Source organism: Lissotriton vulgaris, chromosome 2_1 (assembly GCF_964263255.1).
Source record: "Lissotriton vulgaris chromosome 2_1, aLisVul1.2, whole genome shotgun sequence".
In the NCBI taxonomy this organism is placed as follows: Eukaryota; Metazoa; Chordata; class Amphibia; order Caudata; family Salamandridae; genus Lissotriton; species Lissotriton vulgaris.
In genome coordinates, this window is record NC_141687.1 from 1,621,770,847 (window position 1) to 1,621,842,935 (window position 72,089).

Here is a 72,089-nt window from a genome sequence, read left to right on the forward strand (position 1 = left end):
TCCCTGCGCCCAATTTTCATAAGTGTGGCCCCTGTGAAATACGATCTGTGCAGTACCTTCAGTTGGATAAGCAGGAACTTAAATGGAAAAGGATGATTCTCTCAGAGACATAAGTGCAGCTTGCCCATCCTCGTCCTCTAGTATGCCTATATCAGTCTGCCATTGTTTACAGAGACTCCTAAGTGAGTCTGGCAGATTATTGCATAACTTGCGATAATTCAGTGATATTACTTTTTTCGGCAATGGTTCCAAGAGTAATCTATCCTCCAGGGGGGAGGATTCTGGTATCTCACCAATCACGAAGAGGGCGGCATTAAGAGTATGACAGATTTGTAGGTAATGGAAGATCTCCCCTCCAGTCAAATCATAGTTTTTGCGAATTCTGTGCATGACACCACTTTCCCTTTTTTCCAAAGGTGACCGATCGTAGAAATACCAATGGTATCCCATTTGTCGAAGCCATGTTAATGGCACAATGACCCACGTTTTTGGGTCATTGATAGCAGGGTGGCCTGAGTCAAGGTATCCGGCCAGCACATTTCTTATTGGCTTGCTTCCAAATGGCTATGGTTTGAGCTGTAGGGCCAAAGAAATGGCCTCTCTTGGCCTTAGAATAGAGAGCCCCAGGTATCCCTCTCTCCCTATCTGATATTTATCCAGGAGATAAGCTGGGTCTAACGGGGACAATATATCCAATGGTTTACCACCATCAGCTGTGAAGCCCAGTAGTAAAGGCGTATATCCGGGAGAGCGATGCCTCCGTCATACCAACTCCTAGTCAGCTTATGCAAGGCTATGCGGGGGCCCTTCCAACCCATAACAGGGACCTTACCTCATTCTCAACGCTTCTAAAATAGGACTCGGGTATAACAATCGGGCAGTTCTGTAATATATATAGGAAGCGGGGAAGTGCCAACATTTTGAAAAGTGCTGCTTGCCCCATTAAGGAGAGAGGCAAAGGCCTCCAGTGTTTCACATCATTACTCAGCCTAACCCGGGGGGCTTCAAGATTATTAGTATAGTATATGTTAGGAACCAGGGTGATATAGAATCCCAAATATCGGAACCCATTCTCCGCCACCTCCACTGCACATCTGAGTGGGAGTCTTGGAACCGGTCCATGTAGTGAGAAAAGCACAGATTTAGACCAATTAATTGAGTATCCTGAGTTTCTCCTGAAGTTTGTGAAGATATTTAAAATTCTGTGGAATGATTTTGTGGGGGCAGCTAGATAAAGCAAGATATCGTCTGTGGAAAGGGATATCCTGTCTTCTTTTCCCTTGGCCCATTTCAATCCCCTTAGTATAACATCCCCTCTAACCCATGACGCCAGAGGCTCCAGTATCAGCAAAAAAATCAATGGAGACAGGGTGCATCCCTGTCTAGTGCCCCTCTTCAGTGAGCACACACAGGATGTGTGATTGTTGACTTTAATTTGTCCATTGACGTCTGTATACAACAGCCTAATCCATCCCAAGAACTTTTGTTGTGTGTCGATTTAGATACCGTATATAGGTTTCCCGATGCATGCCCTTATATAGTCACAATTCCCATTGTCCTTATTTAGGCATAGCAAACCAACCCTTATTTAGGCATTATCCATGCTAACCAAACACAGGCATGGTCACCTGCATCCGTCCAACTACGTGACAATGAGTTCTTGGAAAACCAGACTCTTAAGCCTTTAGGACTTTCCCTTGCTTGGATTATTGATTTCTCCAAGAACCCATTTATTATGCATGAACATCTATTCCTTAGGGGTTCATTAATGACGTTCCTATGCCTGACTTTCATGTCAATACTGGCATTCCTAAAACACCTTTAAGGTATAAATATACCTTCACTTGCCCTGGTAAACTATGGTGCACGGTACGGTCCAGCTGCATACTTGCACAACGCGGTTCTCCACGGCAAGTTCAGAAAGAGATCGAGTCCCCGCCTGATGCACTAACCAGATGCTGTCATCCTCCTCACAGAGAATCCAGCTCCAGGGTTTCTGACTCCCCTTGTGGGGTGTTAGAGATCGAGACCCAGAAAGAAATTCCAACCTCTCTAATTCTAAGGTATGGAGCGGACTAGAACCTAGAGGGAATTTTGGCAAATCTTGGCAACACAAATCTAAACTATAGCCAAACTAAACTATAGCGAAGCAACACCTAGTTCTCACCTCGTACTACACTTAGGTTAGGTACACTGGGATAGAACTAGCTAGAAGCACCAGTTGAGTATTTATATTTCAGCCTGTGTTTTTTATGTATGTATTTTATGAATATATGTCATAGCTACAAGTCATGCTCTTGCCGTATTATTTTATCTTACTGCTAACGCTGTACGTATTATACTTCACATTCTGTCTTACGATTGTAGCAGTTCATATCTCTTGCACGAGAAATAAGACTGTTCAATAAACCCTTTTTATTGAAACAACCGTCTATCTATTTCTATGTAACTCTGTAAAAACGAAGCATGCACTGTTGACTGAGTGAAACGGTTATCTATTGTTTCCACAATTCTGAGACTGTTCCGATTCTAAAGGGAAGTTGTCATGTTTATGAGGTTGTCAGAAACGAATCCCTTCTTGTTTATTCGAGAAGTTTCTAGTGACCTCTGAGTTAGCTGGCACACACAAGTAATTATACTGATCTCCGTCCTATGTCAAAACTATAGTGTATATTATTCCAATGCGCAGAGCCTATCAGGGATATAGGAACTACACTACACCCAACGGTTTGCTAAGGCACTAATTTAACACTAGATACTTAAGTGACTCAGTTGTGCTTTTCTCAGAGACCCTCTACTCATAAAACTCCATAAGACATCTGGAGTGGGTAGGGATAATATCCGCCACAGTTGAGTAGGAAGAAAATCCTATGTACTAGCTGTTTGATTTGTTCAATGTTGAAGGATACAGTGTTCCAAAATATTGTGCACCTTATCTTTGTACTCTTGAAACTTGCTCTGCATTTTTCATTAAACAATATCTAATAACGGCAATAACACCGAAACCAGTAGAGCTGTGCTCAACGATGTCGAAGCAGCTTTAAATTATACAGGTTTTAATGAAACCGATGAGAATGCTATAATCATTCCTATTAATTTAAGGAGAAACATCACTCTAAAATGTATAAGACATGGTCTACCACCAAGAGATGGTAGATAAGTTCTTGTAATAGAGGCACATGAATTTCACCAGACAGAGATTATTCTACTTATGGATCGTATTTCCTGAATCACATCCAGTAAAAAAAAAAAAAATCACTTCTACAAAGAAGATGATCCACCTGAGGAATTTATTCCTTTCGAGGATATTGAAATTCCACTCACATACCAGGCGCATGAGCTCTGGTTTAAAGGCGCCCTAAAACATTTAAATCACATTACCAGGCTCGTCCTCTAGGTAGACCAGGAGCCACATGGCCGGTTTTAGCCAGCTATACACCTCATCCTGACATTGAAGACATGTCAGATATAGAATTACTTGCTAAACTCAAAGAGTTAATCAAAATCTATAGACAATTGGTCCAATATGTCATGCAGACTTTTACAGTCCAACCACCAATAGTTATTCCAAAACAAACCTCTCACCAGGGTAATAAACTAAAAATCACTCCACAGACTTTACACGCAGTCATGGGTAAATTGCCCGCAAAATGTGAACAAATTCCAATCTGGATAGCTCAAAAAATTACTCAAATCGAAGCAGTATTTCCTGATACTAGGCCTTATGAGAAACATACAATTCTAACAATCTGTTTACCAATGGGGATAACACCACATCTGGAAGACTGCACCACTTGGGGTACAGTCTTTGCTTCTATCTACACTAAAATACATGGTGTTCCATCTATGGTGGTAGTACCTGATGTCCTAAAACAGATTCAAAATGAATACGGGGCAGAGCCTGCTCTGAATTTAGGTATGAAGTTACTGAACAATTTCGACCAGGTCTCAACTATAATATTATCTAATATTAAAGGAGAAGCAGCATCAGTGTCAAGCTGCCAGAAATTAACGGAATTTGATGTAACAGAACAACAACAACTAACCAGAATAAATGAAAAATCCTATGAAGAAGTAGGCAGAGACAGTCTGGGTGGGAAACCAGTTAAACCACAACTGTCTGAGCGTTCTGAAAAGGACTCTATTAAACATAATCCTACCTCTTTTAAAAAGAAGTCGGAAACACGTTCCTCTCGTACCTTTCAGATATCGTCAAAGACATCCGAAAGAGGAGGTCGGCCAGACCACAAGGAAGAACGAGTGAAGTCTAAAGATGAACAACACGTTCAGAAAAACAAACCAAAACCTCAATTCACAAAGAAGAAGGTAGCGGGTCTAAAGATCAGACCAGTCAAGGATCTGAGAACACTACTCAAGAACGGAGAATGGGCACAGACAATGCTTGACAGTGCAGCAGAAGTAATAGTAGCTCGCCAGAACCTGAAGGGACTTCTGGAGACAGTGGACTTGAATGAGGACATTCAAGTTGAGACTGCAGACACCTGGGCTAGCTCTCCACATAGGTTATATGTAATAACACTCTGGATGGGGGGAGACACACCAAGAAAAGTGAAAGCACTCTTTTGGGAGCGACTTTCAAAGGGTTATGATATACTTCTAGCAGAACAGGATTGGCCACCAGAATTTGTCCACATGGCAAAGACACCATTATGCCAGCCTTCTCTAACCATATTACAGTACATTTAAAATATACTTATGCCAGGAAATGGGCAGTAGCCCAAGCCCCAGCATTATACAAAAATCATGTAGGATGGGATGAGGATTCACCTCATCATAAAATCCAGTTAAAAAATCAACCAACGGCACAAAGGCAGTATCCAATTAAGCAAGAAGCTAAAACACAGGTCAGGGAGATCTTAGATCAATTTGAATACCAGGGGGTGATTGAAACATGCACATCATCAATAAACAATCCTTTGTTTCCTGTTTCCAAACCAGACAATACATATCATCTAGTTTTGGATTACAGACAGATAAACTTTTGTTGTAAAACATTTGCAGTGGAAAATGCACACAGTACAGCATTAATAAATAACATTGTGCGTAAAAATATAAAACCACATTAGACATTTCTAACGGTTTCTCTTGTCAAAACATAGCACCTGAAAGTAGGTATTTGACAGCTTTCTCAATAATGGGGACCCAGCATCAATTTTTTGACTCCCACAGGGATTAAAGAATAGCCCGGGGTTATTCTCAGCAAGAGTAACAGAGTTACTACAATTTATGATGACGAGGCATTGTCATATTTCGATGATATCTATCTGACAGACGATGACCTGGACAGGCACTTGAACAAGGTGAACACCATTATACTCGGTTTTGCCTCTGAGGGTTATAAATTCTATTTTAAAAAACCAAGAATTGCCCATTTCAATGTCCTTTTCCTAGGATATGAACTATCAACTGAAGGCAAAAGCCTGGCAGCCAACTTTTTAGAAAAGTGTGCGCTGCTCCAACCTCCAAAAACGCGGTAAAACTTACAGTCGATTCTAGGTTTCCTGAATTTTGGAAGAACATACATTCTAAAGTATGCAGAAAGCGCTAAACCTCTCTACGAATTAATCAAACCTCATTTCAAAATCACAAACTGGACACAAGTACACGCAGACATTTTGCGTTCACTTCAATCTGATATGTTAGCAACAAATCACTTACAAACACACGTAAACGTACTCAACTTAGTGATCCGAATTATTCCAGGTCAATGCGGATTCATCTACTTAACTTTTAACAAAGGTGAAAAAGTACCAATTGCATACAAATCATATTTGTACACACAAGCTGAAATTAAATTTACATCAACAGAAAAAATTCTGACAGCAGTTCAAACCGCTGTAGCAAAAGAAAGAGCCCTAGCACTGGGGAAACGCATTATGCTCGTAACTCCTGTACCAGCCTTAGCGGCAGTTACAAAAGCGAGCATTCCGAATGCCAAAGCTTTACATCTGAGATGGATACAATGGGTTAATTCTCTAGCTGCAACTGATGTTGAATACGTTTTTGATCCTTATGTGAAAACACAAGTAATCCTGCAATACGAACATGAATGTCCTCTGCCTACTGAAATTCTCCCTCTTGACCGGTACACATTTTTAATTTATACTGTTGTTCTGTACAACCCGCTCCGGGGGTAAACAATCTTATAGTGCAGCATGCGCGATCGTTAAAGGTCGTATGCGCAATGGCAAATTCAGACCTATGGTAAAAAAAACGCAATCTTTAGGAGATTGTACAGCTCAGCGAGCTTAGCTTCAAGCATTCATAATGACACTTGAAAATACGGATCGCAAATTCTCCACACTCATAGTGTGTGATTCTTTTTACTGTGTTCAATCTTACAATGAATATTTACAGAATTGGCTTCAAAATGGTTTCAAAGATGCAAAAGGTGGCACATTCAAGCATAAAACACTTTGGGAACAAGTAGTTCAGTTGCGAAACAGACTACAAAACACTCACGCGATACACATGCCGAGTCATCAATGTGATGGCGTTCACGTTGAAGGGAATTCATTGACTGATGAAGCCGCAAAGGGGGCTGTGCAAACGGCTTCCGTAGCTGCAATCACTTGTTCAAAAACGAAAATAGACAGTGAAATAATACTGGCTGTCGAGGCCTCAAGCAAAGGCAGAGGTTCAGCGCTACCTAAAAAGTTTCCACTCAAATACTTGTATATAATAGACACGAACAATGTTCAGTTTGCTCGAATCCCTGGAGTGGGGGATAGGGTAATTCAAAACATGGAACATAGATTAGGACTAATCCTAGCAGCACATGAAGGGCTCGCCTCTGCTCATGCAGGTGTTTCCACCACAGTATTGTTATTAAAACAGAGATACTGGTGGCCAGGCACTAGGAAACAGACCAGAAACTATGTTTTGGACTGTGAAATATGCCAAAGTCTCTACTGTGAAACGTCCTGCACAGATGTCCGTGTTAATTTCAGATAAACCATTAGCTTGCTTTTACCTGGACCACTGCGGTCCCTTACAGAGGGATGGCAACTATAAATATATCATGGTCGCAGTGGACTCGTGTTCAAGGTTCCTATGGATGTGGCCTCAGCACTCGGCTGACGCTCAAACTGTTATAAAAGATTTGCGAGTCTTTATCGGCACATACGCAAATAGGCACACTACATTCTGACCAGGGTTTTGCGTTTAGCTCTCGAGCTTATAAAGAAGCCATGGCCAGTTTGGGCATTGAATTGCGGTATTCTTCTCCATTCCATCCTCAGGGAAATGCTGTTGTGGAAACAAAAAAACGGGACATAAAGCAGTCTATAACTGCTAGGGTATTAAGTTTGGGTGATGGGTGGGTCAAACATCTTTATGGGGTCCAACGTGCATTAAACAATTTGTAAAGAATTTCTCTAGGAGGTGTCACTCCATATGGGGTCCTATTTGGGACTAGAATCTTGGTTCCAGACCTTGATTGTCATGGGACAGTGGTGGAAAATAAGAAATTTGATATCAAAGATCGTTTAGCTGTTTTACAGGACTTAAATGAACTAAGGTCGAAACAAAGCAACAAGTTCCTGATGACAACCACCACTAGGGAAATCTGGTCATCCCAGCAAGGCTTGTCTGGATCCCAAAGCTTGGGGATCTAGTCAGAGAAAATATCGCAGACAAGAAGGAATTTGAGCCTTCTTACAGACAACCAGTACCTGTCCTAGCAATTCACGGATCAAGAACAGTACTTTGTCTGCCCCTTGCTGGTAAAAAGGAGTAAAGATTTGTGACCATCGATCTGATCAAACCACACTATGTGGCCAATACTAAGCAGTAGGCCAAATGGACTCTGACAATGTTGCAGACGCACTCCTCTAGCTACAATCCAAGAGGTTCAAACTGAGAGACTCATCACCTTTGAAGAGTCTTCAGTGAGAAATGAAGGACTAAGCAACAAAGCTATGGAACTCGTACCTCTTGAGACCCAAATAACGTTCGTCCTGATACACCTGTCTACAATGAAGTAACATGTGATCAAGTGGTTCCAGCGATTTCAACAAATCCTGATGGAATTTCAACCATTGACAGAACTGCCTCTAGCTATTTCATTACCTTTGATATGTTTTCTGAGGATCCCAGCGAACCTGAAACGACGCCAGCACAAGAACTTTCAAAGAACAAGCAACAGACTTTTTTCATCACCTGAAAAAGACTTATCAGGTTTCACCATAGATTGAACTATGGATTGTGTTGGGAATATTCCCCTTTCTACTTTGGTTATCTCTGGTAATAACTCTGGGTATGCTGATAAACGGAAGATATATTCAAATGGACACAGCAAGTCAAAGAGTGAACTTACTTCTCCAGCCACACAAATCATCCCATCGTGAAGCAAGAGATTTTTTAGCAATGAACATCACAGCTGTTCCTATACCAAATGGCATAGTTTGGGACAGAACTGAATATGGCATTTTTGGCCCGTCTGAACTCTTGAAGATTTCACACTTATTTAAGATTTCATTAAGTGAATTTATTACCTCTAGTACATTTTCTGATGATTGGGACTTCGAGACTGTTAATAATATGATGCCTGGTCTAGAAATGCCTGCAGTATTCACAAATCATGAGCATTTAGAGGGTTAATCAGACTATGAACAAATGTATTGTTATAAACATTATGGTCATCATTTCGTGCACAAATATGCATCACCTAGAAATGTATTTATGTATATCCAATGGGATCATTGTCCTACACCTCCAAAGGGTAGCTCAAAAACGTTGGCAAAGAAATTGCCATATTTTTCAGGGTTCAACTTGTCAAATCCAGAAACGTTAAATTTTAAAAATGTAAACAAGACAGCAACGAAAAAAATGTTAACTAATATGAAACAGATTTATCATGCAGCCTTTATTGCCCAACTGTCTAGACAGGGCTTCTACTTTTGGAAAGACAACATTGAGACAAAATCTGTCTGGGGTACAAAAGATTAGGAAATGCAGGGGCTAGAAGTTTGTTTAGAGCCTGTATCATCCCTGAGCAAATGATGTTTTTGAATGACACTGTCCAACAAACGTGTTTTGCCTTGGGTTAGTCAAGATCAAAGACATGAACACTCTGCCCATTCCTGCACCTGCAAGTAATAGCACTACACAGGGAGGTCGACGTACATATTATTTTGCATCACAACAGATCAGATTGGAACAAACGGTTGCTCCAGCCCACAGACACAAACAACTGTCAAGATTGATTCCTGAACAAAACACAGGGTTTCACTATCAATAGGCCAAACCTGCGCTATGTTCAAAGACAGCATCCAGGGGGTAGTAAAAACATACAGTGTAGGGAAACTTTGCCTTGCTTGGTTGCACAAAGCTACACTTAAGGATGTAAAACAACACTTATCTTTACTTAAAGAAGGCGCAGACCGTAGGAAATTCTTGTTAGGAACAAGAAAACCACGTCTAAAACCTTTCACATATGCCGGTAACTACGCTGCTTATAATGAAATATGGAAGATTACCCAAGCAGAGACTGCAGAACGAGTACGAGAAATTGATCGTATTAATTTAGAGAAATCTCTCGCTGTAGTAGACAATGGGTTAACGACTCTGTCGTACAGGATATATTCATTGGACAGCATTGTGTCTTCTGCCATAGACATCATGGAATAAGACTTGGTCATGTTGCAACATGGTCAGTCTCGATTACGTTTTATCATGCTATTAGGCTGGACGCTCCAAAACTTGTGTTCAAGCTATATACCTTGGCGTTTAATCAACACTACATCATTGTTTTCAGAATTCAATCTCACTGATAAACAGATCAAACTGGCACAAAGGGGAGCAGACTATACAATGCTGAGCATTGAAAAACTGGAAACATTACCATTCACAGTAGCAGAAAAAACAGCTACTGAGTGGATCATACATGGTAAAATTACTCTCCTTGTTACCATTTTCCATTTTCAGTATTGCCTAAAACATATACCAGCAGGCAAATATGAAAGGTTGGGTAAAGAATACGTTAAGACATCCTGGGATTTACCTTACACACACAGATGTTGGAGTGGGGGGCGTGAAGTGTTTTTTAGCTGTACTAACTGTGAAAACGCACTAAGCGATTCTCTCCTTTGTCAGGGTATTAACTACCACAGGGCCTGCGATGGTTCCACTACAAACATATCCTGTCACCTGCAAGGCTCACCAGCTGCAGTGATTAATCCAATTTTTGGACAAAGTTCAAATGAAAGTTACCTCATGTTGAATGATCACAGCTGCTGTGGCATGTTGCCAGGTATCCCATATCTAGTATCGGTTACATCCAGAGTCACTTGCTGTATGCAAGTTTTGTTTCCACAAATAGACACAGTCAGGGAGTCGCAGTAATGGCCTTCACTGAACATCTCTTCTATATGAATTGATACTCTAAGCAGAATGAAAGCCATTCTTTTGCAACAAACAGTGCCACTGACCTCGACCAAAGAAACCTATGATCTACAAGTCGCAAGGACTTCTGCCGAGATACATGCCCTTTTGAATACAATCTGCCCTATACATTTCTCAGAAATGTTGGAACGTATCTTGAACATGTCTGATACGAGTGGTATTGCAGATGTATTTAAGAATGTGTTCAGGACTGTTGCACCTTTTCAAGCAGTCCTCGGAATTATTCCAAACTTCTTGCACTCTGTGTTTGGCGGACTACTGCTCCTTTTAGCACTCATTGCAGGAATCCTGTTTTTATTCCTACTGCTACAAAATAGCAAGCCAAATTACCAGCAACACCCAGTTCACCGCCGGAGAGAGCTCTACTGGAGATGAAGTGTCGTGAGTGCATCGTCCAAATTTTGGGTTTACCTCGTCTACAAGAATTAAATACCACATGGTTTCTGTCATTCAGACCAATCTGGCAAGATTGCATCTTACCTGTTCTATGCTGCCTGCTTTGCGGTGAAGAATGCATGCTAGGCATCTGTCTAACACTTCCATCAGTAATGCCTATGGATGTCGATACTCTGCTGGACCCTGTAACGGCCCATGCTCTGTGTTGTTCCCAGGGGCTACCAATCCTGACGACGGCTTTCATTGAGGTCTCACAGATGCAAATTGCTTCTGCTGAGGTACAAGAGGATACAACAGGCACACAGGTAGCATCTGATACAAACATTGCTGATGCGACCAATGCTGAAGGTGATAGTTCACATCTATATGCGGTTACTCTTCTAAACGAGGTATTCCAATTTTCACCCACAACGGTAGATGACTTTATGTCTGCTGAAATAGAAGATTTCAGGTTCTCTCCAAGCCCGAACACTGACGTTTGATTTGGCACACAATGTACCGGGAAGACTCTGAATTTGACCTTCATTTTTCAAAACAAGGACTAAACTTTGGAACTTTTTTCCTAAGATTAATATTTTTTTCCAAATTTGTATTTTTCATTTTTGGCACATTAATCTGTTATAGTAGAACTATTCATAGAGAACAGAATTCTTTGAAAAAATACCAGAAACAATATGTCACCTTGTAACCAACAATTGATTTATGTAAATATGACATGAAATGGTTTCGGCCCTTTTTCTTCTGTATTTACGAGCCATTTCATCATATATATATCTATCTATATATATATATATAGATATATATATATATATATATATAGATAGATATATATATAGATATATATATATATATATATAGATATATATATATATATATCTATATATATATATATATATCTATATATATATCTATATATATATATATATGTTTGTTCATTCATTTAGCATTCACTGTAAATATATACTTGGAATGATATAATGATTTAATATGTACAGCGCCATTGCATTTTTATGCATAGCAACACTTTTAGATGCATTTTTAGAAATATGTTTTTAGACATGTTTAAACAAAATCATGCAACACTCTATTGTAGATATGTTTAACATGTTTAAGATTTAGTAATGTCGTTCATATAAAAGTGGAGTAGGTGTTGTGTGTCGATTTAGATATCGTATATAGGTTTCCTGATTCATGCCCTTATCTAGGCACAATTCCAGTTGCCCTTATTTAGGCAAAGCAATCCAACCCTTATTTAGGCAATATCCATGCTAACCAAATACAGGCATGGTCAACTGCATCCGTCCAACTATGTCACAATGTGTTCTTGGAAAACCAGACTTTTAAGCCTTTAGGCCTTTCCCTTGCTTGGATTATTGATTTCTCCAAGAACTAATTTATTATGCATGAACATCTATTCCTTAGGGGTTCATTCATGACGTTCCTATACCTACTTTTACGTTAATACCTAAAACACCTTCAAGGTATAAATATACCTTCACTTGCCCTGGTAAACTACGGTGCACGGTACGGTCCAGCTACATACTTGCACGACGCGGTACGCCACGGCAAGTTCGGAAGAAGAACCTCCTTGCAAAGAATCCAGCTCCAGTGTTTCTGAATTCCCATGCGGGGTGTTAGAGATCGAGAACCAGAAAGAGATTCCAACCTCTCTAAACTATAGCCAAATTAAACTATAGCGAAGCAACACCTACTTCTCACCTCGTACTACACTTAGGTTAGGTACACTGGGGTAGAACTAGCTAGAAGCACCAGTTGAGTATTTATATTTTAGCCTGTATTATTTATGTATGTTTTTTATGAATATGTCATAGCTACAAGCCATGCTATTGCAGTATTATTTTATCTTACTGCTAACGTTGTACGTATTATACTTCGCATTCTGTCTTACAATTGTAGCAGTTCATATCTCTTGCACGAGAAATAAGACTGTTCAATAAACCCTTTTTATTTAAACGCCCATCTATCTATTTCTGTGTAACTCTGTAGAAACGAAGCATGCACGATTGACTGAGTGAAACGGTTATCTATTGTTTCTACGATTCAGAGACTGTTCCGATTCTAAAGGGAAACAAAGTTGTCATGTTTATGCCGTTGTCAGAAACGAATCCCTTCTTGTTTATTCAAGACGTTTCTAGTGACCTCTGCTTTAGCTGACACACACAAGTAATTACGTTTAATGTACTCAATAGAGACATACTGACCTCAGTCCTATGTCAAAACTATAGTGTATTGAATTCCAATGCGCAGAGCCTATCAGGGATATAGGAACTGCACTATACTTTGGTACAAATCCCAAGCGTTGTATCACCTCAAAGCTGTATGCCCACTCTACCAAATCGAACGCCATTTTGGCATCCAGTGATAGGATTATGGCATCTTCCTCAATGACCTGTTGGCGGCCAGTCATATTATGGAGCCTGCAGAGGTTAACAGCTGTGCTGTGGCCCGGCATAAAGCTGGATTGATCTGCATGTACGAGCGAGTTAAGGAGTGGTGCCAACCGGGAAGCCAGTAGGATTTTGTTCTCAACACTAATTAATGAGATTGGCCGATAGGACCCGCATTTGTCCCTGGTTTGCCCCAGTTTGCGGATGACAACAACAGAAGTGAGCCTCTGATCCTCCGGCAAGAACCCCCTCTCATAGTTCTCTTTATACATGTCTTTTAGATAGGGTGCTATTGTGGAGCTAGTAGATTTGAGGAGTTGCTTTCCCAGATTGTGTGTTCCCAATCACCTTTTGGATCTCTTCATCAGTAATTTCATCCTCCAGTGTCTCTCTTTCTCTGTGGGACAGACCGACAGAGGCACGACTGCCAAGAACAGCGGTGGCGACAACCGAGGGAGTATACATTTGTTAAAAGTAATCTGCAAATACCTCTGCTATATCTTGTGGATCCGTTATAGTCCGGGTACCATCAATAGGTAACTGGGGGACCTATCCCATAGCCAGCTCCCGCGTCTTCAGCCAGGCAAGCAGCTTCCCCGTCCTATCTCCAAGCTCATACAGCCTATGCTGGGTTGCTAGTAGTAGCTTGGCTCCAGGATAATTTTTACATTCCAGCTGCTTAACCTGTGATTTATGTTGAATGTTCTCAGTAGGAGATTGTGTATATTCTGCCTCGAGAGTCTGGAGACCGGCTGTTCTTGTTGTTTCTTGATATACCCCACTTTGAGAGCTAGTGCCTGTCCCTTCACCACCGCTTTATATGCCTCTCATATTGTCTGATTCAGAAAAGGGGGTGGTGATGGACAGAGTATCTGAATTAAGCAGAACACTCCTACCCAGTCCAAAGATCAGGGCTTGATCCATCACCGTTTTTTAGCTCACTGCACCATCCCAGCTCAGAACCTGGCTACATGCAAATTAGTCTGTCCCTGGCCCAGTGCATCATGGGAACAGGGCAGACCAAACTACCAAGCCAATTATTTTACTGGAAAGGAAACAAGCTTCCGGGGACCTGTTTCTGGAATTTCAGCCGTCTTCGGCCCGGCTTGCTTGAATCCTGATGGTGCAGTGAGCAAGGGACTCACATCTGAGTATACCCTTCCACGCTTATGGTGGACAAAACGAATCAGAAAAGGGTGTAATGCCAGAAACCGGTCCACGGAAGCTTGTTTCCTTTCCAGTGAAAAAATTGGCTTGGTAGTTTGATCTGCCTGTTCCCATGATGCACTGGGCCAGGGACAGACTAATTTGCATGTAGCCAGGTTCTGAGCTGGGATGGTGCAGTGAGCTAAAAAACGGTGATGGATCAAGCCCTGATCTGTTGACTGGGTAGGAGTGTTCTGCTACATTCAGATACTCTGTCCATCACCACCCCCTTTTCTGAATCGTTTTGTCCACCATAAGCGTGGAAGGGTATGCTCAGACATGAGTCCCTTGCTCACTGCACCATCAGGATTCAAGCAAGTTGGGTCGAAGACGGCTGTAATGCCAGAAACCGGTCCCCGGAAGCTTGTTTCGTTTCCAGTGAAAGAATTGGCTTGGTAGTTTGATCTGCCCTGTTCCCATGATGCACTGGGCCAGGGACAGACTAATTTGCATGTAGCCAGGTTCTGAGCTGGGATGGTGCAGTGAGCTAAAAAACGGTGATGGATCAAGCCCTGATCTGTTGACTGGGTAGGAGTGTTCTGCTTAATTCAGATACTCTGTCCATCACCACCCCCTTTTCTGAATCGTTTTGTCCACCATAAGCGTGGAAGGGTATGCTCAGACATGAGTCCCTTGCTCACTGCACCATCAGGATTCAAGCAAGTCAGGCCGAAGACGGCTGTAATGCCAGAAACCGGTCCCCGGGAGCTTGTTTCCTTTCCAGTAAAAGAATTGGCTTGGTAGTTTGGTGTGCCCTGTTCCCATGATGCACTGGGCCAGGAACAGACTAATTTGCATGTGTCCAGGTTCTGAGCTGGGATGGTGCATTGAGCTAAAAAACGGTGATGGATCAAGCCCTGATCTGTTGACTGGGTAGGAGTGTTCTGCTTAATTCAGATACTCTGTCCATCACCACCCCTGTTTCTGAATCATTTTGTCCACCATAAGCGTGGAAGGGTATGCTCAGACATGAGTCCCTTGCTCACTGCACCATCAGGATTCAAGCAAGCCGGGCCGAAGACGGCTGTAATGCCAGAAACCGGTCCCCGGAAGCTTGTTTCCTTTCCAGTAAAAGAATTGGCTTGGTAGTTTGTTCTGCCCTGTTCCCATGATGCACTGGGCCAGAGACAGACTAATTTGTATGTAGCCAGGTTCTGAGCTGGGATGGTGCAGTGAGCTAAAAAACGGTGATGGATCAAGCCCTGATCTGTTGACTGGGTAGGAGTGTTCTGCTTAATTCAGATACTCTGTCCATCACCACCCCCTTTTCTGAATCATTTTGTCCACCATAAGCGTGGAAGGGTATGCTCAGACTCGAGTCCCTTGCTCACTGCACCATCAGGATTCAAGAAAGTCGGGCCGAAGACGGCTGTAATGCCAGAAACCGGTCCCCGGAAGCTTGTTTCCTTTCCAGTAAAAGATTTGGCTTGGTAGTTTGGTCTGCCCTGTTCCCATGATGCACTGGGCCAGGGACAGACTAATTTGCATGTAGCCAGGTTCTGAGCTGGGATGGTGCAGTGAGCTAAAAAACGGTGATGGATCAAGCCCTGATCTGTTGACTAGGTAGGAGTGTTCTGCTTAATTCAGATACTCTCTCCATCACCACCCCCTTTTCTGAATCATTTTGTCCACCATAAGCGTGGAAGGGTATGCTCAGACATGAGTCCCTTGCTCACTGCACCATCAGGATTCAAGCAAGCCGGGCCGAAGACGGCTGTAATGCCAGAAACCGGTCCCCGGAAGCTTGTTTCCTTTCCAGTAAAAAATTTGGCTTGGTAGTTTGGTCTGCCCTGTTCCCATGATGCACTGGGCCAGGGACAGACTAATTTGCATGTAGCCAGGTTCTGAGCTTGGATGGTGCAGTGAGCTAAAAAACGGTGATGGATTAAGCCCTGATCTGTTGACTGGGTAGGAGTGTTCTGCTTAATTCAGATACTCTGTCCATCACCACCCCCTTTTCTGAATCATTTTGTCCACCATAAGCGTGGAAGGGTATGCTCAGACATGAGTCCCTTGCTCACTGCACCATCAGGATTCAAGCAAGCCGGGCCGAAGACGGCTGTAATGCCAGAAACCGGTCCCCGGAAGCTTGTTTCCTTTCCAGTAAAAGATTTGGCTTGGTAGTTTGGTCTGCCCTGTTCCCATGATGCACTGGGCCAGGGACAGACTAATTTGCATGTAGCCAGGTTCTGAGCTGGGATGGTGCAGTGAGCTAAAAAACGTGATGGATCAAGCCCTGATCTGTTGACTGGGTAGGAGTGTTCTGCCTAATTCAGATACTCTGTCCATCACCACCCCCTTTTCTGAATCCCATATTGTCTGAGCTGAATTGACTGACCCAACATGTTCTTTAAAGTAAGTTTCAGAGTGCTCTTGCAAGCATTCTTTAAAATCCGGCACTTTTTGGTCCCCTATATACAATGATTGGGTCTCAGTATGCACCGTGATTGGGGGGCGGATACGTTAACCTTCTGATATTGATTATCATTCCCCATGGGTGTTTGTCAAACAAACTTTTTGACGGAAGGTCTTGATCCTATTGGTATCCACGGAATAGGTGCAACTTTATGTTTTTTTGATGCAAGTTATGCTTTATGACCCATTGTCTTATTTGGTTAATAATTTTTCTCATAGGCTGTTGGATTCCTGCCCTTTTGTTACTCTTTTCAACTGACGAGACATTTTCAATGGGACGTTTCCTCTGTTTGGACATATTATTGGTAAAATGCCACATATTAGTGGAACAGTTTAGTATTGATAGGTCCAGATAGATAAGTTAAGGCTCTTTCTATAAAGTTGAGAGTATTGTATCAGATGGTAGACCTATGTGAACCTCATACTCTAAGATATGAATTTCAAAATATTAAAATTTGTAACTCCCAATAGGAAAGGATGGAACTGATTTCATTTAATCGCTTCCCTTCAGGTAGTTGGGGGGGATGTTATTGTTCAAGTGTAACCACAATCAAGTGGAGTGAATGATATTACTTTTAGGCTTTCACGCGCAATTTGAAGGTATGTGTTTTATTATTAGGAATCCTCACCTAGGTAGGCGACTTCGTAAATCTCACTGATCTATCCTTAACACGAGCTGAATCTCTGTTAATAATGTCTGCTAAGCCCTAGTGGGGCCCTTATGGTGGATTTGTAACATCCTTTCTCTTCCTCTAGATTAACGTTTGCAAGATTTGTGTCTAAACCTCACCGCAATACAACATAGTGATGCTTGACATCCTTACTGTGGGATGCGCTGTTTAGCCATCACTTGGTCGTGGTCTAGATACAGACAGCTTTAACTTTGGATACAATGTAAGTCTATGTGGGAATGGGATGTGCCATTCTATTTTGAGTCTACCTACTAGTCACATTGCATCTCTCTAGTCGCCATATAGCCATTAATGCTATCTATTGTCCACATTGTAGTCTACACTGACTTTCTTTGTCCACACTATGGATAACACTGGACGGGGAACAGCCTATAAGCAAGGAAGCCTATGTTTCATCAGCCTTTGGATGTGTTTGACCCACCAAAACATTTAGTGGTGGGTACTCCGTCTATTTGTTCATTGTGTCGATTGATGAAGCAAGGGGGATTGATCAACCTTGTTTATCATGCCGTGCAACTATAGTTCTTTCATTTTGGGAATATTCTTACCTTTCCCACTCTTCCAATCCATATTATATTGAAATTTGCACTCTCTGGGTGCTCTTTATTGTTATTGGTCTTTTAGAATTCTTCATGGTTTCGCTCCTTTCCACCTTATAGCTCATATAGCCCCCTAGGATAATTTCTTCTTCTTGTGGTGTCATCACTAGGAATTCATTACAGTTCTTCTGTGTAACGCAGATAAGTGTAAATAATATGATGAAATCTGGGATAAGTGAAGATGAGGCTACTTCTGAAAAACTCTGTCCTCTTTGGGACCAATGGCTTTGATAATATTATATCCAATATTGAATTTTCATGTAGTGCTCATTAATTTGGAATAGAATAATCCATAACTGTTCAATAGAATCTCAGTCTGTCTTGTTGTTGACAATTTGTATATTTGTAAATTTAGCTTGATGTATTTAGGGGCTGGATAAGCTAGCCCATTCTTATCTGTGTATAGAAGTGTTGTTTTTATATGTATATTTATTTGTTTGTATTTAACAGCCCTGATAAAGTCCTGCACTAGGACGAAACGCGTCATCTGTACTGTGTGCAGAGTCATAAAAAAATGTTACTCCATTTTTTATCTACTGCAAATGGAATAAAAAGAAAGAAATTGAAGAACATTTTTACTGGATCTGGACTTTATAACCATTCTTCTTGTTTAAGATCTGATGTGTGGTGCACCTGTGTTTGTGTTTTGATTTATCTTGTGGATCTGTTATTGTCTGGGTACCATCAAGAGTTAACTAGGAGACCCAGCGCTCAGCCACTCTCGCCTCTTCAGCCAGGCAAGCAGCTTCCCCTTTCTATCTCCAAGCTCATACAGCCTATACTGGGTTGGCAGTGGCTTGGCCCCAGCCTGTTCACACGCCATATTTTTATATATCGATACCAAAGGGGATGATGGATGGAGCGTTGGAGCAAATCAAACACTCACCCCCAGTCAAGTGATCTGGGTTTAATCCATCATAATTCTTTAGCTCACTCCACCAACGTAGTTCAGACAAGGGCATATGCAAATCAGTCTGACCCTGTGCCTCATGGGAACAGCCCAGCCTGAACTGCCAAGCCATGTCTTCCCTGGACCGGAAAAAGGCATCCTGGGACCGGTGTCTGGCTTATCAGCCATCATCAGCCAGGCTAGCTTGAATCCAGTAGCAAAGTGAGCAAGGGACCCACAGTGTTTCCGGTCCAGGGAAGACATGGCTTTGCAGTTCGGGCTGGACTGTTCCCATGACGCACAGGGTCAGACTGATTTGCATATGGCCATGTCTGAACTGGGGTGCTGGAGTGAGCTAAAAAATGATAATCTATTAAACCAAGATCACTTGACTGGGGGGAGTGCTTGCATTGCTCAACACTCCGTCCATCATCCCTTTGGTTTTGCATTTTTATATTCCAGCAGCTTAACCTGTAATTTATGTTGAATGTTCTCAGTAGAAGATTGTGTATATTCTGCCTCGAGAGTCTGAAGATTGGCTTCGACTTGTTCTATCTGTTTCCGTTGTTTCTTGATATACCCCACTTTGAGAGCTAGTGCCAGTCCCTTCACCACCGCTTTATATGCCTCCTATACTGTCATAGCTGAATCAACAGACCCAACATTTTCTTTAAAGTATGTTTCAGAGTGCTCTTGCAAGCGTTCTTTAATATCCAGCACTTTCAGTAACCACAGATTACTGGTTATTGTGGATCTCTGGCGCTGTTTATTGTGTGAGAGTGCAGCCCACACCGGGGAGTGATCCGAGATACCGTGTGGAAGACAACGTGGATCCCGGAAGCTCCCAATATTTGCTGAGTGGGTTAAAAGGTAATTGTTGTAACCTTTCTTGTATTTATATGCTGCAAACATTTTTCCTTCTCATCCCCATTGTTATTTCCTACCATGTAATCCCCTCCCTCCCTGGGTACAATGGAATGTTCCCTAATCTATACGCGAGAGTCTGCAATGTGAATTAGAATAATATGTGAATTGTGTCGAGTCAGGATGAAAGTGGTGCGATATATCTGTAGGGCCCATAGCGGCCATAAACTTCAACATGTGCCCGCCGAGCCTAGGTGAGGAGCGCCAGGTTGTCGGTTCAACTGGTCGTTGAGCATCATATTGAAACCCCCCAGGATCAGCGACCCAATTGGAAGATCAAGCATGACCTTACTAAAGTCAGCCAGTGCTTCCTTACCTACCCTGAGGGTCCGCCCATGTGCAGTTTGGGGTTAATGTAAGGGATTTTTAGATTAAAATGCCTGTGCTTCTGGACCCTGATGTATATCCCGCATGAACTATGAGTTTGTACCCCCATCCGGTCAGAGCCTTACAATTATTGCCCACCAGTTCGTTTCTTGTAAGAGGACTATATCAGGAGCATGGTGTTTGAGATATTGCAGAACAATCCCTCGTTTTATTTTCTCGCCCATCCCGTTGACGTTCCAAGTTAGGATCATCAATAATGTGACTGTGGGTTGTGTAACCAGCCTGTTTTCCTAAGAGAGAGAGCCGAGCAGCCACCCTCGATCGTTATGATCCCTGTAGACAACATGAGCCCTCTGTCCTCCCCGTAGGGCGTCAGGTGGGGCATGGCCACGCCTTGTACCCATATATTTGCTGGGCCGTGTAGGCATTGGATGGAGGTGTGCAAGATGTCTGGTGCATTGGAGTAGTATTGAGTGACATATACAAAAAACAATCAAAAGAAACCCCCCCACAACTTATCCCCCCTCCCTGTACCACTGCCAGTGGATTCTGAACTACCCACTCCCCAACGCGGCAGAGTGCCCATCGCCCCCCCCACCCCGAATAAGTAGGTGCATGGGAAGCAGCCTCTGTCCCCCCTGCCCATTCCTGACCTGATCTACAGATCTAGAATTATAGATATCTTACATGTGGACCACAACCCAAACCTACCAATGCATCCTTGACATATAATTGTTGAGGTGCCCCCCATCCGCTCTGGTTAATAAGGTGGTGTCACAGCTGGGGTCCCATAGGGTGACGCCCTAGGGATCGTTAGCATCCCCCTAACACCCGAATGCCCCGTCCCCCACTTATCTGTACTTCAAGTCCATCACTGGTGAGTATTTCACGTTGTCAGTTCAGCTGCCATGGGCTGTGTCCATTCCTCCCCCAGTTGAATCGTTACTCGACCCCCGGGAGTTGTTGGGTCTGGTCACTCTTTCTCCGGTATGTCTGTCCTTGCTAGGCTTTCCCTCTTGCCACCAGCCCTCCAGCCCGTCCCAAGCCTCCTCTGGGGAGGGGAAGAACCAGTTTTTCCCATCAGCTTCGAAGCGCAGTTTGGCTGGAAAAGAATGGTGTACTTTATGTTTTTTTCTCTGAGCACCCTCTTCACCTACAGGAAGCTTTGTCATTGATTCTGGACTGTCATTGTAAAATCCGGAAAGAAGGATATCTGACTGTTCTCCAGCAATATTCGTGGGGTGTTCCGTGCTGTCTGGAGTATCGCATCCCGGTCCCGAAAATTGAAGACTCTAGCAATTAATGGATGAGGCGGAGCCCCTGGTGTGGGATGTCCCTCAGGAACCCGGTGGGCCCTTTCAACTGAAAAGTAATTAGAAAGGTGTTTTGGATGTAAATGTTTTGTGATCAACTCCTTGACAAAGAGGCCTGCATCCGGCCCATTCATCATTTCGGCACCCCCAGGATGCACATGTTATTTCGATGTGCTCAGACTTCATATTCATGTAGTGCTCCTGTAGTGCTCCTGAGGCGTGAGCCGGGAGCTAGGGAAACATCAGTGAATTTGCACTCTGTTTTTGAGTTTTATTATCTGTAATTGTGTTATTTTAGGTCCAGTGTGCTGCGCCTAAATAACGGAGGTATTTGCATCAGCGTACCCCGTTTTTTTATAAAATTCCAGATTTTATCAATTGACCCATTTTTTAACACTGACTTCCTGGCAGGAAGGGCAGGCTGAGTCACGAGCTTCTAGCCCCTAGCCTAGCTTCAAGGGTGGAGACAGGGAGGGAAACTGCGATCGGACGCTCGCCGGAGGGCAGCCATCTTGGGTTGGGCCAAGGCCGAACAGTCCAGTCTTTCTCCTACCCTGCCCCCCTGGTGCATAAATGTCGCGATGACGCGACGGCGCGATCTGTAGTGCTCCTGAGGCGTGAGCCGGGAGCTAGGGAAACATCAGTGAATTTGCACTCTGTTTTTGAGTTTTATTATCTGTAATTGTGTTATTTTAGGTCCGGTGTGCTGCGCCTAAATAACGGAGGTATTTGCATCAACTTACCCCGTTTTTTATAAAATTCCTGATTTTATCAATTGACCCATTTTTTAACACTGACTTCCTGGCAGGAGGGTCAGGCTGAGTCACGAGCTTCTAGCCCCTAGCCTAGCTTCAAGGGTGAAGATAGGGAGGGGAACTGCGATCGGACGCTCGCCGGACGGCAGCCATCTTGGGTTGGGCCAAGGCCGAACAGTCCAGTCTTTCTCCTACCCTGCCCCCCTGGTGCATAAATGTTGCGATGACGCGACCGCGCGACCTGTAGTGCTCCTGAGGCGTGAGCCGGAAGCTAGGGAAACATCAGTGAATTTGCACTCTGTTTTTGAGTTTTATTATCTGTAATTGTGTTATTTTAGGTCCAGTGTGCTGCGCCTAAATAACGGAGGTATTTGCATCAGCGTACCCCGTTTTTTTTATAAAATTCCAGATTTTATCAATTAACCCATTTTTTAACACTGACTTCCTGGCAGGAGGGGCAGGCTGAGTCACGAGCTTCTAGCCCCTAGCCTAGCTTCAAGGGTGGAGACAGGGAGGGAAACTGCGATCGGACGCTCGCCGGACGGCAGCCATCTTGGGTTGGGCCAAGGCCGAACAGTCCAGTGTTTCTCCTACCCTGCCCCCCTGGTGCATAAATGTCGCGATGACGCGACCGCGCGATCTGTAGTGCTCCTGAGGCGTGAGCCGGGAGCTAGGGAAACATCAGTGAATTTGCACTCTGTTTTTGAGTTTTATTATCTGTAATTGTGTTATTTTAGGTCCGGTGTGCTGCGCCTAAATAACGGAGGTATTTGCATCAACTTACCCCGTTTTTTATAAAATTCCTGATTTTATCAATTGACCCATTTTTTAACACTGACTTCCTGGCAGGAGGGTCAGGCTGAGTCACGAGCTTCTAGCCCCTAGCCTAGCTTCAAGGGTGAAGATAGGGAGGGGAACTGCGATCGGACGTTTGCCGGACGGCAGCCATCTTGGGTTGGGCCAAGGCCGAACAGTCCAGTCTTTCTCCTACCCTGCCCCCCTGGTGCATAAATGTCGCGATGACGCGACCGCGCGACCTGTAGTGCTCCTGAGGCATGAGCCGGGAGCTAGGGAAACATCAGTGAATTTGCACTCTGTTTTTGAGTTTTATTATCTGTAATTGTGTTATTTTAGGTCCGGTGTGCTGCGCCTAAATAACGGAGGTATTTGCATCAACTTACCCCGTTTTTTATAAAATTCCTGATTTTATCAATTGACCCATTTTTTAACACTGACTTCCTGGCAGGAGGGGCAGGCTGAGTCACGAGCTTCTAGCCCCTAGCCTAGCTTCAAGGGTGGAGATAGGGAGGGGAACTGCGATCGGACGCTCGCCGGACGGCCGCCATCTTGGGTTGGGCCAAGGCCGAGCAGTCCAGTCTTTCTCCTACCCTGCCCCCCTGGTGCATAAATGTCGCGATGATGCGACCGCGCGACCTGTAGTGCTCCTGAGGCGTGAGCCGGGAGCTAGGGAAACATCAGTGAATTTGCACTCTGTTTTTGAGTTTTATTATCTGTAATTGTGTTATTTTAGGTCCGGTGTGCTGAGCCTAAATAACGGAGGTATTTGCATCAACTTACCCCGTTTTTTATAAAATTCCCGATTTTATCAATTGACCCATTTTTTAACACTGACTTCCTGGCAGGAGGGGCAGGCTGAGTCACGAGCTTCTAGCCCCTAGACTAGCTTCAAGCGTGGAGACAGGGAGGGGAACTGCGATCGGACGCTCGCCGAACGGCCGCCATCTTGGGTTGGGCCAAGGCCGAGCAGTCCAGTCTTTCTCCTACCCTGCCCCCCTGGTGCATAAAGGTCGGATGACATGACCGCGCAGCGGACGCGTGCAGCGGGCGCGCCGGCGGCGTGCCAAAGGCAAGCCCGTCTGCACCCGTCCGAGCCTGGCCCGGGCCTAGGGCCACGCACTCTGCCGGTTGCACCAGGAGAGATCTACAGAGAGTGACATATAGTCCAGAAACATTGCGAGGCATAATGGGACCTGGGAGACAACCTAGCTGTGTTGTCCTAGATCTGAACAAGGACCAACCCTTAAGCCCACATGCTTGCTTAGGCTGCACGAGAGCGATCCCTGCGGTATTAATGTCCCCCATTAAGGCCACATCCAGAGCAGATCGAGGAAATCATAAAGCTGTGGAATCTACCTTTGAGTGCCTCCTGGTGAATGCTAGATCGCTGGTAAAACACAGTTTGGAGTGTGCGCTGTTAATTCGGGAAGAAAATATTAAAATCGCTTTTGTGACTGAATCCTGGACGGACGCTGCTTTCGGCCCGGACCTAGTTAAAGCCACTCCCCCAGGTTACCTTACCTTCACGAGAGACCGGCCACTGAGGAAAGGCGGAGGTCTGGCAGTTATTTATCATGACTCTTTTAATGCTCGCTTTCACCCATTGATTGTGGATGGCTGTGAAGCGGTAGCTTTTAACTTTACTTTAGGCAACCATCATTCATTTAATGGATGTTTAGTTTATAGACCCCCGGGTATTAAAAACATTTTCCTGAACTCTGTAGGTAGAATTCTGGAGGAGGGACTGTGTTCCAAGGACTATACGGTCCTGGTAGATTTTAACTTCCATTTAGAAAACCTCACTGATGCAGACACCAATGCTCTTATTGACCTGATGGATAGGGCCCAGCTTAAACAACTGGTTACTGGTCCTACAAATAAGGTTGGCCATACGCTGGATGGGATTTTTTCGAATCACCCCACTCTGGGCTTTACTAAATCTTTACCACTTACCTGGTCGGATCATAGGGCACTGCTATTTGTCATCTCTGTGCCTAAATCCCAAAGTGGGGGGTGCCCATCTAAAATGGCCAGGATGTGTAGGGCCTGGAATAAAATTGAGGGGAGTGCCCTGGAAGACTATTTGCTTTCCTTAACCCCTTGCGTGCGGGGCGTATTCCCCGCCTGTGCTGACTCCGCCTTGCGCAGGCGGAGTCATGACGGAACGGTTCCGTCATCAGCACAGCTCAACCGACGCTGATGACGGAACCGTTCTGTCATCAGCATGTAAGGGGTTAAAGGAGCCCCTTCCATTAGAGGTGGAAGCGGCGGCGCTCGCCCATACTAGTTGGATTGATAAAGCGTGTAATTTTCTTGCCCCACCCAAGCTACGCCTCCTGACCAGAGCACGGCATTCAGCGCCATGGTTCTCGGAGGAACTAAGAAACCACAAGCTGGAATGTAAAAAATTGGAAAGGGTCTGGCGGAAGGAATATAGGGAAAGTGACAGAAGTCGTCTGAAACTAAGTCTCTAGCATATAAAAAAATGGTGGGGAAGGCTAAACAAGATTTCTACACCAATCGTATAAACTTGGCTAAGAACTCGGCGAAGGAATTATTTACGACGGTGGCAGCCTTGGCTGATCCGACCCCTGCGGCCATTCCCGCAAGTTCTGAACTAAGTGAAGATCTTGCCAGATTCTTTCAAAGTAAGGTGGAGACGATTTTCAAAGCCTTCTCTGGACAGGAGAGACTGAATAGCCAGGTGGCCTCCCCAGAAATTGTTATGCAGTCATCCTCAGGTCACAACCATGATAGCTTTTCACCAGTAAATGGCGATGAAATTAGGCGACTATTGTTACTGGCAAAGTCAGGTACTCCGTCAGACCCGTGTCCGGTGGCTGTGATGAAAATGGCCCCAGATTTGATAGTTTCATCGCTAGTGACTGTTTTCAATATGATGCTTGGGACAGGAGGTTTTCCAGCATGTTGGAAACAAGCATCAATTTTGCCACTACTAAAGAAACTTAACCTGGATATTAGGGACCCAAATAGCTATCGCCCAATAGCAAGGCTCCCACTACCAGCTAAATTAATAGAAAAGGCGCTGAACGCTCAACTAAGCGCCTTCCTGGCTGCCACTCAATCTCTGGACCCCTCTCAACATGGTTTTAGACCTTACCATAGTACGGAATCCGCCCTCATTAAAACAACTGAGGAGATCAGAGCGGTGGCCGATGCGGGAGGGAGGGCAGCCCTGGTGCTGCTGGACCTCTCTGCGGCCTTCGATACGGTCAACCATGGGATTCTACTTGACCGTTTGAAGGCCTGCGGAGTTCATGGGAAAGCGCTTGAGACACTTAAAGCCTTCCTTTCCGGCAGAGTCCAGAAGGTGGCCTTGGGTGACTACGAGTCAAAACCCTTCATTCTGCCCTGTGGAGTGCCTCAGGGCTCGTCCTTGAGCCCTACGTTGTTTAACGTTTACGTTAGCTCACTGGCGCCAATAATTCGGGCACAAGGGTTTGATCTCACATCGTATGCTGACGACACCCATATTGTGGTGTTGGTATTACCAGGGAGGGAAGAAGTGGCAGCTAGGAATTTCCAAGAGTGCATGCTGGCGGTTGGGAACTGGATGGCAGTTAACTTCCTTAAATTGAATTCGGCTAAAACCGAAGTTATAGTGTTCGGTTCAAACACCAACTTCTGGAGCCCAAGCTGGTGGCCAGACCACATGGGCAATGCCCCCACCCCAGTAGCGAAGGTAAAAAATCTAGGGGTGTTGATCGACGATCATCTTACCTTTCGTCCTCAGGTCAGTGCTTTATCTTCTTCGGTGGCCTATCTGCTTAAATCTATTCGCAAGGTCCTTCCGTTCATTCCCGACAGTGACAGGAAAACAGTTGTTACAACGCTGGTCATGGCAAAGTTGGATTATTGCAATGGTTTATTCCTTGGTGCCCAACAGGGGGTACTTAACAAATTGCAGGTACTCCAAAATGCGGCGGCAAGGCTTATTTTGGGGATCCCTAAATTTCTCTCTGTGTCTCAGGAGCTGGTCAAGTTGCACTGGCTTCCAATGCGAAAGAGAATTCTTTTCAAAGCCCTATGCCTAGTTTTTAAGTCCTTACAAGGCAAGGGACCTTTATTCTTTCGGCGATACTTTTGTTGGTAGCGTCCGACGAGAAATCTTAGATCAGCCGATATGGGGTTGATTGTGATCCCTCGTTTTAGGAGGACATGATGCGGAGGCAGAAGCTTTGTGCTGGGCGCAGCCAGAGCTTGGAATGCCTTGCCCCACTCTCTCAGAAAATTGATGGACCTCATGGCCTTTAGAAGAGCATTAAAGACATGGCTGTTTACCAACTGATTCTCTAACCTGCCTCTATCTCAGGAGTAACACTTAGCGCCAGGACACCTACGGGTAACAGAGCGCTGTATAAATGTTTAAAATAAAATAAATAAATAAATAAATCAAGCAGAGCCTCCATTTTGTCCTGTATTTTGGTCAATTGCTGTACCTATCGTTTGAGTTGGGAGGTATCCGTAGCGATTTGATTGGTGGGGTCCTCCACCTCCTTAAGTTTCATACCCATTTTCCGGAGGTCAGCTCGCATGAGGTAAACCGCAGTGTTCTCAGAGTGCAACCAGGACTCCAAGAGGATTGTACAACGTTGATGGCGGCCATGATGTCCTATAACGTTGGATCAGGCTGTGTAGGGAGTGGCTGTGTTTTGTCCAGGTCAGTGGCTTTGGCGGCCTCGGAATCTTCACCAGTTTTATTCAATGCATATTTATCAAGGTTTGTCTGTAGCGAAGTTTTGGTTCCTTTTCCACCAGCCATATTGGAGTGCTTGCCTTTTCAGCGGGAAAGAATTTACAAGTGCAGGATAAGGCTTGGTACTCCCCACCACCTGCCTAGGGGCCACCTGACGCCAGCGGCCTCTTGGATTTCCCGGAATAAAGTTTGCTGTACCATTTACTTTGGCTAGGGTTAGGGGGTCTGTGCAGCACCCTCGGCTGGCTTGACACTCCCAAGAGCAGGACTGGCTTGCCACCTGTAGTATCTTGATGCCACTTGCCTCCTTCTTCCTGGCCTTTGGGGGGTCCCAATACCCCCGACTTATAAGCAATGTATCTCGGGAGTCCCCCCTGATCACAATCACGTGTACGCCCCCGCTGTAGAGTCGTCCAGCAAACTGGGAAGAATTACGAGAATATAGTATGTCTGGGGCCTACATTACTGCACAACAAGCGGTGGTCTCATCCTCTTTTGCAGGCCCTTTGACCATGTGCCTCATGGGAACAGCCCAGCCTGAACTGCCAAGCCATGTCTTCCCTGGACCGGAAACAAGCATCCTGGGACCGGTGTCTGGCACATAAGCCAATCATCAGCCAGGCTAGCTTGAATCCAGTAGCAAAGTGAGCAAGAGACCCCCATTGTTTCCGGTCCAGGGAAGACATGGCTTTGCAGTTCGGGCTGGACTGTTCCCATGAGGCACAGGGTCAGAGTGATTTGCATATGGCCATGTCTGAACTAGGGTGGTGGAGTGAGCTAAAAAAGGATAATCTATTAAACCCAGATCACTTGACTGGGGGAGTGCTTGCATTGTTCAACACTCCGTCCATCATCCCTTTGGTTTTGCATTTTTATATTCCAGCTGCTTAACCTGTAATTTATGTTAAATGTTCTCAGTAGGAGATTGTGTATATTCTGCCTCGAGAGTCTGGAAATTGGCTTTCACTTGTTCTATCTGTTCCCGTTGTTTCTTGATATACCCCACTTTGAGAGCTAGTGCCAGTCCCTTCACCACCGCTTTATATGCGTCCCATATTGTCAGAGCTGAATCGACAGACTCAACATTTTCTTTCAAGTAAGTTTCAGAGTGCTCTTGCATGTGTTCTTTAATATCCAGCACTTTAAGTAACCACAGATTAATGGTTATTGTGGATCTCTGCCGCTGTTTATTGTGTGAGAGTGCAGCCCACACACTGGGGAGTGATCCGAGATACCGTGTGGAAGACAACGTGGATCCCGGAAGCTCCCAATATTTGCTGGGTGGGTCACAAGGTAATTGTTGTAACCTTTCTTGTATTTATATGCTGCACACTTTTTTCCTTCTCATCCCCTTTGTTCTTTCCTACCATGTAATCCCCTCCCTCCCTGTGTACAATGGAATGTTCCCTAATCTATACGGGACAGTCAGCAAAGTGAATTAGAATAGTACGTGAATTGTGTCGAGTCAGGATGAAAGTGGTGCGATATATCTGTAGGGCCCATAGCGGCCATAAACTTCGACATGTGCCCGCCGAGCCTAGGTGAGGAGCGCCAGGTTGTCGGTCCAACTGGTCGTTCAGCATCATATTGAATCCCCCCAGGATCAGCGAACCAATTGGAAGACCATGACCTTACTAGAGTCAGCCAGTGTTTCCTTACCTACCCTGGGGGTCCGCCCATGTGCGGTTTGGGGTTAATACAAGGGATTTTTAGATTAAAATGCCTGTGCCTCTGGACCCTGATGTATATCCTGCATGAACCATGAGTTTGTACCCCCATCTGGTCAGAGCCTTACAATTACTGCCCACCAGATTGTTTTTTGTAAGAGGAGTATATCGGGAGCTTGGTGTTTGAGATATTGCAGACCAATCCCTCGTTTTATTTTCTCGCCCATCCCGTTGACGTTCCAAGTTAGGATCATCAATGATGTGTCTGTGGGTTGTGTAACCATCCTGTTTTCCTAAGAGAGAGAGCTGAGCAGCCACCCTCGATCGTTATGATCCCTGCAGACAACATGAGCCTCTGTCCTCCACGTAGGGCGCCAGGTGGGGCATGGCCACGCCTCCTACCCATATATTTGCTGGGTCGTGTAGGCATTGGATGGAGGTGTGCGAGATTTCTGATGCATTAGAGTAGTGTAGAGTGACATGTACAAAAAACAAACAAAACAAACCCCCCCACAACTGATGCCCCCCTCCCTGCACCCCTGCCAGTGGATTCTGAACTACCCACTCCCCAACGCGGCAGAGTGCCCATCGCCCCCCTCACCCCGAATAAGTAGGTGCATGGGAAGCAGCCTCTGTCCCCCCTGCCCATCCCTGACCTGATCTACAGATCTAGAATTATAGATATCTTATATGTGGACCGCAACCCAAACCTTCCAATGCATCCTTGACATATAATTGTTGATGTACCCCCCATCCGCTCTGGATAATAAGGTGGTGTCACAGCTGGGGTCCCATAGGGTGACCCCCTAGGGATCGTTAGCATCCCCCTAACACCCGAATGCCCCGTCCCCCACTTATCTGTACTTCAAGTCCATCACTGGCGAGTATATTACTTTGTCAGTTCAGCTGCCATGGGTTGTGTCCAATCCTCCCCCAGCTGAATCGCTACTCGACCCTCAGGAGTTGTCGGGTCTGGTCACTCTTGCTCCGGTATGTCTGTCCTTGTTAGGCTTTCCACCTTGCCGCCAGCCCTCCAGTCAGTCCCAAGCCTCCTCTGGGGAGGAAAGAACCAGTTTTTCCCATCAGCTTTGATGCGCATTTGGCCGGAAAAGAATGGTGTACTTTATGTTCTTTTCTCTGAGCACCCTCTTCACCTACCAGAAGCTTTGTCATTGATTCTGGACTGTCATTGTAAAATCCGGAAAGAAGGATATCTGACTGTTCTCCAGTGATATTGGTGGGGTGCTCCGTGCTGTCTGGAGTACCACATCCTGGTCCCGAAAATTGTATACTCTAGCAATTAATGGATTAGGTGGAGCCCCTGGTCTGGGATGTCCCCCAGGAACCCGGTGTGCCCTTTCCTTTGAAAAGTAATTAGAGAGGTGTTTTGGTTGTAAATGTTTCGTGATCAACTCCTTGACAAAGAGGCCCGCATCTGGCCCATTCATCATTTCGGCACCTGCAGGATGTGCTCAGACTTCATATTCATCAAGCTGCGCCTCCATTTTGTCCTGTATTTTGGTCAATTGCTGTACCTATCCTTTGAGTTGGGTGGTGTCCGTAGCGATTTGCTTGGTGGCGTCCTCCACCTCCTTAAGTTTCATACCCATTTTCCGGAGGTCAGCTCGCATAAGGTAAACCGCAGTGTTCTCGGAGTCCAACCGGGACTGCAAGAGGACTGTACAACGTTGATGGCGGCCATGATGTCCTATAACGTTGGATCAGGCTGTGTAGGGAGTGTCTTTGTTTTGTCCAGGTCAGTGCTTTGGCGGCCTCGGAATCTTCACCAGTTTTATTCAATGCATATTTATCAAGTTTTGTCTGTAGCGAAGATTTGGTTCCTTTTCCCCCAGCCATCTTGGAGTGCTTGCCGTTTCAGCGGAAAATAATTTACAGGGGCAGGATAAGGCTCAGAACTCCCCACCACCTGCCTTCGGGCCACGTGCCGCCAGCGGCCTCTTGGGTTTCCCGGAATAAAGTTTGCTGTACCATTTACTTTGGCTAGGGTTAGGGGGTCTGTGCAGCACCCTCGGCTGGCTTGACACTCCCCAGAGTGGGACTGGCTTGCCGCCTGTAGTATCTTGATGTCACTTGCCTCCTTCTTCCTGGCCTTAGGGGGGTTCCTATAACTCCGACTTATAAGCAATGTATCTCGAGAGTCCCCCCTGATCACAATCACGTGTATGCCCCAGCTGTAGAGTCGCCCAGCAAACTGGAAAGAATTACGAGAACACAGTATGTCTGGGGCCTACATTAATGCACAACAAGCAGTGGTCTCATCCTCTGTTGCAGGCCCTTTGTAATAGCCGTCCCCTTTCTCCTTCCCAGGGAAAGAGTCCAGGCTCCTTGCAACACAGTTCAAAGAGGCCCATCCGTTGGGCCCAGTCGGCCAGTCCACAAGTCTAGCCTCTTGGAGCAGGCCTTCTTGAGAGGGCCTCAGTCTTCCACTCTGCCCCAGGTCTGCATTAGTCAGGGCCCGCCTCTGCTGTTTCCTCCTGCACTCCAGGCTGGGCATGTACAGAGTCTGGGGCCCAGCTGGTAGGTGGCCCGTGGGTGCGATCTCCCTCACTCACTACCACTGCCCGGATGCCATGGTTGGTTCTCTCGTGGCTCCCCCGCTGCTCCACATAGCGGCCCTACCAGTGTCACTCATCACAGGGCTCCCGCCCTGATCTCATGGGCCGGAGTCAGATAACACAGGTGAAGGCCCGCACCCGGTCCTCCATTCCAGATCTGCCCAATATTTATTTGCATAGAGGTCGCCGGTCTCCAAATATCTCAGCTTCAATCCGCAGGTCTAATGGTATTCCCCACGCCGTCTGGCCAGGCCGACTCGTCGCGTCGTCAGTCTTTGGGACTACGCCAGTCCCATCACCACCATCTTAGGTTCTCGCTCCACCACAGAGTTGGGTTTGTAGGCACCACTTCTCTGCCACCACAGATAGTTTCAGCAGGTATGCGGGTGCCCCCAGGCTTGAGGGCTGTGGTCCCGCTGTTTACGGGATCAAAGCTGCAATTTCAGTCAGGATTAGTGCCAGATTAGCGGGCAAGGGCTCCGCAGCGAAGCTAGTGAGCAGCCATTCCCTTCGGCTGCTAGCCATGCCCCGATAAGTGGCCATTTCAATGGTGAATGCGCTGTCTGTAAAGAACTGTGTGCTACAACACAATCCTTTAATATAATGCTTTTGACAGTGTGATCCAAAAGACACTACCAGCTTCGTTACAGACCTTTACCACTCTCCTGCTGAATGAGCAGGGCACATTTGCATTGCTTATTCTTTGTGTAATGCTTGAATTTTTTATAATCCCTATGACTTCAGTGATGTAACATTGATGGCAGCACACCTTCTCTAAATTCTGTTCCAGCACCACTGTTTGAAAGAAGTTGTGTTTAACAGGAAACGAGCGAGGTCATAGCTGTCTTTCTCTCCCTCCTCTCCTTTAATGCGTTGCATCTGCTGGAGTGCTTTGTCCATGTGGGAAGACTGGCCTACATACTTCCAATCTGTTTCCTTTAGGCTCAAAATATTTTTGCATTTCCTAAGTGCTAAAGTTATCTTATGTAATTATTAATTTGTGGAAAAGAATGGAGAATAAAAGTGAAAACCTTCAGGCTTTTGAAACTGCAGAAACTGTCGTGTACTTTTTAACACCAGAATTGCATATAGTTAAATTTAGAGAGTGTTGGAACATCATTTGCATCTTTCAAGAGTATTTTTTCAATCAAGGTATTATATTACTCTTCCCCTTATGGAAGAAAAATACCAAACGTCATTGTTGTCTAATTTATAGCTTTTGTATTAAAAAATAAGTGTAGTCAACAAATGTCACAAATCAGACTTACTACACTGGTTAAAACTAATTTAAAGTAAATTCAACTGTCCAGTATGGAGGGGAGAGGAAGCAGAAGGATGAGAGGGAATCACAAGGCCAAAAAGAGGGTTGTGAGCGAGAGAAAGAGACAAATAGGCAGAGGAAATAGAGGAGAGAAGAGAGAAAATGGAATACAGAGATGGATGAAAGATGAGGAAAGAGAAAAATGTGTGATTGATGTCAAAGATCAAGCAAGACAAGAAAGGGAAGATGAGAGAAGAAAAATTAAGTAGGAAATAGAAATGAGGCAGGCAGGAGAGGTGAGGAGAAACGGATGATAAGACAAAAGGAGGAGGGTGAAAATTAAGAGAGCATCAAACAAAAGGGAGACATGGGGAGGAGGAGAGAGGAAAAGGGGGATTAGAGAGAGGGAGTGCTCATAGATAGAAGTGAAAAGATAGGAAATATGAAAGGATAGCCCTTATAGAGAGAAACTGTCATGCTTGCAGTGATTCTGCATGGGATTCCAAGTGGGGGGGGGGGTATTTTCTTTGGGCTCCTCCCTTGCTAATATAAGAAAAATAGGGCATGAGCTTCACAAATTGCATTGGAAATAAGGCGCATTCAGTTACTATTCCTACCTACATGGAAAAAAAACACAATTATTAAGTGCCTTGAAGTCGGTAGCTCCACCCGGTGCTACTGCAGTGCTGAAGACAACCAAATCCAGCAGTTTCAGTTGACCGCATCGGTGCAGACCGACGTCGGTGTCAGAAGACTTGTGATCAGTATCTTTTGTTCCAGCTGATCGCGGCGGTGTGTGCCAGTGGTGGCGGTCAACAAGGCTGCAGTGTGAAGTGGAGCAGTACAGCGTGCGGTGCCCTCAGGTTGCAGTGCAGGCAGCGGCTCGGTAGTGGTCATCTGGCGGTGTCGGTGACAACAGGGCTGTGGTGTGAATTGGGCAATACCAAAGGGGATAATGGATGGAGCGTTTGAGCAAATCAAACACTCACCCCTAGTCAACTGATGTGGGTTTAATCCATCATCATTCTTTGGCTCACTCCACCACCCCAGTTCAGACATGGCCATATGCAGATCAGTCTGACCCTGTGCCTCATGGGAACAGTCCAGCCCGAACTGACAAGCCATGTGTTCCCTGGACCGGAAACAAGCATCCAGGGACCGGTTCCTAGCTAATCAGCCGTCATCAGCCAAGCTAGCTTGAATCCAGTGGCAAAGTGAGCAAGGGACCAACGTCTGGGCATTCCCTGCCAACTTAGGGCAAACAAAGTGATACCAAAGGGGATAATGGATGGAGCGTTTGAGCAAATCAAACACTCACCCCCAGTCAACTGATCTGGGTATAATCCATCATTGTGGTGTGAATTGGGGTGGTGCTCATTGTGGTGCTGACGGTCATGGTACAAGCAGCGGCAACCGTTGAAGTTTGGCGGTCAAGGGGGGCTGTGCCGGTGTGCTGCAGCTGTGGTGTGGGATGGGGCGATGCCTTGTGTAGCTTACAAGCAGTGCCCCCAGACCATGGTAAAGACCACGACGATGAAGTCAGTTGACAACAGCATCATCCGTGAGACCAGGGCGGGAAAGTGAATTAAGGCATTGCAGAGTGTGGTTCCCACAGGTCGTGGTGCAAGCAGCAGCTCGGTGGCGGAGGTGGTCGTCGTTGGTAAGACCAACGTTGCGATGCAAAGATGCGGTGCCTTCAAGTCACGGAACTGCCGGCGGTCTTGGACACGCGATCCCAGCGGCGGTACCCAGAGGAAGGTGAAGTCTTTGCTGATGATGAGACTTCTTGAACAGGGAGCAAGCTCTACTTCAAGCCATTGGAGAAACTCAAACAAAGAAGTTGCAGAAAGTTCAGTCCAGTCCTTTCACTGCCCAAGACATAAGCAGCCACTTCTGGCCAACATAGCAAAGAGCACAGTAAAGTGGTAGTCCCTTCTCACAGCTTCTCCAGCTCTTCTTGGAAGGTTTCTGAGTCTAAAAGAGTTCTAAAGATCTGCAGTCTGGGCCACTATATTTATACCACATTTCCCTTTGTTCTCTTGTGACAGAGAGTGTCTGTGCTTAGTCCAAACCAGTTCTGTCCTCTCTGGTCCAGCTTCTTGGCAGGAGGTGGGGACAGCATTGTGTAAGGGCAGACCAGGCCTATTCAGGTGCAGGTAAATCTCCTCCCACTACTCTTAGGGCAGCCCAGGTCTATTCAGGCCAGCCTTGACTCATCCAGGAAAGGCAGGACCCACCTCACCTTCCCCAGTGGCTGTCTACAGTGAATGTACATCCCCAGCCCCTGTATCTCCAAAGCCAGACAGTCAATCCACAACCCAGCAGAGGCACATTGGATGGCTAAGTAAGAATATGGCTACTTTCTAAAAATTGGATTTTCAAACACAGAATTTGAAAACCATCTTTACTAAACAAGGTGTGATTAAATTCTGAGTCCAGGCATACTAAGCTCCCTTCTCCTATCTTGTACCAATGGGAAGTTATACTTATAAGATGTTGCAAAGTATCTCCCATTATATCCTATGAATCTGATACAGATAGCCTTTCAATAGTGAAAAACGAAATACACTGTATTTCACTCTCAAGACATGTTACACACAACAGTACATGTGCTACCTTTCACCCACACTGCACCTTACCCATGTTGGTACTTTGGCCCTATCTGATGGGTGACGTACATGTAAGTAAAGGAAAAGTTTGGGTCTTAGCAAGTGGGTACACTTGCCAGGTCGACATGGCAGTCACAACTGTGCGCAGACACTGCTATGGCAATTCTGAGAACTCTGTGAAGGGCTGCTTGTGTGAGTGGCACAACCAGTGCTGCAGGCCCACTAGCAGCATTTTATTTACAGGCCCCGGGAACACACTGTGCACTGTACGAGGGACTTAACAGTAAATCAAATAAGCCAAACATGGAAACACCAATCCATAAACATAAATTACCATAGGAGCACTTGCACTTTAACACAGATCAGCAGTGTGAAAGTGCTCAGCGACACTAAACAAGCAATAACAGAGTGAAGACCAGGAGGTCAGAAAGCAAAAAGACAGGGGAAACCAGCCAAAAGATGCCAGGTGTCACAGCTGCCCTGTGTCAAAAACTAAAAAATGAGGACCTAAGGTTCTGCCCTGGAACGTGGGTTGCCCAAGGGCTGAGTGGCAGAGACGAAACACAAATACTGCCACTTAGGAGTTGCGTAATCTGTTTTCCCTGTTTCTCAAACCCCTGCCCAGTGCTTTTGACACTTTGGAAATGAGCAGTACCTTGTGGTGCTGAAACAATAGTAAGCATCAGTCAAGGAGCATACACAAGGCTCTGCCCAGCAGAAGGACCCTAACCAATGCATAGCAGGGTCCTTTTGCCTAGATTTTTTAAATGTCACCCGCTTTGTGCTTTGCCAAGCTATCAAAATTAAATACAAATATTTGTGAAGTTGTGAGGTCTACAATTTTGCAACTTTGCATACATAGACAAAGTACAACTGCAGACTATGCTGAATTCACTTTTAAGTCATAATTGTGGAATAAACAAAACTCTGTCATTTGCAAAGAAAAAATAGCTTTCACTGGAAATTGGTACAAAAGAGGGTGGTGATGGACGGAGCATCTGAACCAATCAAACACTCACACCCAGTCAACAGATCTGGGTTTAATCCATCACCGTTCTTTAGCCCAATCTGCCACCCTAGTTCAGACATGGCCATATGCAAATCAGTCTGACCCTGTGCCTCATGGGAACAGTCCAGCCTGAAATGCCAAGCCATGCCTTCCCTGGACCGGAAACAAGCTTCCGAGGACCGGTTTCTGGCATTTCAGCCGTCTTCAGCCCGGCTTGCTTGAATCCAGTGGCAAAGTGAGCAAGGGACTCACGTCTGAGCATACCCCGCCAACTTATGGCGAACAAAGGGGTACAAAAGGGGGTGGTGATGGACGGAGCATCTGAACCAATCAAACACTCACACCCAGTCAACAGATCTAGGTTTAATCTATCACCGTTCTTTAGCCCATTCTGCCCCCCCAGTTCAGACATGGCCATATGCAAATCAGTCTGACCCTGTGCCTCATGGGAACAGTCCAGCCCGAACTGCCAAGCCATGCCTTCCTATCAGCAAGGGCCCGGCATTAAAATGATCGCCGCTTTAGCATCCGTTTTCGGACGAACAACGGCGATAATTTTAACACCCTATTAGCAAGGACACGCTAATGCATGAATCCATGCCTCTTCGCCCTCTCCCTTAACGCCCAGCTTTGATTCTCTAACGAGATGCAAAGTGGGCGATCCTCTCCAGGATAACGTGAGAAATGTCGCTAAGCGACATTTCTCCTATTATCAAGCCTCACGCAAAGAAGCATAGCGACAAGAAAAGTAGCGATAACCTCTGTTATCGCTACTTTCCTTATGCCTGCTTTGAAACTGATTTAGCCATGATTTCCTATGGAAGGTGGATATCATGGCTAATTATGTGTAACCCTATCAGCAAGCTATCGATAAAAGTTGTGCGATTATCGCTGGATTTCCAGCGATAATCGCACAGTTGGTAGCTTGCGCTCTGAATTGTATCGCTTTGGAGATAAGCGTTGCTGATAGCACGCTATCTCCGCGATAAAATTCAGAGTTGGCCGGTGATAATTATCCTAGCGCTAAGTGCGCTTAGCGATTATTATCGCCGGCCCTTGCTGATATGCCCCTTGGTTTGTCTTAAGATGTAAGACTGTTTGCTCCATACGCTTTCAGGTGAAATTGCTACATTATTGGGATCGTACTGCTGGACAAGGAGCTAAAGCGACTCTGAAACGCATTGAATTACTGATTTTCCTTAATTATACTTATTCTGATGCATTAGATGGAAAATGGATGGCAGTGATATGTTATTTATGAAGAAGTGGTTAAACGTATGAGGCTAAAACATAAAAAGAGCCCAAAAATATTTTAACATAATTTATGAACTGACAGAGATAATATCGCCTGGTTTTGGCAATACCCTCTCAGGACACTTGGGAGTACATGAGTACGACACCCTTCATCATTGTTTAATTGTCCACATGGAGTGGCTTTGCTGCAGCACGGAGTAGAATTGACACGTTTCTCTATAGGCATTAAGCAACTAATTCATTGAAATGCATTTCCTATCGCTCATTTTGGGATTTAAGGGAACTTTCCAAAGGTAAATACATGTTTGATTCATTTGGTCTCTGTAATGGTGCTCATTAAAATGTATTGCCTCTGGATATTGCTATTCAGTTTGTGCAATTATATCACTCTTGATTGTAGAGCCAATTTGTTAATTACAACAGGAATAAATCAGCTGTGTTCCCATAAGTGGTTTCACAAATAATAAAGTTCCCCATAATATGTTGTCCATTTATCATCATTACAGTCAAAAACTTTTTTTATGTGTTTATACAAATCCATACGTAGTGCAGTGGAACCCAAGGGCTTAGACTGTAGACAGTTATCAATGTTTTTAATTGTAAGTAGGAATCTATGCATAACAGTGTCACTGATAATCAGCAGCAGGGTTCACTTATTTCACTTCTGTGTTCAGGACCCTCATGTCACAGGTACCAATATCTATTGGCATTTTGTCTTACCAGATAAACGCTTTTATGATATTAAACACTGGTCAGTGTTCTTTATTGAAATGATCAATGCTTAATTTGATCCATTGGTTGTAGGTGTGGCCCACTAACACTCATATTTGAGGACCAGAACTTATTTTTTCCTCCACAATTTTTGACCCAGAGCCACAGAGAGAAAACCCCAAAAGGTGTAAGGAAGGAGGGCATGAAAGATGGAAAAACAGTGGCAAAGGGAGAAAGCAGGAATGAAAAAGAACCTGCAAAAGTGGGATAAAGACGCATATAGTTCCAGCTGCGGGCTCCTAAACATAAAATTGGTCCCCAAAACTTAGGGTCAGATGTACGATGCTCAGTGAACTTAGGGCCAGATGTACGACGCTCAGTGATTGTGACTCGCAATTTGCAAGTTGCAAACACTGATGTACAACTGTGTCTAAGACACTGTTTGCGATTCCCAAATGGGTCACAAAGGACCTACCTCATTAACATTCATGAACCCGTTTGCATTTTACTACCCATTGGAAATGGACAGCACTCAAAGGGATGGTGGCCTGATGGAGTCAGCAGACCGCCATGTCTCTGACAGTTTTTTCAATAGCAAAAAGAATAAGTGATGGACAGATTGCAGAATAATGTCATGCATTCACCCCAGAACAGAGATCTGGACCTAAATCCATTGTTTCTTTCTCCCCATGCCATTCAAGTTTAGACACAGCCATATGCAAATCAGTCTTGACCCTGTTCCTCATGGGAACAGTCCAGCTCGAGCTGCAAGGCCAGGTCCTCACAGTTTTTTCAATAAAGCATTTTTTTTAATGAAGATCATTTTCCTTTACGAAAAAAGGGATGCAAAAAAGAAGACAAAATGTTTCAGTTTCATTTTATAAGAGCAGGCAGTGGTCCCTGTGACCACTGCCTGCCTGCTCTTATAAATCATTTTACTTGTCAATGACAAAGAGGAAGAGGTCCCCTGGAGACTCCTTCCTGTTTGCAACTAGCTTACCACCAGTTTGAAATTGGTGGATTTCCCCTTTGCGGCTGCTAAAAATGGCTGTTCATCTGGGCCTTAACTAATGAAGCATTGGAAATAATATATCATTTTTACACTTTCTTCAATGTTTTGTGACTGTGCTAGTCTATGGAGTAAAGCACCTTGCCTTTGAAAGGGATCAGGCACTTTTCTCATCCTCTCTTTATATTTCATATTTTGTTGAACAATCCTAGTGTAACAAATTTACCATGAGGATTGCTCTTAAGTAGGTTAGATGAATGAGAACTTGAAGCTATCAGGTTCCCGAAATCTAGATGCCTAGAACCCCTGATGTCCCTAGATCCCAGCGATGGGCATTGGTTAACTGAACTACTTGGCATAGAAAACCTGGTGAAAAGAGGGAAAAAGATAGAAGAGAACTAGGACTTGATTTCCCGCTAGAGGGATTAGTCTTTACAAGCGATGACGTCAGGGCCTTGTATCAAGCAACTTTGAGGACCACAGGATGCTGTAGCAAGCTCCTGACGGAGCAGGATACCAGACAGGAACCCCAGGACACCAAAGGGCAGCCAGGTTGCCCATCTGAGTTATAAAGCATATACAAGAACAAACAAGTAGACAATGGGACAGGAGAACCAAGGAAGAGAACTGAAGCGAATCCTTATCCATGAGGTGCTGAAAAATAACAGCCGTGCAATGACGATAAACAACTGTGGATTAAGGGTGGAAAACTACAACAACTCCACACAACATGTTGCTAGGCATCCGCTCCATGTTGAAAACGACCTAAATATTCCCCTATGACCCAAACGTGATCAAGTAACCCACGAAGTGACAATGTTGAAGAAAACTGTGGTGTGTGGACTAATGTTTGTGTAAGCCCTGTTCTTGATAACTTTCACACTTTCCTGACCCATGGGGTTACTCAATGTACCTGAGCCTTCTAAACGCCTGACTTTAGCATGTAAAATGATATTAGTTGTCATGCTTTTTTCCAAATATGTTTGTCTTTAATTTAGTATCAACAACTTTAACCTAAAACTGAAAGAAGACACTAAAGTTCTCTTTTTACTGTCAATATTAAATTACAATCATTATTAGTAAAGAATGCCATGTAATCTTCTTAAACCTTTTTTGTGTATCACCCTATATAACAAATGGATCATCTATGTATCTGACTGAGCGCACTCCATGTTTGCTATTGAGTTAAAAATCTGTCTAAAAGTTTCTACTCCCTAGATCTAGAATACTATCAGTCATTGCTATCTTTCTAGATATCTTTTGCAGATTTAAGAATTTTTTGAAAACAGCACTAGGTCCTATCACTCGTGAGAAGCGCAGTAGAGTTAAAGCCCTTCTTAATTTACATATCTCTCGCTCAGATCAATTCATGACAGTAGATTTTGCTGAAGCGCTCGGGCTCCATAGCTCCCTTAATACATGTTATAGCACCTATTCTTCTTTGTTGATGAACCCATCACTGTCATCCTTTCTATTTCCACCGAATACTACTCTCCAGAAATCCATGACTCCACTTTACCTCTTTTTTTTTATCAAGTTAGTTCCCGTTTCTGTCCATCAACTATTCCTTTCATCCATTACATTTTTTTTATTTTTTGTTTTTTTCTCCCATATTTTTGTATAACCTCTACCTATATTTCTTGGTATCTTCTGATGGTTTTAAGATGGCAGTTATGACAATTGTTTACTTCATTTATAACTCAAGATATGTTTTCGCAAATGTATTATTGGGGAGACAGGTAATCCATTATTCCATGGATTCAGACCTCACACTAAACAGCTTATCGGTCCAATATCAAAATATTTGTACCTTCTGATTGTAAATATATATTGTACTCTCACTATCACCCTTCCCACTGGAGGGTTCATTGAGTATGTATTTCGAATATTTCTTTCATGGCTATCTGTTACATTTTTGTTGTAACTTAATGCATCCTCCTCAGTGTTCCAAGTCCCTGTTACTCAGCCATTGTGTGAGGTCATCTAGAATGTAGAGAGTGTTTGTGGGATTGGAATTTCAGTTGGTGATATGGACTGCGCAGCAGGATTCTGATCCTAATCAGGCTTAGCTATCTACCTATCTACATGAAACTAAGGGGCTGATTACGATGGCGGGTGAACTAGGTCAGCCCGCCATCGCAGCGGTTTTTGGGACCGCCCACCAGACATGTGGCGGTCGCACCACTGTGATTAGGATGCACTCGCCATACTGGTGGGCGCACCCTGGGCTTTTCACATTGTGGGCGGTGCTGCCGGCTGCAGCACTGCATTCAATGTGAAAAGTGAGTGCACAGCATTTCCCTTCAATACGTGGCTGGCACCATGCAATGCCTGCCACTTGGTGCATGGAAATGAGGGGTGGTACCATGCGTACCACCCAGTGCAGTGACACCCCCCACAAGGGTGGCCCACAACGGTCCCCAAACCCAATCCCCGTAAGCCTTTCCATGGTGGCATCGCTGCCATGGAAAGGACTTTCCAAACCCACATCCTGATCTGGTGGATGGTGCCTGCTAGGCACAGCCACCATTTCTGGAGCCCTGCACTGTGCCCCAGGCAATCAGTGCAATTGCCTTTGGCAGAAAAGCTGTGGACTGACTTTGCGCCCGCAGCGATACCCACCGCCATCCTAATTTGGCAGTGGGTAATGAGCTTTGTGTTGGCGGATGGACAGCCACCACCGCCACAGCGGTGGCGGTCCTTCCGCCATCATAATGACCACCTTAGATCTAATAAATCTTTCTATAATCTACACTACAGCCTCTGAACTGCAATGACAAAACTGGCGATGAAAATATCGGGAAACGTCCTTTAGGACGAAGCTCCAAAGAGGCTGTGCCTTCACAGGGCCAGCAAAAGAATGAACACGACTTTAGCACTCATTCGTTCTGCATGCAAGTCGATACAGCGGCTTGCTTTAGGGGGGCATATTAGTGGAATTGTGTTGGATTGAAGCCCATCACCTTCCCTGCTGTTGCGCAGACTGGGGTTGAATAGTAAATTAAACTACTCCAAAATCCAGCACCCCCCTAAGGCAAGTTTGAAAAAATGTGTGCTAAAGAGGAGCTCGTTCTAATGATGGCATAAGATCACTGACAGAATATCGAATACCAGAATATCGAGTTACACAAATATTGGGACATAACTATCGTTGTGAAAAATATCGACCTCCTATCTGCATAAAGTACAAAAATATAGAGAAAAAATATTGTTAAAAATATCGAAGTACAAAATATCATTTTTAATGAACAAAAATAATGTAAAATAAATGTAAAAATACATTTAACTTTAAAAAAATATTTCGATTTTTGTAAATGTTAACAATTATAAGTATACATTTAATGTAAAAAATAAAACTTACATATATAAAATGTAATATATATTTACTTAAAAATAATTCATAGATAATAATTTTAATGCATTATTAAATGCTAGAAATATATTAGAAATTATAAATAAATATGTATATATATACACCTGTAACATAAAAATTATATTAACAAAATTATATTATAAATTAAAATATTAAAATATTAAATATTTTTTAAAACTATATTTTATACTACACTGAGTGCAATAGTAGGGAAAGTGTTGGATAGCATAGCGAAAAATTACTATTCCCACTCCAAAGAGTGTAACAGTAGGGAAAATGTTGGATAGTGGAGGGGAAAGAATTACTATTCCCACTCCAGCAACTGCAACAGTAGGGAAAGTGTTGGATAGTGGAGGGATAACAATTACTATTTCCACTCCAGCGAATGCAACAGTAGGGACAGTATTGGATAGCAGAGGGGAATAATTTACTATTCCCACTCCAATGAGTGTAACAGTAGAGAAAATATTATATAGTGGAGAGTGTAAATTACTATTCCCCCTCCAGGAAGTGCAATAGTAGGGAAAGTGTTGGATAGTGGAGGGGTAAAAATTACTATTCCCACTCCAGTGAGTGCAACAGTAGGGAAAGTGTTGCATAGCGGAGGGGAACCATTTTCTATTCCCACTCCAGCAAGTGCAACAGTAGGGAAAGTGTTGGATAGCGGAGGGATAAAAATTACTATTCCCACTCCAGCAAGTGCAACAGTAGGGATAGTGTTGGATAGCGGAGGGGTAAAAATTACTATTCCCACTCCAGTGAGTGCAGCAGTAGTGAAAGTGTTGGATAGCAGAGGGGAATAATTTACTATTCCCATTCCAAAGATTCCAACAGTAGGGATAGTGTTGGATAGAGATGGGGATACAATTACTATTCCCAGTCCTGCAAGAGCAGCAGTATTGGAACTGTTGAATAGCGGAGGGGTAAAAATTACTATTCCCACTCCAGCGGATGCACCAGTAGGGAAAGTGTTGGATAGCGGAGGGAAATCATTTACTATTCCCACTCCATCGAGTGCAACAGTAGGGAAAGTGTTGGATAGAGGAGGTAATACAATTACTATTCCCACTCCTGTGAGCGCAACAGTAGGGAAAGTGTTGGATAGCAGAGGGGAACCATTTACTATTCCCACTCCAGCAAGTGCAACAGTAGGGAAAGTGTTGGATATCAGAGGGATAAAAATTACTATTCCCACTCCAGCAAGTGCAACAGTAGGGATAGTGTTGGATAGCGGAGGGGTAAAAATTACTATTCCCACTCCAGTGAGTGCAGCAATAGTGAAAGTGTTGGATAGCGGAGGGGAATAATTTACTATTCCCATTCCAAAGATTCCAACAGTAGGGATAGTGTTGGATAGAGATGGGGATACAATTACTATTCCCAGTGCTGCGAGAGCAACAGTATTGGAACTGTTGAATAGCGGAGGGGTAAAAATTACTATTCCCACTCCAGCGAATGCAACAGTAGGGAAAGTGTTGGATAGCGGAGGGAAATCATTTACTATTCCCACTCCAACTAGTGCAACAGTAGGGAAAGTGTTAGATAGAGGAGGTAATACAATTACTATTCCCACTCCTGTGAGCGCAACAGTAGGGAAAGTGTTGGATTGGGGAGGGATAAATATTACTATTTTCACTCCAGCGAGTGCAATAGTAGTGATTGTGTTGGATAGCGTAGGAGTAAAAATCACTATTCCCACTAAAGAAAATTCAAATTCAAAAACAAACAAAATATCTAATACAATAGAAAATATAATTAAAAAAACAAAAACAAAACATGCATGAAAATTTACATAACATAGAAACATAATATTGAAAAAAATAAAAAATGTACAAAAAAAGATTAGCTTTTTAATTTATCAAAAAATTAACAAATAAATATTTTATAATAGAAATTAATTTGAAGAAAAAAATAATTCTTACATGAATGTAATATTTTGTTTCTACCCTATAACACCACACAATTTACAAAACACATTTAAATTAAAAATGAAATGGCATCTCCATAAATAACACAATTAATTATCAATTAAACAAATATTAATAATTAAAAATCACGTTTAAAAAGGTAAAACTTAACCAAATGTTACAGCTATAGAACTTAAATTCCCAAACACATACAAATAAACAATTTTCAAACATATTTATCAATTAATAAATTATTATTAATGATCAAGTAATGGTTAATTAAACTAAACTAAATTACTTTTCACCCTCTACCCAAATAAACACCAAAACACAAACCTACAAATATTTACGCGATTTCCATAACTAATTTTACATTAATAAATTAATATCAATCAACAACAAATCATTAATTAATTAAAAATGTTTTACTTCCCACCATTTACAGTATAAACCCCAAAACTCACACACCAAAATAATTGCACAATTGCTGTATTTAAATTTTAAATAATTAATTAGCATTAATTTACAAATAATTAATTATTTATAAATAAATTGCCTCCTGCCATATTCCCCTATAAATGCCACCACCAATTTCTTAAAACTTGACACAATTGACATAATTAATTAACAATTGATTAATTAATTCATAACAATTAACAGTCAAAAAATAATTAATTATCAATGTATTATTTGACACAATTAGCACTATAAAATAAAATGTAATAAAGATTAGATCAAAAATGTTCATGAATGTATTAAAATTAAATTACTTCCCACCCTATTCCCCTATCAACCCACAACCCATTCCTAAAAATATAACACAATTAACACAATTACCAATTCATTAATAATGATTAACAAACAATTAATACATAATTAATAATAAAGTAATCCCCACAATTAACAATATAAAATATTAAATAAATAAATACTATTGAATGAAATATTAATAATTGAATTATAATTAAATTACTTCCCACCCTATTCCCCTATAAACCCACTACCAGCTCCTAAGAAAATGACACAATTAAAAATATTACCAATTAATTAATCAATAAAAGTTAACAGCCAATTATTAATTAATTCATAATCAATTAATTTCACCCAATTAACACCATAAAATTAAAATTAAATAAATACTAATAAATACAAATGATTATTCAATTTATTATAATTAAATTACTTCTCACCCTTTTCCTCTATAAACCCACAACCTGCCTTGCAACTAAAACGCAAAATGTAATTCAAATAAAATTAATAACTTTTAAAACTTTAACACATCAGTTAAAAAACAAATGCATTACTTACACACACAAATACAGCACATTCATTTAAAATACATACTAAAATACATAACACTAACAAAAACCAATATTTTTAACAACTATATTTTGCTAACGATATTAATGACTTCGATATTTTTTAAAACAATATTTCTTACCTTACACTCGATATTCTTGACCACAATATTCTTGCAGTTGATATTTTTGTATCTCAATATCCTGGAATCGATAATACTGCAAGTCGACATTTCCAACTCGATACTGTGTCTCTTTCCCGATGGCGTTTCCAAGGTATACATGATAAACGCATGCGGGATACCATCATACATTCGAAAATATCATGGAACGTAAGACTGTAAATGATGAAACAGACCCATGACATTGGATACAGTCAAAATCACCACACTGAAGAACACAACAATTTGATCCTGCAATTTAAAATCACAACAATAGAACAGAGCACTAGGGAATAATGCATTTCAGTGTACACTGGATGCACCAATTTTGAACACCTTTTATCACGGGAACTGACAGCTTTAGGTCTGGCCTGGTGCGGAACACACAGGGATCATTATGCTATTTCCACTTGAGATTCTATGCCTATTCAATTTTCAAAGCGCCCAGTTTTCTCTGTGTTTAATTTTTATAAGTAAGCCCAATTCTGGTGACCTTCGCTTGACATCTTGTCTGACAACAAGATTATTTTGACTGCTATCATCCATCCATCCGCCACATTCGCTGCAATAATAAATGTAAACTTATTATTGGGATCGTACGGCTGGAGAAGGAGCTAAAGTGACTCTGGAAGGCATTGAATTACTGATATTCCTTAATTATACTTATTCTGATGTATTAGATGGAAAATGGATGGCAATGATATGTTATTTATGTTTAAAACCTTTTGGCATAAAGAAGAAGTGGTTAAACGTATGAGGCAAAAACATAAAAAGAGCCCAAAAATATTTTAACATAATTTATGAACTGAAAGAGATAATATCGCCTGGTTTTGGCAATACCCTCTCAGGACACTTGGGAGTACATGAGTACGACACCCTTCATCATTGTTTAATTGTCCACATGGAGTGGCCTTGCTGCAGCACGGAGTAGAATTGACACGTTTCTCTATAGGCATTAAGCAACTAATTCATTGAAATGTATTTCCTATCGCTCATTTTGGGATTTACGGGAACTTTCCAAAGGTAAATACATGTTTGATTTATTTGGTCTGTAATGGTGCTCATTAAAATGTATTGCCTCTGGATATTGCTATTCAGTTTGTGCAATTATATCACTCTTGATTGTAGAGCCAATTTGTTAATTACAACAGGAATAAATCAGCTGTGTTCCCATAAGTGGTTTCACAAATAATAAAGTTCCCCATAATATGTTGTCCATTTATCATCATTACTGTCAAAAACTTTTTTATGTGTTTATACAAATCCATACGTAGTGCAGTGATCACACATATAGGAACCCAAGGGCTTAGACTGTAGACAGTTATCAATGTTTTTAATTGTAAGTAAAAATCTATGCATAACAGTGTCACTGATAATCAGCAGCAGGGTTCACTTATTTCACTTATGTGTTCAGGACCCTCATGTCACAGGTACCAATATCTATTGACATTTTGTCTTACCAGATAAACTCTTTTATGATATTAAACACTGGTCAGTGTTCTTTATTGAAATGATCAATGCTTAATTTGATCCATTGGTTGTAGGTGTGGCCCACTGACACTCATATTTGAGGACCAGCACTTATTTTTTCCTCCACAATTTTTGACCTAGAGCCACAGAGAGAAAAACCCAAAAGGTGTAAGGAAGGAGGGCATGAAAGATGGAAAAACAGTGGCAAAGGGAGAAAGCAGGAATGAAAAAGAACCTGCAAAAGTTGGATAAAGACGCATATAGTTCCAGCTGCGGGCTCCTAAACATAAAATTGGTCCCCAAAACTTAGGGTCAGATGTACGATGCTCAGTGAACTTAGGGCCAGATGTACAATGCTCAGTGATTGTGACTCGCAATTTGCAAGTTGCAAACATTGATGTACAACTGTGTCTAAGACACTGTTTGCGATTCCCAAATGGGTCACAAAGGACCTACCTCATTAGAATTCATGAACCCGTTTGCATTTTACTACCCATTGGAAATGGACAGCACTCAAAGGGATGGTGGCCTGAACGAGTCAGCAGACCACCATGTCTCTGACAGTTTTTTCAATAGCAAAAAGAATACTTGATGGACAGATTGCAGAATAATGTCATGCATTCACCCCAGAACAGAGATCTGGACCTAAATCCATTGTTTCTTTCTCCCCATGCCATTCAAGTTTAGACACAGCCATATGCAAATCAGTCTTGACCCTGTTCCTCATGGGAACAGTCCAGCTCGAGCTGCCAGGCCAGGTCCTCGCAGTTTTTTCAATAAAGCATTTCTTTTTAATGCAGATCATTTTCCTTTACGAAAAAAGGGATGCAAAAAAGAAGACAAAATGTTTCAGTTTCATTTTATAAGAGCAGGCAGTGGTCCCTGTGACCACTGCCTGCCTGCTCTTATAAATCATTTTACTTGTCAATGACAAAGAGGAAGAGGTCCCCTGGAGACTCCTTCCTGTTTGCAACTAGCTTACCACCAGTTTGAAATTGGTGGATTTCCCCTTTGCGGCTGCTAAAAATGGCTGTTCATCTGGGCCTTAACTAATGAAGCATTGGAAATAATATATCATTTTTACACTTTCTTCAATGTTTTGCGATTGTGCAAGTCTATGGAGTAAAGCACCTTGCCTTTGAAAGGGATCGGGCACTTTTCTCATCCTCTCTTTATATTTCATATTTTGTTGAACAATACTAGTGTAAAAAATTTACCATGAGGATTGCTCTTAAGTAGTTTAGATGAATGAGAACTTGAAGCTATCAGGTTCCCGAAATCTAGATGCCTAGAACCCCTGATGTCCCTAGATCCCAGCGATGGGCATTGGTTAACTGAACTACTTGGCATAGAAAACCTGGTGAAAAGAGGGAAAAAGATAGAAGAGAACTAGGACTTGATTTCCCGCTAGAGGGATTAGTCTTTACAAGCGATGACGTCGGAGCCTTGTATCAAGCAACTTTGAGGACTACAGGATGCTGTAGCAAGCTCCTGACAGAGCAGGATACCAGGCAGGAACCCCATGACACCAAAGGGCAGCCAGGTTGCCCATCTGAGTTATAAAGCATGTACAAGAACAAACAAGTAGACAATGGGACAGGAGAACCAAGGAAGAGAACTAAAGCGAACCCTTATCCATGAGGTGCTGAAAAATTACAGCCGTGTAATGACGATAAACAATTGTGAATTAAGGGTGGAAAACTACAACAACTACACAACATGTTGCTAGGCATCTGCTCCATGTTGAAAGGGACCTAAACACTGACTATTCCCCTATGACCCAAACGTGATCAAGTAACCCACGAAGTGACAATGTTGAAGAAAACTGTGGTGTGTGAACTAGTGTTTGAGTAAGCCCTGTTCTTGATAACTTCCACACTTTCCTGACCCCTGGGGTTACTCAATGTACCTGAGCCTTCTAAACGCCTGACTTTAGCATGTAAAATGATACTAGTTGTCATGCTTTTTTCCAAATATGCTTGTCTTTAATTTAGTATCAACAACTTTAACCTAAAACTGAAAGAAAACACTAAAGTTCTCTTTTTACTGTCAATATTAAATTACAATTGTTATTAGTAAAGAGTGCCATGTATTCTTCTTACACTTTTTTTGTATCACTCTGTATAACAAATGGATCATCTATGTATCTGACTGAGAGCACTCCATGTTTGCTATTGAGTTAACAATCTGTCTAAAAGTTTCTACTCCCTAGATCTAGAATACTATCAGTCCTTGCCATCTTTCTAGATATCTTTTGCAGATTTTAGAATTTTTTGAAAACAGCACTAGGACCTATCACTCTTGAGAAGAGCAGTAGAGTTAAAGCCCTTCCTAATTTACATATCTCTCGCTCAGATCAATTCATGACAGCAGATTTTGCTGAAGCGCTCGGGCTCCATTGCTCCCTAAATACATATTATAGCACCTATTCTTCATTGTTAATGAACCCATCACTGTCATCCTTACTATTTCCACCCATCCTCCTGGACCTCTCTGCAGCGTTCGACACTGTATGCCACCGCACCCTAGTACAGCACCTCAACAACATCGGAATCCAAAAGAAGGCACTGGAATGGATCATCTCGTTCCTCGCCGGAAGAACCCAGAGAGTCCGCCTCCCCCCGTTCACATCCGAGACCACCGAAGTCATCTGCGGCGTACCACAAGGATCATCACTCAGCCCAACCCTCTTCAACGTCTACATGAGCCCTCTCGCAGCCATCGCACGCAAACACAACCTCAACATCATCTCCTACGCCGACGACACCCAGCTGATCCTCTCCCTCACCAACGACCCCGCCACCGCCAGAACCAGCCTACACGAAGGGATGAAAGACATCGCCGAATGGATGAAGAACATCCGCCTGAAACTGAACTCAGACAAGACGGAAATCCTCATCCTGGGATCATCGCCCTCCGCCTGGGACGATTCCTGGTGGCCCCCGTCCTGGGCACCACTCCCATAGCAACGGACCACGCACGCAACCTGGGCTTCATCCTGGACTCCTCCCTCTCGATGACCAGACAAGTCAACGCCGTCTCATCATCATGCTTCAACACCTTGCGCATGCTCCGCAAGATCTTCCGATGGATCCCCACCGAAACCAGGAAGACGATCACCCAGGCACTCGTCACCGGCCGGCTAGAGTACGGAAACACCCTCTACGCCGGAACCACAGCCAAACTTCAGAAAAGACTCCAGCGCATCCAGAACACCTCCACACGACTCTTCCTGGACATCCCCGACACAGCCACATCTCCAGCCACCTGAGAGACCTGCACTGGCTCCCCGTCAGCAAGAGGATCACGTTCCGACTCCTCACCCACGCACACAAGGCCCTCCACGACCTGGGCCCCAAGACCTCAACAACCGCCTGACCTTCTACGCGCCCACCCGCCAGCTACGATCGGCCATCCTCGCCCTCGCTGCCGTACCACGCATCCGCAAAGCCACCACGGGGGAAGATCCTTCTCCTACCTGGCAGCCAAGACATGGAACTCCCTCCCGACTCACCTCCGGCTGACCCAGGATCATCTCTCCTTTAGGAAGCGCCTCAAGACCTGGCTATTTGAGCAGTAACTGACCCTCCCCCCAGCGCCTTGAGACCCTCCCGGGTGAGTAGCGCGCTATACAAATGCCGATGATTGATTGATTGATACTACTCTCCAGAAATCCATGAATCCACTTTACCTCATTTTTTATCTAGTAAGTTCCCGTTTCTGTCCATCAACTATTCCTTTCATCCATTACATTTTTTTTATTTTTAGTTTTTTTCTTCCATATTTTTGTATAACCTCTACCTATATTTCTTGGTATCTTCTGTTGGTTTTAAGATGGCAGTTATGAAAATTATTTACTTCATTTATAACTCAAGATATGTTTTCGCAAATGTATTATTGGGGAGACAGGTAATCCATTATTCCATGGATTCAGACCTCACACTAAACAGCTTATCGGTCCAATATCAAATTATTTGTACCTTCTGATTGTAAATATATATTGTACTCTCACTATCACCCTTCCCACTGGAGGGTTCATTGAGTATGTATTTCAAATATGCCTTTTATGGCTATCTGTTACATTTTTGTTGTAACTTAATGCATCCTGCTCAGTGTTCCAAGTCCCTGTTACTCAGCCAGTGTGTGAGGTCATCTAGAATGTAGAGAGTGTAAGTGGGATTGAAATGTCAGTTGGAGATATGGACTGCGCAGCAGGATTCTGCTCCTAATCGGGCTTCGCTATCTACCTATCTACTTGAAACTAAGGGGCTGATTATGATGGCGGGTGAACTAGGTCCGCCCGCCATCGCAGCAGTTTTTGGGACCGCCCACCAGACATGCGGTGGTCCCACCACTGTGATTAGGATGCACTCGCCATACTGGTGGGCGCACCCTGGGCTTTTCACATTGTGGGCGGTGCTGCCGGCTGCAGCACTGCATTCAATGTGAAAAGTGAGTGCACAGCATTTCCCTGCACTACGTGGCAGGCACCATGCAATGCCTGCCACTTGGCGCATGGAAATGAGGGGGGGTACCATGGGTACCACCCAGTGCAGTGACCCCCCCCCACAAGGGTGACCCACAACGGTCCCCAAACCCAATCCCCGTAAGCCTTTCCATGGCGGCATCACTGCCATGGAAAGAACTTCCCAAACCCACATCTTGATCTGGTGGCACAGCCACCATTTCTGGAGCCCTGCACTGTCCGCCAGGCAATCAGTGCAATTGCCTTTGGCAGAAAAGCTGTCGACTGACTTTGCACCCTCGGCGATACCCACCGCCATCCTACTTTGGCAGTGGGTAATGAGCTTGGTGAGGGCGGATGGACAGCCACCACCTCCCCAGCGGTGGCGGTCCTTCCGCCCTCATAATGACCACCTTAGATTTAATAAATCTTTCTATAATCTACACTACAGCCTCTGAACTGCAATAACAAAACTGGCGATGAAAATATCGGGAAACGTCCTTTAGGACGAAGCTCCAATGACGCTGTGCCTTCACAGGACCAGCAAAAGAATGAACACGACTTTAGCACTCATTCATTCTGCATGCAAGTCCATACAACGGCTTGCTTTAGGGGGGGCGCATTAGTGGAATTGTGTTGGATTGAAGCCCATCACCTTCCCTGCTTTTGCACAGTCTGGGGTTGGAATAGTAAATTAAACTACTCCAAAATCCAGCACCCCCCTAAGGCAAGTTTTAAAGAATGTGTGCTAAAGAGGAGCTCGTTCTAATGATGGCATAGGATCACTGTCAGAATATCGAATACCAGAATATCGAGTTACACAAATATTGGGACATAACTATTGTTGTGAAAAATATCGACCTCCTATCTTCATAAAGTACAAAAATATAGAGAAAAAATATTGTTAAAAATATCGAAGTACAAAATATCCTTTTTTTAATGAACAAAAATAATGTAAATTAAATTTAAAAATACATTTAACTTTTAAAAAATATTTCGATTTTTGTAAATTTTAACAATTATAAGTAATAAATTTAATGTAAAAAATAAAACTTACATATATAAAACGTAATATATATTTACTTAAATATAATTCATAGATAATAATTTTAATTCATTATAAAATGCTAGAAATATATTAGAAACTATAAATAAATATGTATATACATACACCTGTAACATAAAAATTATATTAACCAAATTATATTATAAATTAAAATATTAAAATATTAAATATTTTTTAAACCTATATTTTATACTACACTGAGTGCAACAGTAGGGAAAGTGTTGGATAGCGTAGCAAAATATTACTATTGGATAGTGGAGGGGAAAGAATTACTATTCCCACTCCAGCAAGTGCAACAGTAGGGAAAGTGTTGGATAGCGGAGGGATAACAATTACTATTCCCACTCCAGCAAGTGCAACAGTAGGGATAGTGTTGGATAGCGGAGGGGTAAAAATTACTATTCCCACTCCAGTGAGTGCAGCAGTAGTGAAAGTGTTGGATAGCGGAGGGGAATAATTTACTATTCCCATTCCAACGATTCCAACAGTAGGGATAGTGTTGGATAGAGATGGGGATAAAATTACTATTCCCAGTCCTGCGAGAGCAACAGTATTGGAACTGTTGAATAGCGGAAGGGTAAAAATTACTATTCCCACTCCAGCGAATGCAACAGTAGGGAAAGTGTGGGATAGCGGAGGGAAATCATTTACTATTCCCACTCCAACGAGTGCAACAGTAGGGAAAGTGTTGGATAGAGGAGGGAATACAATTACTATTCCCACTCCTGTGAGCGCAACAGTAGGGAAAGTGTCGGATTTGGAGGGATAAAAATTACTATTTTCACTCCAGCGAGTGCAACAGTAGAGAAAGTGTTGGATAGCGTAGGGGTAAAAATCAATATTCCCACTAAAGAAAATTCAAATAAAAAACCAAACAAAATATCTAATACAATAGAAAATATAATTAAAAAAACAAAAACAAAACATATATGAAAATTTACAAAACATAGAAACATTATAATGTAGAAAAAAATCAAAAATTTACAAACAAGATACATTTTTTAATTTATCAGAAAATTAACAAACAAATAAATATTTTGTAATAGAAAAAAAAAATTCTTACATGAATGTAATGTTTTGTTTCTACCCTATAACACCACACAATTTACAAAACACATTTAAACTAAAAATGAAAGTGTATCTCCATAAATAACACAATTAATTATCATTTAAACAAATATTAATAATTAAAAAATCACGTTTAAAAAGGTAAAACTTAACCAAATGTTACAGCTATAAAACCTAAATCCCCAAACACATTAAAATAAACAATTTTCAAAAATATTTATCAATTAATAAATTATTATTATTGATCAAGTAATAGTTAATTAAATTAAACTAAATTACTTTTCACCCTCTACCCCAATAAACACCAAAACACAAACCTACAAATATTTACACGATTTCCATAACTAATTTTACATTAATAAATTAATGTCCATCAACAACAAATCATTAATTAATTTAAAATGTTTTACTTCCCACCATTTCCAGTATTAACCCCAAAACTCACACACCAAAATATTTGCACATTTGCTGTATTTAAATTTTAATTAATTAATTAGCATTATTTTACAAATAATTAATTATTTATAAATAAATTGCCTCCTGCCATATTCCCCTATAAATGCCACCACCAATTTCTTAAAACTTGACACAATTGACATAATAAATTAACAATTAATTAATTAATTCATAACAATTAACAATCAAAAAATAATTAATTATTAATAAATTAATTGACACAATTAGCACCACAAAATAAAATGTAATAAATGTTAGATCAAAAATGTTCATAAATGTATTAAAATTAAATTACTTCCCACCCTGTTCCCCTATCAACCCACAACCCGTTCCTAAAAAAAACACAATTAACGTAATTACCAATGAATTAATAATATTTAACAAACAATTAATAAATAATTAATAATAAAGTAATCCCCACAATTAACAATATAAAATATTAAATAAATACTATCAAATAAAATATTAATAATTGAATTATAATTAAATTACTTCCCACCCTATTCCCCTATAAACCCACTACCAGCTCCTACGAAAATGACACAATTAACATTATTACCAATTAATTAATCAATAAAAGTTAACAGGCAATTATTAATTAATTCATAATCAATAAATTTCACCCAATTAACACTATGAAATAAGAATTAAATAAATACTAATAAATACAAATGATTATTCAATGTATTATAATTAAATTACTTCTCACCCTTTTCCTCTATAAACCCACAGCCCGCCTTGCAACTAAAACACAAAATGTAATTCAAATAAAATTAATAGCTTTTAAAACTTTAACACATCAGTTAAAAAACAAATGCATTACTTACACACACAAATACAGCACATTCATTTAAAATACATACTAAAATACATAACATTAACAAAAACCAATATTTTTAACTATATTTTGCAAAGGATATTAATGACATTGATATTTTTCAAAACAATATTTCTTACCTTAAACTCGATATTCTTGACCACGATATTCTTGCAGTCGATATTTTTGTACCTCGATATCCTGCAATCGATATTACTGCAAGTCGACATTTCCAATTCGATACTGTGTCTCTTTCCCGATGGCGTTCTCAAGGTATACATGATAAACGCATGCGGGATACCATCATACATTCGAAAATATCATGGAACGTAAGATTGTAAATGATGAAACAGACCCATGACATTGGATACAGTCAAAATCACTGCACTGAAGAACACAACGATTTGACCCTGCAATTTAAAATCACAACAATAGAACAGAGCACTAGGGAATAATGCATTTCAGTGTACACGGGATGCACCAATTTTGAACACCTTTTATCACGGGAACTGACAGCTGTAGGTCTGGCCTGGTGGGTAACACACAGGGACCATTATGCTATTTCCACTTGAGATTCTTTGCCTATTCAATTTTCAAAGCGCCCAGTTTTCTCTGTGTTTAATTCTTATAAGTAAGCCCTATTCTGGTGGCCTTCGCTTGACATCTTGTCTGACAACAACATTATTTTGACTGCTATCATCCATCCATCCGCCACATTCGCTGCAATAATAAATGTGAACTTCACTAAAGAAAGCATCACCATCTAGCTAATCTATGGTTTTGCTCAGACCTCCTTTATACCAGGTGCTAAACAGGGGTGACATCTGCTTCTACAATGTTGATATATCAGTAGTGGTAGGAGGGCTCTTGATAGCCAATTGCATTGCTAATTTTTAGCTATGCTATTTTGGTGTTCAACACTTTCTGCTTTCATAATATTCAAGCTTTCTCTCGACTCTCTTAGTTCTACTGAAATAGGGTCCCAAGTACACTTTGCAATCTGTTTCAAACATTTCTTTCCTTGCATTCTGATAAAGTGCCTTCTAGTATATGGCATAGCTTCCCCATCTTAGTTCAGTCAACTCTTACTTTCAACAATATGTTTTTCTGGGGTCACCCCCATCACTGATGGCATACCTATGGAAGTGATCTGGAGTCTGCCTGTTTGTTCGAAGACCAAATATTACACATGCGTCTTTGCAGAATCCATAGTGATTAGTTTATTAACTTTATATAATGAAAATGTTCCTAAATCTTTTGATGTGATCACTCTCAGATGGAAACACCATGGACTAGCTGCCAATCATTCGACTGACTAAGCAGAGAAAGAACTGATTCTCCTTCAAAAACTGGCGGTAAAACTAAAGAATTATGTTAACAAATTCTCTAATTTGTCAGCTGTGGGTCGCTTTTTAAAAAATAATTTGGTTGCTTCTTCCTCTCCCTCCTACTTTTCTCCTTTCTCCCCTTATTTTCTCTTAATGCATTCCATTCTATTTTTTACCTGCTTTTCTTTTGCCTGCTATGCCAGTAGCTTCCCAGTGTACTCGCTCTCCTCATATGTCTTTTGAAGGTATGCCCTATGTAGTCAATCTCCCAATTGGTAATAGAACTGTTGCATCTATAATTTTGCCTGTAGTAGTTATTGTTTAGTTTTATAATTCCTATACTTCATATGTTCATTAATTGCCTGCGTATAACGCTTGTTAATTTTGATCCTTCCTTCCTTATTGACTTTTTGCTTCGGGATTTCCTTAGATGTTATCATGCCGCGTAAAGTAGCCTTAAATGCATCCCAGACTATATTTATTGACGCTGAGTCTTCCTTATGAGAGAAGAAAACTTTGATCTCATTGGCTGTTTCGGCACACCAGTTCTCATCTTCCAAGTTCAATTTATTAAAATACCATCTCACTGGTTTTTCAGTCTTGGCACCCATTTCCTCTATTTCTATCTTAATTAGGACATGGTCTGAAAATGCATGATCGTATTTATTAGCCTTAAGGCCATACGTTTTCAGAAAGAAATCTATCCTTAAAACTCCTGCATTCCTGGATGTTGGGAATGCAATTTTAGCTACCAAGTCAAGAGATTTTTTACAACTAGCCAGGGCAGTAGATACCTGTGGTTTGTTTTGCGTACGGTCTCTCCTTGAGGATTCTGCTGCTGGGTTTTGCAGGAAATTAAAATCTCTCCCCCCATATAATAGATAACACAAGAATACCTGTTTTAACTGTAGGAGGGGATGCAGATTATCTACAACTAAGCATAGATTCTAACTAATGTAATACTTGACTGATTTAAATTTTCATGAACAAGAGCCCATCCGCCTCCTGAATCTGACTGGGTATTTTGTACTTTTAAGTGTATATGTTTCTCTATATAAATTCCTACACCCTTCTGCGTGCACCCTGCATTTGCTGAGCATTGGATGCTAGCCCATTTCAGAAATATTTTACTTGCATCCGATGCGATCTGGAGATGTGTTTTTTGTAGGAAAATAACATCTGGATTATGATTTCTAAGCCAGATTTCAATGGCCTGAGTCTTGCGTTTGTTATTCAGGACATGAGTGTTAAAGGAGAGAACCATAATATTTTCCTTACTCATAATCTAAGAATGTTGAATAAACGCCCCATTTTACTCTGTGTAGCTCAAGGTTAAATATTTTTACACTTCGTTTTATAAACATATTTCAGAAAGATAAAGGTCCAAAAGCACAGCTACTACAGAGTAATGCATACAGTACATAATGTATTTAAAGTGAAACATGCTGATAAAGAACTACTAAAGAGTATGTCAGACAGTACATAATGTATCAAAAGTGACACGTGCTGATGAGGGAAACAACCATCACAACACAACTTTTACAACGCACTACCATCACAATGCAACTTTTACAACGCAAGATCCATTACAACGCATTCCATTTCAACGCATGCCATTACAACGCAGATGCTATTACAACGCATGCCATTACAACGTACGTATAGGTAAGTATATAATTTTATTAATATTAATTTAATTTTAATTTAATTACAATTTTTTTTAATTATTTATTTAAATTAATTTTAATTTTTGTATTACTTTTCTTAAAATAATTATATTTAAATTTATTATAATACATTTGAAAATTGTAATTTAATTTTATTTAAATTAAGTAATTAAAAATAATATTGAATTAAATTAAATGTATTTAAATAAACCCCCCTGGAGTTAGAATAGTAATTTTTACCTCTACACTATCCAGCACTTACCCTACTATTACACCCCCCTGGAGTTAGAATAGTAATTTTTAACCCTACACTATCCAGCACTTACCCTACTATTACACCCCCCTGGAGTTAGAATAGTAAGTTTTACCCCAACACTATCCAGCACTTACCCTACTATTACACCCCCCTGGAGTTAGAATAGTAATTTTTACCCCTACACTATCCAGAACTTACCCTACTATTACACCCCCCTGGATTTAGAATAGTAATTTTTACCCCTACACTATCCAGCACTTACCCTACTATGACACCCCCCTGGAGTTAGAATAGTAATTTTTACCCCTACACTATCCAACACTTACCCTACTATTACACCCCCCTGGATTTAGAATAGTAAATTAAATGTTATTAAATTACAATTAAAATTAATTTGTATAAATAATTAAAAAAAAATTGTAATTAAATTAAAATTAAATTGATAATAATACAAATATATACTTACCTATACTTACGTTGTAATGGCATGTGTTGTAATAGCATCTGCATTATAATGACATGCGTTGTAATGGCATGCGTTGTAATGGATCCTGCGTTGTAAAAGTTGCGTTGTGATGGTATGCGTTGTGAATGTATGCGTTGTAACGTCATACATCCGCTGATGAAGATGTATTTAAAATGACACATGCAAATGCTGATAAAAAAACTACTAAAGAGTAACTCATACAGTACATAATGTATTTAAAGGGACAAGTGCTGATAAAGAACAATATAATTCATAGAGAGACTAAGGGCCCAAGAAATAATAGATAATAATCAATAATAATGATCATACCCCGATCCGGACCGGGGTATGAGGACGCGATTTGTACGGTCCACGTCAGGTAAGGGCGAGTCGTACGGAAAAGCACACAAACACATACACACCGTATGGTCCGTACACCCCATGACCGCAGGGGTACGCACCGTACTCCTGCGATCATGGGGTGTACGAGCCGTACCCCATGTAAGATCGGTGTATGAGCCGTACCCCATGTACGATCGGTGTACGAGCCGTACCCCATGTCAGATCGGTGTACGAGCCGTACCCCATGTATGATCGGTGTACGAGCCGTACCCCATGTGCGATCGGTGCACGAGCCGTACCGCATGTACGATCGGTGTACGAGCCATACCCCATGTACGATCGGTGTACGAGCCGTACCCCATGTACGATCAGTGTACGAGCCGTACCCCATGTACGATCGGTACACTGATCGTACATGGGGTACGGCTCGTACACCGATCGTACATGGGGTACGGCTCGCACACCGATCGTACATGGGGTACGGCTCATACACCCCACGATCGCAGGGGGACGGTGCGTACCCTGCGATCATGGGGGAAACGCACCTTACCCGGGGGGGGGGCCGTTCTGTACCTGTTTCGGCGCGAACTCTGCTTTTACGGCTGTTTTCAGCTCCCGTAGAAAAAGGGTACCCGACACGTATCGTACTTGCTGGGTCGTAAAAACCAGCCGCGAACTGTACAGATGTCGCATACAGTGGGTTCCGAGGGAGAATCGTATGGATATTAGAGTCGTACGGTCTCTGTACGACTCGTACGGAGTACGGCTCCTGTTACGAATCGTACTTCATCGTACGTATGGGGGATGTTGCAGGGTACGATTCGTATGGAAAAAACGCTCTGAATGGCTATTCGGAGCGTCTTTTCCCAAATCGGAATCGGCCCCATAATGAAGAGGGAACAGAATTGTGGCCGGTTTGTAGGGGGTTTGTCAATTCCTGCATCATGGAATGCGGCAGGACTGGTTGAGCTGGTTGAGCCAGTAGAGCTGGGCTCATTGTCTCCTCATAGCGTCTTCTGGCTTAGTATTAGTCTGATGTAACGGATGCTTATGAAAAAGAGGGTATTGCTTAGGGCTAAGATCTCATTGTTAAGACTTTCCATCTCTCCATCTGCAGCTTCAGCTTAGTCTGGGCAGGTCTGTGCGGCCATTCTGCACTCTAATAAGTGGCTGACCATATTCTCCTCCACTCCTTGCTCCGGTATACACTCATCATTGTCCAGTGTGTCATTAAGCACATTCTGCTCAGATTACTTTTCCTTCTCGGACAAAGCCTTAGCCTTCAGCTCCATCCTCTGCTGAGCATTCCTCTGACCACTGCACATCCCTCTTGAAGCTGGACAGGGTGTTGTTGCTTGACTTACATTTCTGAAGTTTCTTTCTTTTCACCTGCCGTAGTTTGTTTCGTTCGCATCTCCAATTGTATAGGTGAAGCAGGTGGAGCAGAGAATGATACATTGTACTTCTTCTTTGGTCTGCTGCAGAAGCCCATGGGGCTATCTGATCAAAAAATTAAAACTTCACTTGAGTTTTCTTCCCTTTTCATTTTCATTACACTTGTCTGTTGCTTAGGTTTTTTCTTGACTGGAAGGTTTTGACGCAGCAGGGTCGTAAAAGTGACTCAGTGAAATCTTGTAGATTTCACTGTGCCACTTTTACAAGGCTTCCTTGCGACGATACGCCCACCCTGCATACATTATACCTTACGCAGGTATAATGTAGCACAGGGCTTTACGACGTGATGGATCTCCCATGATGCGTCATGTTGTAAATATGTTGCATAGTGGCGCATTGTTTACGACGCGGCTGCGTCACAGTAGTGATGCAATGGTGTTGTAAAGATGTCGCAAGGGGCTTGTAAATCTACCCCTGAATATCTGTGTCATTCAGCAGACCTATCATGCTCTGCACCAATGTGCTATCTTTCTTGATCTTCTTCAATAAACTACAATGTTTATTTGCACTATTCATGTTCAAGCAGTGTTTTTCAATGGCTTTCACTTCTTTCTAAAGCTACCCAAAGCATTTTAATCTCCTTTCATTAATCCTCTCTTTACACTGATCATCCAACCTTACTCATCCCTCTCTTCCTCCTCTTCTGTGATATTCTGCTAGCTTTCTTTCATGACAAGTTATTCGGCAGCCTTTCCATTCCATTTTCCATTCATCATGACCCCCCAACAGATATTACAATTAGCGATCCAATAAATCTGTCTCTCATTTATGGGTTACTCCATCCTACTCTTCACCTTGTACACTTCTGTCCTGCTGTCAAGTGCAGATTTCATTTGAATTTCACATTGGCTTGCTGTGTGGTCAGCTACTTATAAAGACTGATTGCTTATCTGACTCTAGTGACAAGTCAACATCAGGATGCATTGCTTCTGGAGGTGGCAATATGTTATTGGAAAAAGTACCCAAATCCCTCTGACTATGACATTTCCTCCTGAGCTCTTACTCCTTTCTCCTGTTTTAATTACTTCCCTATTTTGTTTGACCTCCTTTTGTATTACCTTAAGGTTTAATAGCTCGAGTTGTTCACAGCTTCATCCCCTAGCTTCTAATGCACTCTATAAGGATTGATGTCATTTCCAGGACTTGCACTGGTTCTTGGGGCCCCATTTAGAGGTTAGTACTGAGTGGAGAAAGCAGCAAAAACAATTTGACTCCCGTTTTTACACTTGTTCCTACTTTGGATTGAGAACAAATTGCTCCCATTCAGGTTTTGCATTTACATCTAAATGACTGGACCAAGCAACCCCTACTCCGGTGCCCTTCTTGACAGCCTTGGAAATGTGGGATTAAACCAACACGTCATGAAACCCACACACGCCACGGACACATCCTAATTTTCCATCTTAACATCCTTCAATAACATCAGGATCAACAAACCAGACTCATCACCTGGACCGACCAGTGAGTTTGACAATCAATACCCATCAACACAGAACAGCTCCTATAATGGGCCCACCATGTCAACACTGGAACATCATAAGAGAGGCAGAATGGATGTCCACCCTCCATGAGAACAAACCGGAACCCACAAGCTTTCAGGCTGTGCTGACATTATGGCCCCATGGCCCCCGTGAAAAGCCAGATGGCACATGTCAGACCTTAGAATGACTGTGGCACTGTAAACAACTGGAATGGAAATGGAGAACCAGCAAAGGGGAAGTGGAAAAATATACTTTCAAAGCTGCCCAGAAAAGGTACCACCAGCTAATAAGAGAAACCAAGAGAAAGACCTTAGTTGAACAAATAAACAGCAGTTCCAATAGCAGCAGAGTAATCTTCTCTATTGGCAAGATTTTCACTGCACCCACAGCTGCCCCTGGCATTATCAGCCCCTCACAAGATCTGTGTAATGACCTCTCAACTTTTTTTGCAGCAAGATCACAATCATATTCAGCAACTTCGCCCCAAAACCAGACCTCCTGACTCTCTCTACAAGCATCCCAGTGATGAACGAGGACAACACAATCACCACTTGGGATACCATCAGCACAGAGAAAACCACAGCAATCTTGAAGACCATACACGCCATTGATAAAGGAACAATCCCTATCAGCAAGGCCCTCGCCTCCATTCTCAACACCTATAACCGTACAGCCACATTTTCAGAACCTTCGAAGAACACAGCTGTCATTGCCCTCGGCCAACCCAACCAAACTCGCCATCTACTGATCAATATCCCTCTTTCCATACCCAGATGTGGTATTGGAAAAAGCCATCAACAAGTGCCTCTACGACCACCTCATCAAACTTCTAGACTGCCACACAATCAAGATTTAGACTCAACCACAGCACAGAAACCACCCTCATAGAAGCAACAGATGACATCCAAAAGATCCTCGACAAGGGGAAACAGCAGCCTACTTCCTCCTAGCCCTATAAGCAGCCTTCAACACCATCTGCCATCCCATTCTGATCTGAAGACTTCATAAAACAGGCATGCAGGGACACTTCCTCTAATGGATCTGCTCCTTCCTCTATGGAAGAACCCAAACCGTCAACATGTCCCTCCTATGGATGTATGACGTTACAACGCATACTTTTACCACACATACCATTACAACGCGGTATTTGCAACGAATACCGTTACAACGCATAGCGCTTAGAGGTGCTGGATAGTGGTAAGTATAATTTTATATTCCAACTCCAGTCCCCGTGGACACTAGGGAAGGTGTTGGATAAAAAATTATACTTATTCCCTACCCTAGAGCGCTCCCCAGCGCAATGCGTTGTACTGGTATGCGTGGTAATGCCTGCGTTGTAATGGTAGTGTGTTGTAAAAACTTCGTTGTAACAGTTGTATACCCCCCCCTTACACCTCTAAAGCAGAGGAACTTTTCTATAGAGTCCACAAGGCTCCTCGCTCAGCCCGACGCTCGTCAGCATCGACATGACTTCACTGGATGCAGATGATACGCAACTGATACTGTCCCTCTTCGACAAAACCACCAGCACCATGAACAAGTTCGCCACAAGCAGCATGATCGAAGTGGCCACTGGATGCAATCAGACTGCCTCAAACTGAATTCAGGCAAGACCTAATTAGTGGTCTTCGAGAAATACATCTTGCCATGGGACTTCACACGTCAGCCCCCAGTCCTCAGACCCCCGCAAACACACACCTTGCTCATTAGTAAGAAACCTCGAAATTGTCATAGACAGCAAACTCATATGGCCGTCCAAGTCAACGCAGAGATTTGCCCTGTTTTATCACCCAAGGATGTTGAAAGAAATCAACCAACACAAGGAAAACAATCACCCAGTCCATCATCACCAGCAGACTACATTATAGAAACACCCTGTATGTAGGGGTACCCAACCTGCTCCCGAAAAAGACTGCAAACTATCCAAAACACAGCAGCTAGACTAGTTCTCAACCTCCTATGCCCAGCCCACTTCACACCACACCTTTTGGAACTCCAGCGGCTTCCGATACACAAGCTTGCATACTTCAAACTCCTCAACCACACCTACAAAGCACTCCACAACACAGTCCTGGCCTATGTGATTAGCAGCATTCATTTCCACCAATCTTCCAGACACATCAGCTCTGCTTGTCTCTAAGTAGCACACACCCCACGGATACACAAAAGCAGAGTTCAAGATCACGCTATTTAATAACTGGCTCCTAAAGCCTGGAACGATCTTTAACAACACGTCAGAACCTCCTCTTCTTTTCCTGACTTTCGCAAGAATCTGAAGCCCTGGCTATTCAAGTAAGCCCCCCACCTGCTACAGGGCGCCTGGATACCCTCATGGATCATTATAAAAACACAAATAACATGAGATAACATTACAGTCCGACAAGATATAAACTGGAGGTAAGATAAAATTCACAAGTGGTGTAACAATAGGAACCAATTGGTTTTGCTGCAGTCATTCTTAAACATACTTAATCAGGTGGTAAAACCTGGGAAAAATGAGGAAATGTGCCTCAGAGTTTACAGCCCAATTTAGGGTGAAATATAAAATCATGCCCATAGAATGTATCCTAGTGAGCATGAGCAGCCATTTGCGCTTCGTAGGATTTTCCCCCAACTTACTCCCCCATAGCATTAGTGCTTGTTTATTAGTGCAAAGTGAACTCTTGCGTCCGAAATTGACAAGAGGAAGCATTTTACGCTTAGAAGATAGAGTTAAATGCAGCACAACATAAACAGCAGTGTGAGCAGTCACTTGCACTCGCTAAATTTGCTCTCTCACATTTCTTACCGAAATTATTCTGATTACTCCAGTGTAATAAAAATTACTCTCAGGGCTGAGCACAGGCCAAACATTTGTCAAAAAATTATTTACACTTATTTCTGTGACTGAAAGTTCAGTAATGTGAGGGGAAAAAGTAAATCTCCAAGCAACTAGGGTCCACACATCTTCCAATAATAACAGTATCTCATCTGTGTGCAGGGGTGGGGAGGCTCTCATAATTGACAGATACAGGCCAAATATGTGACCATGGGAAGTCAGTTACTCTCCATATGGTTTTCTCATGGTCATAATTTTGGTCTATTTGTTTCATGTGCTTCACTCACATATGTCAGATACCTCTTTTATTGGTAGAAATGTGGTAAAACTGGATAGGTATATATTTCTGCATACCAGAAATTATAGAGATTATATGTCACGCAAAAGATCTTTTGTTTTATTAACTCTTACGTTAACATATGCAGGGGTTTATGGAAAGGACAATGTGCTTGGATTCATGCACTCTATCACTTGTGTCTTGTGTCTCTAGGTTTCAAAAATGTCTGTTTGATAGGTTTGCCTGGATGACAAGTGAGCCTGCATACAAAGACTTCAGACATTTCAAATGGTGTATCCTCAATCAAAAACAATTCCTGATCTCTAGATTGTAGATACATTTTCGTGTTCGATATCCCAACACCGGAAAAGCTTAGGCCAAACAGATTTGGGGTCATCCTGGGGGAAGCATTTGTTCCTGTATGAGGAAATTTAAATAAAACTACCATGTTTTTGTGATAAATGTTGAAAATATGACCAATGTCTTGTTAAGCGTCTTGGCTCAGCCAGTCAATCAGGGCAAGGGTCATTGAGCATCCTGTATTCAATATATTAGGATGTGTAGATGTTAAAAATATATGGTTGTGGTATGTTTCTATCCAGCCCAGACTGTTGTGGTTGTAGTCTGTTTCTATCCAGCCACCTGTGACCAAGGGACCAGTATCCTAAATGGGATTTCACTTCAAGATGCTTTCCAAATTTCCAAATGAACTGCTCCCAATTTATCACCTGTGGGCATCTTGAAGAAATAGAAAACCCATACATGTCTGGTATTCTCATGCTCAGGAATCCCAGAGGAACACATCTGGGGGTCATATCTTGGCAGAGATATATTATTCGGAGAGGGAGACTGTAGAGGTTTTCATTTTTTAGAAAACAATTGCTTAAAATCGGACAAGCTTCATGATCATAGTGTTCTAATGCCCAGCCGTCAATGCAAGGGAGGTCTAACCTATAGATCCCTAAATTCATACAGAAATAGAAATAACATGGGTCCTGATCTATAGCTTGTCAGACGGTACTCGCTCTTTCAGGGTCGTAGAGGACATAAAGTCTGTCAGACTGGGTTGACCTGGCTGATTCTGCAGAGTCATCTCAGCTGTTTGTCTTACTTTGCTAAACAGTTTTGTTGACTTTCAGGACTCTGCACATTTTACACCTGCTAACCAGTGATAAAGTCTCCATTTTAAACAAGATAAAATTGTGTACAGTGATTGGTACATTTAATTTACTTATAAATCCCTAGTAAGTAGTATCACCTGTACCCATGGCCTGTAAATTAAATGCTACAAATGGGCTGCATCACTTATTGTGCCTGCCACTTAAGCAGCTCTGTAAATCATGTCTCAGGCCTGTCACTGCAGCCTGTACTGCAGTTTTTGATTACCATTTTGACATTTAGAAACAAATAAACCTTATCTCAGGCCTAAAGCTTCTTTTTTAATACTTATAAGTCATCCCTTATGGCTCATACTTTAAGGTGCCTGGTATTTAAAAGGTAGGACATGTATACTTATGTTGTACATGTCCTGGAAGTGAAAAGCTCCAAAAGTAGTTTTTTCACCATAGCAAGGCTAACTCTCCCATAGACTAACACTGGGTTTTCTTAGTATACTTCAGTTTGGGAGCTGATAGAGACATTGTTCTGCTTCCACTCATTGAATTGTAATTTGAAATCCTCTTTGATGGTAAAGTTGGATTTAAAATAAATTTTCTGAAAATGCTACTTTTAGAAAGTTGGCATTGTCCTGCTTCAAATAAATGTGCCTTTCTGCCAGTGTCTAATGGCACATTACTGTAAATGGCTCTCCTGTGGTATGGTGTGTGTTCCTTCCAGACAGGAGACAAAATGGCCTTGGGATTGGGGAAGGGTGTTTCTCTCCTGAGTAGGGTGGCCTGGAGGGTTGTACTAAGTCCTTCCTGAGCTTCAAAGGACAGTGGTGTCTGGTATCAATGGGAACGTGCGCTCAAACAAAAGAAAAAAATATCAAAATAAACGGGGGCGTGCAAATATAAAATAAAATATATTATAATAAAACACTTACCTGAAAACTGGACCTCCTGCTCCAGACCTTGTACCGCTACAGCTCGGCCACCAGGAAGCTCCCTTGACCAATCAGGACACTTCTCTCACCAGCATGTGAGCAGCACCCTGATTGGAGGGAGCAGCCTCTTTCGCTGCTCCAGAGGGCACTGGAGCCCTGCACTTACTCTAACACAGCTGTAGCTGTGTTAGAGGTTTCAAAGTGCACTTGTCTGCCTGACCATCACAAGACAGCAAGTGAAAAAGACGTGCACTTCGAAAGGTGCCCAGTCAGCCCACCCTCCTCCCAGCCCCTACTGCTTTCATTCAGCAGCAGCCCACCCCTGTCCTGATGCTTATTCATGACAGGAGGATGTCAGGATAAAAAATGAAATGGTAATTATGAATTACCATTTCATTTTTCATCTTGGGTGAATTAAGCGGGCGACTCTCCTTCGCTCCAACGGAGGAGCCGTCCCTGTCAAAGGGTCACCTGAGGGTTGTGCCTAGCCCCTTCCTGGCTTCTGAAGATGCCTGCCCAGCCCTGGCAAGTGCAGGTCGCACCTGGGCATGACTGACCTTTGTCTCCCAGACAGTTTGGAGTCAAACCCAGGAAAAAATTAAGAACTGACCAGCACCAGTTTAGGGTTAGACAAAAGGGACCCCCACACACAAGTTGGCATTAGGTTAAGAAAATGGCACCCTCAGAACCTCTCATCAGAAGGGCTCTGGACCTGAGAAGATTGAGAGGGACTGCCCTGCTGTCTCATACAGAAAGACTGGACTTGCTTTCCCTGAAACCAGGACACCATATGTGATTCAAAGAGTCAGTTGACTGACCTCCTGTTTGAGCTATGAGGACACAACAAGCTTCCAGAGGCCTCTCCTTCTTTCCATCTGACAGACCCAACTGGACCTGACCTGATTCCCACTGCTGGCCTCTGTGGAAGTGCGTACTGATCCCCCAACTTATGTCATCAAGGTCCTGGTCCCTTAGCTGGAGTCAGAGTGTGCTCTTCCCTGCTCACCTGAAGGTTTCACCTGATCTGATGCAGCACAGAGCAGAATGATGTGGGGCCTTCTGTCCTGTGGCTTCACTGGACCTGATGCAGCTCAGTGAAGAACGAAGCTGCGCTTCAGATCCCAGGACAGCACAACTCCGGGTTGATGGCTTCACAGGATCTGATGCAGCACTATGCAGGACAAAGAAGGGTCTCACATTACAACACAGTGCAGTTCCAAATCAGGGGCTCATCAGATCGGACGCAGGGCTCGCAAGCAGCACCACGCAGACCTGCACCAAAGACAAAAGGTACACCTTCACAAGGACCACACCTGGTCCCATAGCTGACTAGCACAGCATCACAATCGGCTTGAACCTTTTTACTTTGTCCCAGTCCAGCATGATCAAATACACACAGTTGGTGCTTCGCACCTTTGAGGAGCTCTTTTCACCTTCAATATAAACACCCATAACTGTGGTTCTCCTGATAAGATTTTTGCTGTGTTGGTGTCATTTTATTTATTCAAATATTCACTGTTTTTCTAAATTGGGTTGTGATTGTTCAAGCATTGTTTTCACAATTTTTAATGTTTGAGTGCTGCATAAATACTTTACACTTCGCCTCTAAGTTAAGCCTGACTTCTTTGTACAAAGCAACCAGAGGGTTAAACAAAGGTTTATTTTGTGACTTTTGTGGTTCACCCTGACAAGGAATGTGCTTATTATTTGAGATGAATTCTCACCCCTCTCAATTTATACTCCCATTTCTTACACTCTGCCAGACTACCATCCACTAGATTTAGAGATTACTGCTGGTCCAGTGAAAGGGTTAGTACTACATGACACCATGCCCCCTTTACTTGGTGAGCCAAATGTCCAATTGCTGTATCTAACTTCACCATTTGTTTGAAGTGTGCCAGGTGGATGCAATGTCTACACCAACATAAACTACTTTCCCTCTTTCCAGCATTGCATATCAAGACTCTTCACTTTTTCCTTGTTAATATTGGTGTTGAAATATGTAATGATTCATGTGCATAAAAATCAAATCAAATCACTGTTGTCGATGTCACACAAGATGACCATTAATTCGGAGTCAGAAATACATGGTCTGGCAGGCCCTGTGACCTAGGCCTGAGGCATCTGATTGTTGCGTTTAATTTATAAAAACAAAAAGCTCCAGGGCTCTCGCCAGGAGGTCACTGCAGTTTGCACCACACATTGGCCCTGCCATATTGCCAATAATAGTAACACCACTACTACTAACCATCACACTCCTACAAGTGTGACAATTCAGGCAACTTCAGTCCCCCAAAGCTATGAGATTGGCTTGGCCATAAAATATTGGTCAGTTGTAATGTATATACAGCCCCACCTTGTGGAAGACTGTCAGAAGCAGCGCAGTTGACATTTAAGTGCTTGTGTCGAGCCCCGGAAGCCACCGGCTCAAAGTAAGCACTGACTGATTGACGGATCACTGGTGGGGTGGCACATAACCAGCAGAACAAACGCGTGAACAGGAAAAATCCAGATTAGTAACACAGATAGGCAGCGACACCACAATAGTCAGGTGAAATTGACCCCAATAAAACCGCATGGCCAAAGGGGTGCACATTCCCAGAACATAATAAAGTTAGATGCCACATGAAGTTAGGAATACTCAGCCAATCAGGACACAGCACACATAGCACATGCAGTGATCACTTGCTTCCCATGCCGGACATCTGGACCCGTTACCCGCTGGCCCTCATTGTGTTCAGGCAAGGTTGAAACCCATCTGCATTTGTCATCAGGTTGGAGTAATTTATGGCTCCATGACTGAGACCACATTCCTCTCCGTAAACAGGATCTATGAATTGTTTATGATTCTCCAAGAAATGTATATAAAGGTGCTCAAAACGATTGTACCTTGAGTCAGACCCATTTCTGCATGTTGCACTCCCAGCCACAGTGTTTATTTAAACCAACTGATCCTGTTTCCCAAACGCCTCTTGTCTTTTTTTTGTTTTTTCATGGTACATTTATATTCAAGCAACACTTGCATAACACAAACTTCATCTTCTTTATCAAACTCTACTTTACCCACTTCCTGCATTTAAAGCGACAAGATAATTATTTTGGAACGTGCAGTTTACACAGTGCATACTTGTACAAAGAGTAAAATTACACACTTTTGAAAGGCTGCTGATGTACAAATTAATCTTTTTCCCAAGGGAAAAACATGTTTCTTTCCAAGGAGAAAAGAAGTTTCAATTTTTTACATTGCTACAGTGTGTAGGTGATCTCAAGAGAGTTGCTCAAGCTCTTTGTTGAAATGAAACTCCATCCATATCCTGGGTGAGAAAAGTGTCAAATAGGAATTTGTGAATGTTCACAAAATCCAAATTTATGGAAATTCCCAAACTGACAAGGCAACCTATGTTCTTGTTCCCTCTGACCCTCCCCCTCATTTTTGCGTAGCTTACTACTTCATACCTATACAGGCTCGTGGCAGAGGTGTGCACAGTAGTAAAAATCATTCACACCTGACAGGCATGTTTGTTTGGATAGTGGTAAGGCATACATTGAACCTTACAAGGCTTACAATGCAGATCTATGGGGTTAAATAGCTTTGTGAATCTGCCCACATTGTAACACTAGTATGAAAGTGCACTGTAAGCAGAGGGATATAAGAAAAATCCCACTTATCGGTTGTGTGCCTGCGTTCTGCATACATGTGCAGGCCAGAGACGTTTTTAGGCATGGGCAAAGTCGGCTTTGGCCCCAGGTCCCAGCTTTTCAGGCGGCCCCCTGATAGGCCCAGGTCTGTTATGCCCCGTGGCCTTGAATACTTCTTAAACAGATGGTTTTAAATACTATTTTCCTCTAATTTATTTTTAATGTGGGCGATGTGTGAGAATCTATTACAGACATTTTGCAGAAAATATGTTTGT